The 72,089-nt window shown below is 33.0% G+C and overlaps 5 protein-coding genes and 1 pseudogene across 6 annotated transcripts; 3 read left to right on the forward strand and 3 right to left on the reverse strand.

Moving 5' to 3' along the window:
* Nucleotides 1-3,759: 3,759 nt before the first annotated feature.
* Nucleotides 3,760-4,062, reverse strand: LOC120208303 (auxin-responsive protein SAUR71-like). Its single transcript, XM_039207607.1, has one exon. It carries the CDS (start codon nt 4,060-4,062, stop codon nt 3,760-3,762), a length of 303 nt encoding a protein of 100 aa, XP_039063538.1.
* Nucleotides 4,063-25,722: 21,660 nt separating this feature from the next.
* Nucleotides 25,723-29,822, reverse strand: LOC120208320 (AP-5 complex subunit mu-like). The gene is made up of 8 exons (XM_039207616.1): nt 29,671-29,822; nt 29,321-29,467; nt 28,232-28,543; nt 27,509-27,798; nt 26,519-27,414; nt 26,359-26,415; nt 26,167-26,214; nt 25,723-26,003 (listed from the first exon to the last, which is right to left on the reverse strand). Exons 1-8 carry the CDS (start codon nt 29,736-29,738, stop codon nt 25,932-25,934), a joined length of 1,890 nt encoding a protein of 629 aa, XP_039063547.1. The 5' UTR covers nt 29,739-29,822; the 3' UTR covers nt 25,723-25,931.
* Nucleotides 29,823-30,812: 990 nt separating this feature from the next.
* On the reverse strand, nt 30,813-34,730 carry LOC120208322 (F-box/LRR-repeat protein 4-like). Of its 2 annotated transcripts, none has more exons than XM_039207617.1 (8): nt 34,358-34,730; nt 33,555-33,806; nt 32,721-33,127; nt 32,358-32,543; nt 32,032-32,224; nt 31,776-31,852; nt 31,451-31,601; nt 30,813-31,235 (listed from the first exon to the last, which is right to left on the reverse strand). In XM_039207617.1, the coding sequence occupies exons 1-8, from the start codon at nt 34,622-34,624 to the stop codon at nt 30,939-30,941; spliced, it is 1,830 nt and encodes a 609-aa protein (XP_039063548.1). In that variant the 5' UTR covers nt 34,625-34,730; the 3' UTR covers nt 30,813-30,938. The 2 variants fall into 2 exon arrangements, with proteins under 2 accessions (XP_039063548.1, XP_039063549.1); XM_039207618.1 differs by having other exon boundaries at nt 30,814-31,235; nt 33,555-33,800.
* A 10,447-nt stretch (nt 34,731-45,177) lies between these two features.
* Nucleotides 45,178-46,511, forward strand: LOC120208323 (BSD domain-containing protein 1-like). The gene has a single exon (XM_039207619.1). The coding sequence runs from the start codon at nt 45,235-45,237 to the stop codon at nt 46,354-46,356; it is 1,122 nt and encodes a 373-aa protein (XP_039063550.1). The 5' UTR covers nt 45,178-45,234; the 3' UTR covers nt 46,357-46,511.
* A 15,344-nt stretch (nt 46,512-61,855) lies between these two features.
* LOC120208304 (protein FAR1-RELATED SEQUENCE 7-like) lies at nt 61,856-64,621 on the forward strand. The gene is made up of 2 exons (XM_039207608.1): nt 61,856-62,163; nt 62,569-64,621. The coding sequence occupies exons 1-2, from the start codon at nt 62,120-62,122 to the stop codon at nt 64,619-64,621; spliced, it is 2,097 nt and encodes a 698-aa protein (XP_039063539.1). The 5' UTR covers nt 61,856-62,119.
* Nucleotides 64,622-65,599: 978 nt separating this feature from the next.
* LOC120208305 lies at nt 65,600-71,426 on the forward strand (annotated as a pseudogene).
* Nucleotides 71,427-72,089: the final 663 nt, after the last annotated feature.

Below are 72,089 nucleotides of genomic sequence, written 5' to 3' on the forward strand. Positions count from 1 at the left end.
TAATTTTTCTGCACTGTTCGAATAGTGTATTTCGAAATTCTGCTTCCTTTTTTCCGGAATGATTTATCCTTTGTTCGCTGCCACACGATTTCTTCATGCCTTGGGGTCGAGTTTTCGCCATTTTTTGGCTTTCGGTTCGAACAATTCTTGATTCCATCTTGCTTAAAATTCAAATAGGAATAATGGGTACCTGAAAAATAAAAAAAAAACAAAAATAGAATTGAAAATAAAAATAAAAATTGAACAAACGTAAAATAAAAATAATAATGGATTGTCTCCCATAAAGCACTATTTTTAACGTCGTTAGCTCGACGACCTGATTCAGACTACAGGTTCTAAGATAGATGTTTCCTCCACTTCCGGGTCATAAATTAAAAAACAAAAAAATAAATAAGTAATATACCGTTAGCCCCCAAGCAACAGCGCCAATTTTATGCGCATCGTTTTTCGCATCAAAATAATTTTTTCTCAATTAATAAATAAAGAAAATTAACGTAGTAAAATAGAAGTTAGGGTCGATACCACAGAAACTAAGGAAACTTTTTTATTTATTCGTGCTTTGTTTAATTTTTGAGCCAAGAAGTGGATGCAGTAGAATTTGAGAAATGGTGGGGATTTATAGATGAAGAGAAATAAAATAGAAGAAAGAAAAATAAAAAGATTTCAAAAAAGATTAAAAAGAAATTTAAAAAGAAAGTTTAAAACAAAATTCAATATGTTAAAATCAACCTTAGGCTTTCGCTTTGATTTAATTTTCTTCAGATCATCGAATTAGATTTTCTCTTCGGGATTCTCGTCGGTTACTTTGTCTACGAGGACAATCATCGTGACTCTTCTTTGTATACCGAATACCTAAGGCAATCTTTTATTCCCTCAAAGTTGCTTACATAATCATTGAATTTTCGGTGATATCGCAGGTATTTATACACGGTAGCTCCAAGACAATTTGCAACGGCAATTGCAGGCTCGACGTACTCCATTGATTTGTGCCTGCAATCATATTTGTATTATCATTCTTTTAACTTAGTTAATAGACTCATTGAAGAAGACACAACTGACTTACCGGATTAAAACTCTCGTGAGATTATAAAGCAGTGAACAATGGACCAGAACCAAAGAAGCAGAACTTCAATTGTTTGCCAATCACACAAAGCAGCTATAGCAGAAGCAAATCCTGTTGAAAATTTGATAGACAGATCTTAGTCGTAGGTACCTAAACAGAGCATACATAATATGTATCTCTATAAGTATGAAAATTAGGAAACACGTATGCAACTTTCCAGAAGTTCATAGGAAATAAAAGAAGGTTGAAATGGTAAGTTAAAAGGTAAACTGACTCACTGATTCATATTTTAAATTCAGTTGTTACGAAATCATACAAAATCATTGCATGTTCAATAATGTATCTCAAGGTAATAAAGTAGATAATCCAATTAAATTACCTGGACTGGGCTGCTTGTTGACGACTTGTGCAAGATCCCGGAGATTGAAAGAAATTGAAAACAGTGAAGAAGAAACAGGGCCTTGTTTCAGACAACAAATAGTAGGAAACACTTAAAAAAAAATCGAAGCCATTTTTATGGTAGGTTCACCAAGAGCAGAAGCAAAGTAAATTCTTAGCTTTTGCTTTTGAATGTTGGAACATACAATTTAAAACAAAAAGGTAAACTATGCATTTAATATCTAAACTATCAGTTTTGAATCATTTTAGTACCTAAACTTTCAATTTTTTCAAACCATACCTAAAATTTAGTTTTTGTTACATTTTAGTACCCCATCATTATGTTTTGAAAAAATGAAAGTCTAGGTACCAAAACACGTCTAGTTCCTAAATCATTCTTAAGTTTTGAAAAACAATTGAAAATTTAGGTACTAAAACAAATCAAAACTGATAGTTTAGGTACTAAATGCGTTAAATTTTTCACGACGGGTATTAAAAGGAAACAAAAAGTAAACTTTAGGTATGATTTTGAAAAAAAATTGAAAGTTTAGGTATTTAAATGGCCCAAAACTGGTAGTTTATATACTAAATGCACAATTTATCCTAAAAAATGATAACTTTATAAAATATTCAAAGCACTTATTAAAACAATACAAAATTATATAATACACTTTATTTTTGGATAAAATGTATGTATTATATCCAAAGAAGCAACAAGCATAAACAAATCAACAAGAATCAATTAATAATTTCAATTTCCTAACCCCACGCTATACAAATGTGCAAATCAACGTTGCCTATATTCCTACCAATAAATTTCGGCTGGACCACCTCCCTAATAGAACAAATAAGATTCTCTTCATTCCTAACAATGTTGCTAAAGCATCTCCTATTGCGTTCTTCCTAAATAAAGTATATACAAGCATTCCTCGCTATCTTTAAAATACGAACATAAGGGGTTTTACGTTTAAGCTCACCCTGCGCCGAATGCCACACAACTGTGGCACTGTCCTCCAAATACCAGCCAAGAACGCACACTAAAAAAAATGATTCCTCGACTCCACCTCCATTCTACACTACACACAAAAGCCATCAACTGACACACCCATTCGCAACTAACGATCTTTCATCCTCAATCGGTCAACCACAGTCAACCAATAAATAAATATAATACACTTTAACCTATAAATATAGGTTTAGTAAAAATATTTATTACATTATCTTTTTATTAGTATAAATATATAATACAAAGTCCAGTTGCAGATTCATACCACTAAAAATGAATTATAAATAATAAAATTGGGTCTAAGACAAATAAAAATATATAAAGCCTTATAACTCGGTCAACAAGTAATAAAACCCCAGACTTAAGAGAGCTAAAAAAAATACCTATTCAATACTGTCTTATAATCAAATAATATTGATATAAATACTGTCTTATAAACAGATAATTATAACTTGTTATTATTTAGTATTAGTATAATAATAATTTGTCACCATTAAATTCTTTTACAATTAAATTGTCGGTTTAATAATTATTTGTAATTCAATTTATTTGCTATTATATATAATTACGTCAACTTGTACTTCATCGAAAATACGATAATAATATATGAAAATTTGCTATTATTTCAAATTGTTACAATAAAAAATTACTTATCATTTCAAATATTATTTTTTTTATAATTATTTAATTAAAACTAAGTTTTGCAAAAATTAAGTTCAGCACTAAACACGTTTTTCTTTTTTTTTCAGTGTATCTTGTAAAGTTGGAGATTGTGTTTTGTTCAAGCATTTGCTTCGGATAACGAGAGAGATCGGTTAGATTCAGGACTGATATAAATTTTTTATGTTAGAGGTGAATTCTAAAATTTTAATAGTAGTCGAAAATTATAAAATTCTAGGGAGGAAAAAACATATTTAAATACATAGAAAAAACCCAAAAATATATGATAATTTTAAATTTTCATGAGACAAACGAGTGAACTGATTTTCGAAAAATTTGAAGATGAACCAATTGAGTTTTCAATTAATTTTTTTTCGCAAAACCAATTTGAAGATGAAACAATTGAGTTTTCAATGATTTTTTTTTATTTCAGATCAAGTTTACATCACACACCATATCATAAACATATTTTATTTACACATATTTACCTCTAAAAACATATCCAAATGACTTTAATTCTTTTTAAGACCATCCTCTGACCACAAGCAACTCCTAATATCCAGTTGCCATAGGCATAGAGCATCCTCCATGGAAATTCATTTACATACCTTCGATATTGATCCGAAGATGATCGATCAGTATCGACAAATTCTCAAGTAACACGAACAATTTTCCATTTCGTCCTTCTCATGATGCACTCTTCGAAATCCTTCACTTCGCAACGAATCCTCAAAACTCCTTCGTTGCAAAAACCGTATTCTTCGGCCGAATTACTTAGCATCTCCGAGAAATCTTTGTCACATAATGTCTCCCTATGTACGATGAACCGCCTCATATCATTGTTGACCCCTACGCATAATGGCACGTAACCTTTCGGCGTCAATGGAGTAAATCCGACTTGCTTAAACCTTCTATCTCCGACCAACTTAGTCAACCTACTTGCTCTTACTCCCATTATCAAAACCCTAATGAGAAAAGAGCTTAGTTCAATATATATATGACGATGCCGTACATCCTTTGTCCTCTTAATCCTTTGCCGTCCGCCATTAGAGGTTAAATCAAGATACTTTTAGTTTACATCATAATGAAAGCGATTCTCTTATGTTTTAGTATAATTAATAATTAAATTTATGTTAGGTGAAAGGCAACGTACCGTCACAACAAAGTTGATTATTACCACTAATATTTATTTGGGAGTGTTAAGAAGTTTGATTTCTTTTAAATAAGATTTTAGATTCAAAAATTAGGGTTTAAAAGTTTGATTTCTTTTGAATAAGGTTTTAGATTTTAAATAAGTTCGATTTCTTTTAAATAAGATTTTAAGATCTTAAATTCGAATTTTACTGTTTCTTTTATTGCAAACATACAATACTGCAGGTTTCTCTAGAAACAATACTCCAAGAGGTGTGCGCTGCAATTGCTGAAGATTTAACCGATTGGGACTTATATAACATGTATATGATTGTGTTGTGTGACTTAGAATCCTTGTTCTGCTCTTTCCCTTACGTGGGGCATGTCCCTCCAGGTGAGTATTTTCAAACTTGTTCTTCAATGTTCAGTTAGGGCTCTCGGGTCGGCGTTCAATTTTCGATTTCCTTTTCGCAGTTCCTCCTTCGAGTTCATTTGTAGAAGCACATCTCATTCAAGGGTTTATAGGAGGGAGACCATATAGTACATACGAAAGAGTGTCTCATGCTAGGGTTGAGGGAAGAACAAAATCCATCACAATGGATTCAAGCATCAGCTCCATGTACAAATTCAAAACCACCAGAGAATAACAATCAACAGTGGACAATCTTGCCGGCGGGCTTCAATATCGGTTCCACATATCATTCGAATATGTCATCTTTTGGACCATGTCAATGTTGGGGATCATACTCCAAGAGGACAACCATCATCTTCAAATTTGAATTCAGCAGTAGCATATAACAATCCATTGTGGATTACTGAATCTTTTAATTCAGCACATCGTCCTTCAAGTTCAGTTCCCACGCAACAAGGGTTAATAAGACAAGTACCAGAGTGGATTCAAGCATCAGCTGGGTATACAAATTCAGTTCACATCCGACACTAGGGTTGATAGGAGAATAACCAGGCATCCATGGGAGGACCTCAACCATTGGTTGGTGTTTCCAAAAATCTGTTTGTTTACTACTCCTTTTTTTGCACATATATATATATATATATTAATACACTAGTTGAAATTCACTAATGTTATGTCTTTTGATCACCTTTGTGAATGTCCATCTCATAATTAGCCGATGATGGTGAAAAGAAAGGTATTAAGCAACTATGAGAAAGGAGAAGATGATAGGAAGCAGCTGGAACCAATGAACAAAATCAGAAAGCTCAAATGGAGTTAGAGGTTGAAAGCCAGAGCCCTCCTCTTTGGAGGGAAATGTTTAGCACTAGAGTTTTAATCGTGCATTCAGAGTCTGATGTTCACCTTGCGTATTGATGTTTTTCACAGTTTATGGATGACTAAAACTGTCATAATTTTGAGCTTAATGTGCACAGGCATGAAAAGAATTATGTATTTAGTCATTATCTCGGAAGTGTGTACTCTTTTTTATTTATTTATTTAAGATGGGAAGGTTTAACGAGGCTCACTTTCAGGTTTAGACAATTGTAATATTTAATAAAAACTATTCACCGAACAAAACAAAAAGTGTTTTGGCTAAAATACTTGAAATATTTTTTTTTTTAAAAAGTTAAAAATACCAAAAGTTTGAAATACTGAAGCTTAGTTTGAAAATTAAGAGTGAAGTGTAGAAATTTCATGTAAGAGTTTTAAAAACCATATCATAGTTTTAGCACTTTCATTTTAATATGCTTGTGAGTTTCGAAACTCAGAGAAAACTTTCAATACTTACTAGAGAGTTTCAACTAATGTATCAAGATCGATACTCAACCAAAAATGAGTAACGGAGAGGGGGGCGGAGATGCTAGTAGAGAAGGCTCCACTCCACCTCCAGCAACCACCACCACCACCACCTTGCATAATTACAATCCCTCACCACCTCCTCCACCTCTACAAAGTCCTACACTTCGAGCACCTCCTACATATCCTTCTCAATCGACACCTTTACCGTAAGTAATGCAGCATGTTCCATTATCTTAGTTTATAACTAAACTAGATTTGTGGTTGTGAGCGAAAGAAAATACTTTATATAAAAATATATCTATCAAGTTTTTTTCAATAAATAATCTTAGTTTGATTGATAAATAATTCGTATTTAAATTTATTAGTCTCGCGGTCAATTTTTAAGTAGTTACTTTTAGTTCATCTTAGATTTTTTTTTTCTCTCGGTAAAAGTTTATTGTAAAATTAAAAAGGTTGAAAAGCCTACAATCTTGCTAAAACCAAAGATAAAAGCACACCAATAGAAAGAAATAAGACAAAATTAACAAAATAAAAGACTGAAATAAAACGCTTAGCATGCCCATCTTCAAAAGCCCGCACTTATGAGAACGCAAACTACATTGAAACAAGCTGCCACAATCACTCACCGAAGCAACCCTCCTCAAAAAATAAAGGCTCTATCAACATCTCGATCCACAATCAAGTAAGAAGAAAACACCGTTAAATGGTTGAACCTTTAGTTTCGATTAACTCCAATCCTTCATGTTATCGTAGCACCTTCAGCACTCAACTTTGACCAATATTTAATCTATCCTCTACAATTTACCTCTTGATCTGTTAACTTCATCACCAAAACTCATGATAACCAACAATTAGTAGAATATTTAACCCTCCGAGTATCACCAATCCCTTCCATGTATCAAAAGGCACTAAAAAATGCCGAGTAAACTCCGACAGAGATCCGATTCTCTTCTCCATACACGATGAAAGAAACGCAGAGACAAAGACACGATGAAATTTTTATGAGCAAACCAACCAGATTATAAGCACTCCAGTGAATTACGGAAGATACCTTGACGATGAATTTGCAACTATAAACAGTTTGCCGAACGCCTTGAACGTGATTACAAAGTATCTAACTAAACAAAGTTCTCAATAATCTCATCCTCTTTGCCTTCGAATCGAATCCCTATATAAAATAATGAAAAGACAAAAATAATATATAATATACCCTCAAATAAAAGTGATTTACTAATTTATAATTTAGTGTTTGATTAACTAATAACACTGAACTTAATTAAACTTTTAAATATAGTATAAATGGAAGGAACGGTAATATAAACAATTGAATGTAAATTATTTTGGATTTCCTTGTAGATTCATTTTTTATGAATTATATTTTGAGTTTTATTTCAGAATTTTCATTAACTGAAAAATGAGTAATCACTCAAGAGAGTTTGAGTTAGGAAAAGACTCCAACATGTACCCAAAGCATCCATACCTACAACAAATTATCAGTAGTATCTCGTGTTCGATTCTTTACACAAAATCATCAATCATAACATAGGGGAGCAAAGGCTTTTTCAAACCAACTACCATCAAAATTTTAGCAAAACAAACTCTCTTTCCCACTTAAGTATTATAATGAATGACCCTATCAGTAGCCTAAGTGATTAAAGGGAATTTTATTCTCCTTAAAAGTTTTAGGTTCGAACAACTGCATCTGCAGAATGTATATACATTGTCAAATGGTTAAGAGATATTTTGAACCTAGATTACCTCATAATCATTCAAAACTATTAATGAGGCATACAATCAGGGTAAGAATTGTTCATTTTATAATAAATTCACCTTGCCGAGCATAAAAAAAAGTTGTTAATAGTCCTTAATAATATCTTGGTATAATATTTATACGGGAGTTCAATAAGTCTAATCCAAACAATCACCTTCGAAAGCAATTTTTTTTATCAAGAAATCTCAACTCCATAACTAGATAATAAGATAGTTTTGTGTACTTTTTTCTCCTTCTGTTATCTTAAATGAGTCTCAACTCGATCAAGTTATAAGGAATTTTGAACAAGGTTACATTTATCATTAAAAAGAACATGTTACGACTACACAAGCAATTGTTTACATACTCATTTGACATACATTGGCCACAATAAAGGATAATTGGTAAAATATATATAGAAAGATAGATATGTTGGGCATATTAAGAATAGTTTCGATGACTATATGAAATAAACTTAGATTAACTGAGATGGTTTTAACTGATTCTTACGAAGTATACGATTTAGTTCGTATTTCAATAGCCAGGATATACTTATGTGTAAATTGCAGTTCTTTTACATTATTATGTCTCACTAAGTACATACTTAGTGTGTTTTGATTTCACGCGTAGGTAAGAGCCAAGAATAGTTGAGTAAGGAGTGCAGAAACGATCATCAATCCAAGGTTAACTCATCAGTAACAGTAGGACAATTATGTCTATTTTGATAATTAGATGGCATATATTTGAACTTTCAAAAATGCTCTAGAATGTATTAAAGTTATAATTTTTGTAATAGTTTACAAATAATGTTTTATTATTATATTAAAATGTTTTTTTATTTTCAAAAAAAAATTATGGGATTTACAAATAAGCAAATGTTTTTAAAAGATATGTGACATTTGTGACTTGTGTACGAAAACATATACAGAAAATGGGTGTTACATTTATGTATCAGAGCTATAGGTTTAGTCGATTCTCGACCTAAACCGGGTTTACTTGACTTTAGAAAGGGTTGCATGCCACTAAGATTGTCAAGGTTACTATATGGTGTCATTAGAGTGTGATTGATGTCACTCCTTACTAACTTTAGTGTTATTATCATGTATGTCCTGGTAGATGTCGAAATCTTTAAACTCGCGAAGAGTGGTCGAACGAGAAAATAGAGAAGGATCGGGTAGAGAAAGTTATAAGGGAAATAGTGAGAATCCGATTCCATCCGAGAATCTTAGTGTTCCAGTATATCAGGGTATGTCAGTGCTTGAGTTTGGAGCCTTTATGCAAGCTCTCGATGCCATATTAACATGGTTTCAACCTCCTCCACCTCTCTCTGCTCCTCCAGTACCGAGTATGTTGATTACAAAAGAACTGAAGAGTTTAGGAGCTCCTGAGTTCCGAGGAGAAGAGGATGAAGATCCTATGGAGGTTGACGTATGGCTAAATGATGTTATGATAATGCTTGAAAGTCTTCACTGCTCGAATTCTGAAAAGGTGGGGATAGTTGTATCTTTACTTCGGGGATCAGCTCGAGTGTGATGGTCAAATACTACGATGTATGCACCACCGGAACAAGTGACCTGACAGTTCTTCCTGGAGGAATTTAAGAACAAGTATGTTGGTGAGCAGTTTAGTTGGGTGATGCTGCTAAAGTTCCTAACTTTGAAACAAGGTGATCGAGCAGTACATGAGTATGAGGTTGAATAAAACAAGTTGAGTTGTTTTGCTACTGAGATAGTTCCCAATGACAAGGCTCGACGTGATTGGTTTATTAAAGGTTTGAGGCCAAAGTTGAAAGAGATAATGTTGGCTTCGAACTTGCCTAGCTTACAAGAATTTATAAACCGAGCTAAGGCAATTGAAAGAGCTCAAGAGGAGACTCTAGTAGCGGAGCAGAGTATGCATATGGGGAAAAGAGTTTGAACGCCTTCAACTCCCCATTATGCTAAGAGAGGCAAAGGCTCGAGTTCCCGATATACTGATATAGATTGTTATGCTGCATCTTCGCAAAAAAAAACTAAACAATCCCAGTCTTTTGCTGCTAGCTCGGGTAGAGCATTTGGAGAGAGAACTCCATGTCAGACTTGTGACAAATTTCACCGTAAAGTATGCATATTTCTCAATGGAGCTTTTTTCTAGTGTAGTGAGACTGGTCACTTTGCCTAAAATTGTCCTCAAAAATCAGGGATAATTCAGCACAATCTGAGAGATCTGTGGCTGCTTCTAATAGAAGCATAGGAATGGGTAGATCCATGGGACAATCTGAATCAATACTATGACAAGAGACTCGGGGAGTCGCCAGAATTTACAATATTAAGACCAATGAGGATCGAGATAACCTGGAGATCTTAATAGGTACATTACATCTTTTTGATGAACCTGTATTTCTTTTAGTTGACCATGGTTCTACACACTCATACATTAGTACAAAGTTGGTTAGAACTAGAGGAATTCCTTTAGAACTAATCTTTAGAGAAATGATAGCGGTAAACCCTATGAGTCACAGTGCGAGTTTAATGCGGGTATGTAGAAAATGCCTAATAAAGATTCAATGGGTTGTGTTCCTGGCAAACTTGATGGAGTTTCCTTTTGATGAGTTTGAAATTATTTTGGGCATGGATTAGTTGTCTCCACATCATGGATAGGTTGATTATCGCAATAAGCAATTATTTTTTAAGAATACTGAAGGCTTAAAAATCGTAGTGATCGGTGAAAAAGCAAAATCACCATCCAATGTGATATCAACCATGACTGCAAGGAAAATAATGTCAAAAGGGTGTATATCTTTCCTAGATAACGTGATAGACACTCGAGTACCAGAAGTGAGATTAAATGATATTCCAATAGTTAAGGAGTTTCCAAAGGTTTTTCCGAAAGAATTATCGGGTTTACCTCCAGACCGTTAAGTAGAATTCAAGATTGAGGTTTACCTGGGTACCGAACCTGTTTATATAGCTCCATATTGAATGGCTCCAATGGAATTAAGAGAATTAAAAGCCCAATTGCAAGAGCTACTCGATAAGGGATTTGTTAGACCAGTGTTTCTCATTGGGGAGAACTTTTGCTTTTTGTGAAAAAGAATGACAAGTCTATGCGTTTATGCATCGTCTACCGTCAGTTAAATAAAGTAACCATAAAGAATAAGTATCCTCTTCTGAGGATTGATGATCTATTCGATCAATTGAAAGACACAACAGTGTTATCTAAGATAGACCTGAGGTCAGGATACCACCAAATAAAGATAAAAGAAGAGGATATTTCAAAGACAACTTTTCGGACTCGATATGGATACTACGAATTTGTGGCGATACCATTTGGATTGACTAATGCTCCTGCAGCATTTATGGACTTGATGAACCGAGTATTCTAACCTTACTTGGATCATTTCATGGTGGTATTTATATATGATATTTTGGTGTATTCCAAGTCAAGAGAGGAACATGACACTAATCTTTGAGTGGTTCTTCAGACCCTTCAAAAAAAAAGTTGTATGCAAAATTATCCAAGTATGAATTTTGGTTAGCTGATATTGTTTTACTTGGTCATATAGTCTTCGTATAAGGCATAAGAGTAGATCATAAAAAGATTCAAGCTATAGTGGATTGGCAACCCCCAAAGAATGTTTCTAAAGTTTAGAGCTTTTTTGGGCTTGCTGGTTATTATAGACGGTTCGTGAAGAACTTCTCAATGTTAGCCTCACCGCTAACTAAGTTGTTATGGAAAGATGTGCCTTTTGTTTGGTCGGAGAAATGCCAAGAAAGTTTTGAAATGCTAAAAAGAATTGTAACAGAAGCCCCAATGCTTGTACAACCTAAGTCGGGTAAAGACTATGTAGCCTTTAGTGATGCATCTCATAATGGGTTTGGATGTGTGCTTATGTAAGATGGAAAAGTTGTGTCTTATGCCTCAATACAGTTGAAAACTCACGAGAGAAATCACCAGACGCATGATTTGGAATTGGCAGCGGTCGTGTTTGCTTTGAAAATTTGGTGTCATTAACTATATGTTTAGTGGTGCCATATTTATACGGATCAGAAGATTCTAAAGTACTTGATGACTCAAAAAGAATTGAACTTGAGACAGAGAAGATGGATCGATCTTTTAAAAGATTATGATTTGATCATCTATTATCATCCCGGAAAGGCTAATGTGGTAGTAGATGCACTTAGCCAAAAGACTTTAGTAGCTATACGGGCTTTTGATGAACGTATATTAGTAAGGGAAGATGGTGCCTTAATTGTTAAGCTTAAGCTAAAGCCGATGCTTTTGGATCGGATAAAAGAGCTGCAAGAACATGATGGAGCATGTTTGACTAGAATTGCTCAAGTAGAAAAAAAGAGGCCAAAGACTTCGAAATGAAGCCTAATGGATGTTTATATTATCGTTGAAGACTTTACATTCCCGATAATGATGAACTGAAGAAAGATATTCTTTCAGAGGCACATTATAGTCCTTTGACGATGCATCCATGAAGGAATAAAATTTATCGGGATATGAAGATTTGTTATTGGTGGCTTAGCATGAAAAGAGTTGTATCAGAGTTTGTTGCGAGATGCTTGACATGTCATCTAGTGAAAGATGAACATCAAGTGTCATCCAGATTACGACACCGATATTCATTCCTGAGTAGAAGTGGGAACGAGTTACAATGGATTTTGTTTCAAGGCTACCTTTATCACCAGGTAAAAAGGACTCGATTTGGGTAATTGTAGACAGATTGACCAAGACATCTCACTTTATTCCAATTCGGGTATATTACTCAATGGATAAATATGCGGAATTGTATGTAAAAGAGATAGTTAGACTGCATGGAATGCCCATATCGATAGTGTTTGATCGAGAACCCAAGGTTTAATTCAAGATTCTAGAAGTTCTTGCATAAGGCATTGGGTACTCGATTGAATTTCAGTGCAGCTTTTCATCCGCAGAAAGATGGGCAGTCAGAATGAACTATTCAGGTATTAGAAGATATGCTGAGGGTATGTGTGATTGAGTTCAAAGGATCATGGAAAAAGTATTTTCCTTTAGCGGAATTTGCTTATAACAACAATTACCAATTGAGTATTAAAATGGCCGTATGAAGCTTTGTATGGGAGGAAGTGTCGAACACCATTAAATTGGTTTGAATTAAAAGATCGAGACCTATTTGACCCGGATTTGATGAAAGAAATGGAGGAGAAAGTGAAAGTTATCCAGGATAATCTGAAGATAGCCTTCGATCGACAACAATCTTATGTTGATTTGAAAATAAAATAAATTGAATTTCAAGTGGGAGACAAAGTATTGCTAAAAGTATCGCCTTGGAGGAAAGTATTGTGATTTGGGCGAAAAGGAAAGTTGAGTCCAAGATTCATTGGCCCTTATGAGATTTTGAAAATGGGTAGGCCAGTAGCATATCAATTAGCTTTGCCTCCAGATATGGACAACATCCATAATGTTTTTCACGTGTCAATGCTTAAAAGGTACCGATCAGATCCATCCCATATTATCACACCCGAGGAAATAGAGATCTGATCAGATTTAACTTACGAGGAAGAACTATTGCGGATCTTGGCTAGAGAAAACAAGGAAATGCGTAACAAGAAGATTCCTTTAGTTAAAGTGCTTTGGCAAAACCATAAAGTAGAAGAAGCTACTTTGGAAAAAGAAGAGGACTTGAGGAAGCAGTTTCCCCACCTCTTCGTATTAGGTACTTCTTTAAATTCGAGGACGAATTTTCTTAAGGGGAGAATTGTAATACCCCAAATATCAGGTCAGTGACGATATTAAAAAGATTTTTAATTAGGGGATTAAATTGAATAAATGGTTAAATATAAGAAAATATTTAGAAAATGTGTTTAAGACCAATTAGTAAGAATAGAAGAATGAAATGGCATTTTGGTCCTTTAGGGGAAATGGTTTTAAAATTATTTTAATTAGGGTATTTTAGATGGGAAAAAAGAAGAAAGTTAAAAAGAAGCTAAGTCATCTTCTCATTCTTCTCGTGTTCCCTTTCTCTCCATAGCCAAAGGTGAGTTTTCTTCAAGTTGGTTTTCCCTTTAGTTTAATGGATGCTTTTGAAACCTTGAGTGTTATATAGGTTTAAGGAAGGTTCAAGGATGATTAAAACTAAGTGATTAGTAAATTATTTGAGATTGAAGAAAATGGGTTTTTGAGTGATATGTTGAAATATGAGTTTCTGTTGAGGTTTACAAGTAAATTTGACTTGTCAAAGAAGTAAATAAGAGATTAAAAGCCTTGGATGTGATTAAAAACATGTTGGAAAAAGTAGTTTGATTCTTAGTTTAGGATGTTCTTTGGAGATTTTAGATGTTATAAGAAGCTAAATGAAGGAAAGTTAGTTGGGTCAAGTAATGATGAGCTTAATAGTATTATTGGAGGTAAATGTAAGAGAAATTAATGAAATTTGGGTGAAAATTGAGCTGAAAATGGAAAATCTGGTTAAGGGTATCGGTACTGGAAGAACAGTACTGATACTATAGGTTTAAATTTGGGGAAATATGATGAACAATATTAATACTGATGCAATTTGTATCGATACTAATGTGGATATCGATACTAAGAGGAATGTATCGATACCATGGATTCCAGAATGCAGAAATGGCATCGATACTGAAGGGAGTATCGGTACCATTGTATAGAAGTATCGATACCATGGTAGGGGTACCGATAATATTGAGTCTGGAAAATGTAAGATAGATTGAATTTTGATAGAACTTGAATATAATAGTACTTTTGAGTATTATTAAAGTATAAATGTTAGAGACTATACTAACATTGGTATGGTATGTGTACTTAATGGATGTTTGTGTAGATCATAACCAAGCTCCTGAGTCAAGTAAGAAAAAGGGCAAGGATAAGGTTTCTGAGTAGTTGGACGTCATTGCAGCATACTATTCTTTTGGCTTTTGTAACTAGTTACCTCTTTTGCTTTTGCCTCTTTCTCAACTTTTTCTTTTTTTGCTTTCCTTACCTCCTCACAAATTATCATTTGATCTTTAGGGGTTGGAAGTGTGTCATTATTTGCTGGTCATTCTTTGTTGGTCGTTCTTTCTCCTTGTCAGGTTTGTCATCTCTTGACTTTTTTAGAGAAGATGGAGTAGAAGATGAGGAAGGATTTGAAGGATTACCTTGGTAAGAGGATGAAGTACCTTGGTAATGTTCTCTGAATCGGAATCTCCTTAGGATTTGTGCTTCGATTGTCATTGCTTTATTTAGTGTATCTTCAAGGTTTTCGTACCCATGGAGATCAAGAAGATCAATGATGTTTGAGTTTAAGCCAACGATGAATCTTGACACGGTGACCTCTTCTTTTTCAGTTATGTTAGCCCTATTGAGTAAGGATTGCATCTCCTTGTAGTAGTCTTCAACTGAACTTCTACCTTGTCGAAGTCGGTGTAGTCACAGTTTAACTTCTCGTGTATAATGTGTCGGTAGGAATCGCTTCCTCATGGTTTGTTTGAGGCCAGTCCAAGAAGTGATTGCTTGAATTTGGAAGTTCTCGATCTTTTTCCTTGTTTGCATCCACCAAGTTCGAGCATATCCTTCGAATTGCATGGTGATGAGGGGAACTTGTTTAGCTTGGGGGCAGTCATGGTATGAGAACATGAGATCAACTTTTCCTTCCCAATCGATGTACCTGTCCGAATCGTTGTCTCCTTTGAAAGATGGGATCGTGAACTTTGGTTTTGCAAAGAGTTCGAGTGCTTGGAAACGTGGTTGTTCTCGCTTGGGTACCAAAAGTTTAGCATTGTTTGGTATTGAATTCTGATTTGGTAGATCAAGTTGTGGTTCTTATTATTCTCTCACGGTTTCATCAAATCTTTCAACTTGAGTCGTGAGTCGGGCAAGTGCGGCTAAGATAGTTGTAAGTGTCTTGTTGTTATTGTCGCCCATCCTGAAATCATAACACTCAAAAGAAAATTTTAAAGTAAAATAAAAAATAAAAGAAAGAAAATTCAACAAAGCAAGAAACCTCACAAGTCACTCCAAGAAAGTAACACAACGAGAGGCAAGTAAGCCGATCTTGTACTCTTTAAAACTCACTTTACTAAGTAATCTTCCACAGTTCGTATCGGAGTTTGATTACTAGCAAAGACGATAAGAAAAACTTAAAAGCTCTAAGAGGCCAAAACAAAGGTTAGGCTCCAAGAGAACGAGAATGCAAAGAATGAAGAAGTATGAAAACTTTTTAGTCCTACTAACACAAGGAAGATAATGTGTTAGATAATGCAAAAGAACAATAAAAAGGAAAAACAAAAGAACCTAAACCACTAAGAGTCAAAGAAAAAAAGGAAGAACCAACCCAAAAACCTAGAAAACGTTGGATCAACTTGAGTAATGTTTTTGAGGGGGTTACTGGTGTCCAAAAATTTTGGAAAATTTTTTGAATCTATTTCGATGCATCAAGAAACCTCCTGTGAAATTTCAGAACAAAATACGTTCAGTAGTATCCAGTAGACTCTGTTGAACGGTGAGTCCTTAAACAATCTGTTTTTCTTGATCGCTTTGTTCGAAGGTTTTCTTGATCTTCAAAAATTCTGATTTTTTGTGTGAATTATCTTGAATATATTAAGTTTCAATTTGAAAATTTTCACCATGAAATTCCTCCTGTATAAATTTCAATAATTTCGACAAAATTCTAGACCGAATTTGCAGATGAAACTTGAATGATGTATTTGAAGGCTCTAATGAACTCCGATTGGGGTAAAATTTGGAATAAAGATTACTCTTAGAATTAAAATGATATCTGGAGAAAATCAGCCCTAAATATTTTCGTTTTCTATTTTTTTGAAATTTTTATTTTTTGGTTTTTTTGCCTTTTTTGGTTGTTTTTTTAAAAAAAAACAACAAACTAACAAGAAGGATTTGCATCTAAATTAAAATTAAATAAAAAGAACCTGAAATGATGAATCTTTTTTCAACTAGCTTCGTTGGGTACCTTGACGATTTTGTGTGCAAGAACAAGCAAGATTGCTTGCTTCTTTCCAAGAATCGGCCCAAATCTGATACCAATTGATAGGGAAGCAGTGGCGGGTTAATGAACGTTTCTCTTGTTGAAGAATCAAACCTAAAAAACTCTAGACTCGATGAAGAATAATGAGGAATGAATAGGGGAAGATGGTGGTAGCAAGTAGGGTTCTTAAGGCTTCTTTCAGGTGCTGGAAACAAGGTAAGAATAAGATTAGAACAAGATAAACAAAAGATAAAAAAATTGAAAATAAAGTGTGATAACTAAGAAATCAAAAGATCTGCCTTATGAAGGTGAACGGTAAAGATGATGATGGTGAGGATGGATTTATGGAAAATAGATGGATAAGTGTCCTATCGAGCCCTCCTTGTCGTAATGAAAAGGCAAACACGATAATATGGCTCTAACCAACCCTCCTAGTCGCGATGAAAAGGCAAATTGGAGTGTGAAGATTAATCTCCCTCACAAGAACTTGAAAGAACTCAAGGAGAAGAAGCTTCGAAGGCACAAGGCAATCAACACTTGCAAAAACGAACTCTCGTTGTATTATTAATAAAAGAAAATCTTATTTACAAAGTTGAATGAAGCCTCCTTTATATAAGGGCTGAGTTCAAAAGGTCATAAATAACTAATGAATAAAATAATAATAAACTAAACATGTCTTAACTCTAATTCGTAATAAAATAATAATAACTAAAAATAATGTTTTAACTCCCCGATTGACAAAATTGAAAAATCAGTGGTTAAAGTAAAATGGGTAAATAGTTAGATGGTCAATGGTATAATTTACCCTAAAAACTAATGTTTTTAAATATTGCATTTTAATTAAATTACATTTATATTTTTAACTAATTTATAATTATACGTTTAGTACTTTATAATTTAATGTTTTATAAATTAATTTAATAGTGCCCATCCACGATGGACGAGCGTTTTAGAGTTTTTCCATCCAATCAAATGGTGCCATGTGTCACCAATTGAATGAATAGAAAATAAATTGAATAAAAAATTGCTACTATAGGGTTAGAAGTTTGAACCCAAGACATGAGGAAAAGAAGCAAACACCCCAACCATTAGACTGCACCATTTAAATGACAAATCTATCACAACATAATATATATAGTTAATGGCAATAAAAAAGAGAAAATGACCTAATAAGAACTCCATCAAGGAATAATTGAATAATACAATAATATGATATATATATACACAAATATTATAACTGATTAATATGTAAATGTATTTAATTTATATTTTAAAACATTTTAATGAAAAAATAAAAATAATTTTATATATTATAAACAAAATATAACGAAGAGCCTCACTAACTTAGAATTTTTCTGATAGTTGACGGCTTATCGTAGTAATCATTTTAACTTATGCATTGACTTGTTTATAGCATGGTTAGAGTAAAAAATTTATATTTGATTATTTATTCATTATATATTTGAAGAAAATTTTAGTGGAAACTTGATTTTATTGAATTAGTCTATTTTAATTTATATTTGTTAAATAAGATTAGAATCCGATCAACGTTATAATATTTTAAAATATAAGATATGATACATTTAAATTCAATAAAATTATAATAATGAAGATAATTTATTAATTTAAAATAGGTGAAATTATACATTTCAATTATAACATATAAATTCACTTTTATTTTAATTTTTGCATTAAATGTGATTTAAAATGTAAACAAAACATATTCATTTATTAATCAATTATAATATTTGTTTATATATATTTTATCTTTTCATACTATTCAATTATTTCATGTTTGAGTCCTTATAAAGTTATTTATTACCATTAACTATATTATAAATTATATAGATTATGTTTTGTATACTAACAAATTTAGTGGTCCAGATTAGTGGTGAGGGTGTTCACTTTTTCGGCTTGCGTCCTAGGTTCAAACCCTACCAACAGTGATTATTAATTTAATTTATTTTTCATTCATTCAATTGGTGACATGTGGCACCATTTGATTGGATGGAACTTTTATTAAATAAAAAATATTAAAAAACATCCAATCACACAGTGACTCATGACACAATTGGATTGATGATTAAAGTTATTGAATTAAATAAAAGTTATGACCAAATTAATATAATGTGTAAGTAATGCAGACTAAATGTGTAATTATACAAATTTTTTTAACTGCCACATCATCTCCTCCATTAATATTTAATTGCGCGTAGCTTGATTGAAAAGATTTAAAAAGTAAAGTGACCTGATTGAAAAAATTGAAAAATCATTGGTTAAAGTAAAATGGGTAAATAGTTAGGTGGTCAGTGATATAGTTTACCCTAAAAACTAATGTTTTGTAAGTATTGTATTTTAATTAATTACATTTAGATTTTTAACTAATTTATAATTATATGTTTAGTACTTTCTAATTTATTGTTTTATAAATTAATTTAATGATGCTCATCATTAACGGTGCTCATTCGTGCTCATCGAGAGTGGAAACATCATCCTTTAATTAAAATAAAATATTTATAAGACATTAGTTTCTAGGTTAAACTATACCATTAACCACCTAATTATTTACCCCTTTTACTTTAATCACCAATTTTTCAATTTTTTCAATCGAGTCACCTAATTATTTAAATCTTGTCAATCAAGTCACATGTCGTTAAATATTAACGAAGGAGATGACGTGGAAGTTAATAAAATTTGTATAATTACACATTCAGTCCTCATTACTTACACATTTTATTAATTTGATCCTAACTTTTATTTAATTTAATAAATTTAATTCTCAATCTGATGGTGACATGTGTCACTGTGTGATTGAATTTTTTTAATATTTTTTATTTAATAAAATTTTTCTCCAATCAAATGGTGCCACGTGTCACCAATTGAATGAATGAAAAATAAATTAAATCAATAACTGTTGTTGGTGGGGTTTGAACTTAGGACACAAGCAAAAAATTGAGCACCCTAACCATTGAGCTAAACCACTAAATTTATTTAATATACATAACATAATCTATATAATTTATAATATAGTTAATGATAATAAATGAACTTATAAAGACTCAAACATGAAATAACTGAATAGTATGAAAATATAGAATATATATAAACAAATATTATAATTGATTAATAAATGAATATGTTTTATTTATATTTTAAATTACATTTAATGCAAAAATTAAAATAAAAGTGAGTTTAATATGTTATAATTGAAATGTATCATTTTACATATTTTAAATCAATAAATTATCTTCATTATTCTAATTTTGTTGAACTGAAATGTATTATATCTTATATTTTAAAATATTATAACGTCGATCGGATTCTAATCTTATTTAATAACTCTATATTAAAATAGACTATTTCAATAAAATCAAGTTTCTACTAAAATTTTATTCAAATATATAATGAATAAATAATAAAATATAAAATTCTTACTTTAATCGAGATATATAAGTATATGCATAAGTTGAAATGTTTACTACGATAAGCCCTCAACTATCAGGAAAATTCTAAGTCAACGAAGCTCTTCGTTATATTTCAATTATAATATATTAAAATTATTTGTATTTGTACTTTTTCATTAAAATGATTTAAAATATAAATAAAATACATTCACATATTAATCAATTATAATATTTGTGTATATATATATATATATATATCATATTATCGTATTATTCAATTATTCCAAGTTGAAGTTCTTATTAGGTCATTTTCCCTTTTTTTTATTGCCATTAACTATATACATTATATCGTGATAAGCTTGTTATTTGAATGGTGCAACCCAGTGGTTGGGGCGTTTGCTTTCCCTCCTCAAGTCTTGGGTTCAAACCCCACCAGCAGTGGTTTTTTATTCAATTTATTTTCTATTCACTCAATTGGTGACACATGACATCATTTAATTGGATGGAATATTTATTAAATTAAATAAAAATATTAATAAAAAATATCCAATAACATATTGACACATGTCACCATCGACGATTAAATTTATTGAATTAATTAAAAGTTAAGACCAAATTAATAGAATGTGTAAGTAATGAGGACTAAATGTGTAATTATAAAAATTTTATTAACTGCCACGTCATCTTCTCCATTAATATTTAATGACAGAGGGCTTGATTGGCAAGATTTAAATAGTTAGGTGACCCGATTGACAAAATTGAAAATTCATGATTAAAGTAAAAGGGGTACATAGTTAGGTGGTCAACGATATAATTTATCCTAAAAAATTAATGTTTTTATAAATACTGTATTTTAATTAAATTACATTTAGATTTTTAAATAATTTATAATTATACGTTTAACACTTTATAATTTAATGTTTTATAAATTTATTTAATGGTGCTAATCGTTAATAGTGGTCATCCACGGTCGATGAGCGTTGTAGAATTTTTCATGGGGATGTAGCTACAATTAATTTAAACTGAGCTTGAGTTTAAAATGTTTTGTTTTGATTTGCGATTGATTATTCTTAGGATGAGCATGAGTCAGATCGAGTTAGGTTTTTGGTCGACTCTAACTTGATTCGGGTATTCTATCCTTTTATTCGTCGCCCGATTTGATCAGGTTTGGGGAAGTTCTATTAAATTCAAAACATGACCCGATTTTGAGTTAAAATTTCTCCTGATCCGATATGAATATAGGGACTTAATTAAAAATATATATAGATAATAATATTATTATAATTATCTCTAAATATATAAGAGATTAATATATTACTCTTTTGAGTCAGGTTGAATATTTTTATCTTAAATTTAATATGATTTGAATATCAATTTTTAGAAAAATAGTTGATTTTATAGTGTCGAATCAAATAGAGTCAGAATTCGTCGAGTTTAGATTTTAGGTCTATCTTAATATTTATTTTTTGAGTAAAGTTCTATAGAGATAAAATTTGATTTATTCTATATAAATAAATTTATCTTGTTCAGTTTATAGTGTTGTCTTTACTCTTTAGCGTATATTATATAGACATGGAAAATTTGATTTGTACTTGATTATTTGATTCAAGACCCGATATAAATTTAAATATGATGATCCAAAATTGATATGAAACTCGAAATAAACCTAATTGAACATAAATTGACCATAATTTTAGTTGAACCCAAAGAAACTCGATGTTGTAAGCAATATTGATCATTCTCTCTAGTAAGAGACTCAGTGTGGTCATAAAGTTCTCGTGCAAGATTTTTATAATCATGTACTAACTCTGTCATTGTTTTATTATCGGCTCTACTTGTTTCGAGTTCAATATCTTTCTTACGATTATGGTTTTGAAACCAGGCTTCTGCATTGGTAAGGGTTGTTCTCAACATTTCATTCTTTGTTTGCCATATCCCTAACTCATGTAAGGCTTTTTTACGTTCATTTTCCGCAATCTGCAGATCACGATAGCACCTCTTAGCTCGTTCTTCATGCATTTTACAATTTCTTTTCCATTGTTCGATACCACTCTTCAATTTAGAGGCTTCTTTTTCCCATTCTTCTGGAGTATTACCTAACCCAACACTTTGAAAGGTTTGATTGATTCTTTGAAAACCATCTTGCATGGCTTCCAATTCTCTGTTCAGAATGTCCTTTTCGTTTTGTAATTGAAGTATTTGATCTTCATATTTCAATATATGCTCTTCGTTTTGGATACCCTTACTGATGCTTTTTTCCTTAGACTCACTCAGTTTCGCCTCGACCATATGTTTGACTATTGAACCTGGTTGACCCTCATTCTCAAATTCCAATACTCCATGCTCTAGTAAGCAATTAATTCGCCTCGACCATATGTTTGACAATTGACATTGGCATCATACCACTCCGGATATGGAGGTTGTAAAGGCTTCACATACTGCAAGGACACCTCCCGGGCTTGTAAAAGCTTATCATACAACTTCTTATATGATATAGGGATAGAATCAAAATGAGAGCCACCTCTCGGCTTAGATGGAACTGGAGTCTTCAGGTTTATTTCTCCTAACGATGTAAGTATACTCTCAAATGTCCACGAGTTTTGATTGCATGGTTTATTTTCATTCTTTTGGACTTCTACAGTTGTCACCATTTCCTTGGGATCTCCAGACAACTTGTTGATACGAATGGTGACTGTGTGTGGCTTCTCATATTGGCTAGAATCAGCAAGTTCTAAAGTAGTCCCTTGTGTATTTGACACCTCATGGTTACTTTCGTCGAGCTCATTCTTTTCTGATGTAGAAGTCCCACTTCCTTTGGACAAAACATCTATCCTATCCATCATCCTGGACATCTGCTCTTTTATCTCTCTTATTTCCTTTTGCTCTTCCTCAACCATGCGATCTTTAGGCGCAGATCTCTCCATTATTCTCGACGCTTTCTTAGGATGCCATTTCTCAGCTGTGTTATAGTCTACTTGATCACGAAACCCCTTGTCCATCATGAAAGCCTTCTACTATGCTGACCACTCACAAATTAACACCTTTTGATTATGTCATGATCATGCAATGTAAAGAAAAAAACCCACATAAAAAACAAGGTAGTACAAATAGGATAACAAAATGATAAAAAGCAACAATAGCAAAATAAATAAGCCAATGCAAAAATAAGAATGCAAATGCAAATGCAAATGCAAATGCACGAGGTGTTAACTCCGAAAGTGACCACTTATAGAACAACCTTCATTTAGACGACAAGAATTCAGTAAGTACACCATGTAGTCAAAATATAATTGTGATTCTTCATCTCTTCATTTCTTTGAGTCGTACTCTTCATGGAATCTATCATTGCACTTCCAAAATTGTCGGAGTATTTTATCACCTTTGATGACATCGGATGTCCTTAAATTGAATCTTGAAATCTCTATTCTTACCTCTAATGTGAATTGGTTTTCATGTCCTTGTGAAAGATCTTCTCATCATTGGTATGACTGTATCTATCTTTTGAGTCAACATCTTGGCCTTTGCACCTTTAAAGGAAGTCTTCACTCAGCTTCAAATTTCTTCCTTCATTGGACTTCTTTCTTCATGGATCGGACTTCAATCAGTTTCAAATTTCTTCATTCATCAGATGTCTTTTTTCATAGATCTGTCTTCAATCTGTTTAAGATTTCTTCAATCATCGAATGTCATTCACTTAACTATTTAAATTTTGTCAATCAACCCATCCGCCGTTAAATATTAATGGAGAAGATGATGTGTTAGTTAATAAAAATTTTATAATTACACATTTAGTCCTTATTATTTACACATTATATTAATTTGGTCCTAACTTTTAATTAATTTAATAAATTTAATCTTCAATCAGATGGTGACAGGTGTCATTATATGATTGCATGTTTTTTCTTAATATTTTTATTTAATTTAATAAATTTTTCATCCAATCAAATGGTGTCATGTGTCACCAATTGAATGAATAGAAAATAAATTGAATCAATAATTGCTACATAATATATAATTAATGACAATAAAAAAAGGAAAAACGATCTGATAAGAGCTCCAACATGGAATAATTGAATAATACGATAATATGATATATATATACACACAAATATTATAACTGATTAATATGTGAATGTATTTTATTTATATTTTAAATTATTTTAATGAAAAATAAAATTAATAATTTTAATATATTATGATTGAAATATAATGAAGAGCTTCATTGACTTAGAATTTTCATGATAGTTGAAAGCTTATCATAGTAATCATTTTAATTTATGCATTGACTTGTTTATACTCCGGTTATAATAAGAATTTTATACTTTATTATTTATTCATTATATATTTGAAGAAAAATTTAGGAGAAACTTGATTTTATTGAATTAGTCTATATTTACATAGAGTTGTTAAATAATATTAGAATCCGATCAATGTTATAATATTTTAAAATATAAGATATGATACATTTCAATTCAATAAAATTAGAATAATGAATACAGTTTATTAATTTAAAATATGTAAAAAGATACATTTCAATCATAAAATATTAAATTCAATTTTATTTTAATTTTTGCATTAAAAGTGATTTAAAATATAAATAAAACATATTCATTTATTAATCAATTATAATATTTGTTTATATATATTTTATATTTTCATATTATTTAATTATTTCATGTTTGAGTCCTTATAAGGTCATTTATTACCATTAATTATATCATAAATTATATAGATTATGTTTTGTATATTAGATGAATTTAGTGGTCTAGCTTAGTGGTTAGGATGCTTAATTTTTCGGCTTGCGTCTCATGTTCAAACCCTACATATAACGGTTATTAATATAATTTATTTTTCATTCATTCAATTGGTGACCCGATTGACAAAATTAAAAAATCAATGATTAAAGTAAAAATAGTAAATAGTTAGGTGGCCAATAATATAATTTTCCTAAAAACTAACATTTTATAAATATTATATTTTAACTAAATTACATTTAGATTTTAAACTAATTAATAATTATACGTTTAGTATTTTATTATTTAATATTTTATAAATTAATTTAATGATGCTCATCTATAACAGTGCTTATATGTCCTCGTTGAGCGTAATAACATCATCATTTGTAATTATACGTTTGGTATTTTATAATTTAACGTTTTATAAATTAATTTAATGGTGCTCATCACGGTGTTCATCCGTGCTCATCGAGCGTGGTAGCATTATCCTATCCCCATACATTTAACTTAAACATATTGTATGACCAAGCAACCTCAGTGATAAATAAATTGTTGTTATTCTTTGAAGTCTCAAATTCGAGTACCATGAGTGTCAGGAGAGTTAGCATTCAAAGTCATATGGTTGAGAGTTATCTTTGAACATATACTATCTTGTACTTACCCTAAATTAATCAAAAAAAAATCAACATACTCTTCCACCAAGTATTCTCCATTAAATATTCCGTAGTGAATTAAGAAAGTTCATCTACATCAACCTAAGATTTTCAAAGATGAAACAGATTCTAATTCTGTATATGTTGACATAGTAGTTGACATAGTGCATCTACAGCCAAATTATTAGATAATATGTAATTTCAAAAATATAAGATGATTTGATCCCACAAGCCCAAGGTTTAAGGAGTAAAAAATGCTAACTCGGTCCGAATTCTAAAAGATCCAATCAGAGATCTCGAGTTCAAAACGTCCAAATATGAAACAACTTGAATCCGACATGATTTGAACTCAAAAGACCCGAATCCAAAATAAAAGCATTTATCCATACCATATCAACCGGTTTATCCATAGAAGCTTGACATCCTCCATTGAAAAATCTCCCTCTGTTACACTTTTGCATTTACAGCAGATGGGCACTTCCCTAATGTATTCCACAAGATATAGTCTCCAGAAGTGACCTGTGTTGAAAACCAGAAGTGTAACGAAACAAGAGCATCAATCTAAAAATGTACGTTCCCTTAAATTACAAGAGGATCCGCAACATAAATTTGTGATCGTCATTTCAGAAGGCAAGTGAAAGCTAAATCTATCGAAACTTGATAGGTTCTGAGAAAACCTTACCTGAGATGATAATTCCACTGGCGCTTTTACAGTGGGATAGATGCTTACCTACATGGTGCAATACGAACAATAAGAAAGTAACATTAGTATAACAATAACAATCTTCATTGATGTTCCTGTTAGTTGTTCAATTATGTATGATATTAACTGAAGTTAAACATGGAAGGCGAGTTGGAGGAATGTAAGACGTACTGATTTGGGCTCAATAGAAATTCCAGATAATGATGCCCCGACAATCTTGAACGATACCTTTAACAATAAACAAGAATTAGGGCCATGGATTGCCTGTATAAACTTTAGGCAATTCTGAAAAGTTAAAAATGGCAAAACAGGTAGAGATAAAAGATTATACTTTGGCATAGTTGTATGCAAGCCAGCTGAATGGCTCCTCTAGATCAACCGGGGGAAGATCCTTATTCATCTTTTCCTCTAAGAACTCCTCTATGTTTACCATATTATTAGCATTCTCTGTCTCATTATCACTATCATCATCCGTTGTGCCATCAAGAACTGAACTAAAGGAAGTTGACCTTTGTGTCTGCCATGGAGCAAACCTAACAGTTCCAGGAAATGTTGCCTCAATACTTTTCCCAGAAAGCCCTCGTCCACTTGTGATAATTTTCCATTCAACAGAATGCTCTGCATTTGAAACTGTTCCAATCGATGGAGTCCCATCTAAAGATAAAATCCTTCGTCTTGGAAATGGCATGGTCACATTACAGAACTCCATTGTCAAAGGAGACTTATATCCTTCCATTAGGTGCAACTTGAACAAAAATGCACCTTCATCCTCGGATACCATAGACAATTGATAGAATCCCTTTATAGGAGGGTGAAGGCCGCATGTTGCTTGATATCGCATCAAAACAAAATTACCCAGAGGTGGTGAGAACATCAGAGCCGTCTTATCCACATTTTGTTCTGGAACCTGAGCACAAGGATGGAATGATAAAGTGTCAATCTTAGATGTGCTCACTCCTATCAAGGGAAATGACACATCAGGCAGTCCTTCCAATTCTGCTCGACAGTTTATTTGCCCAGAGACTGATAAACTATCCGGAATCTCATCTCGATCATACATGGCAGCATGAAGAGTTTCATGAATGGTAAATAGTAGTCTCTGCTTTCCTCTGTACAGATAGGGCTTCCATGCTGGTTGCTTGAGGTCTTGTGGAGGGATATCCAATGAAGAAAAGCCATTAGCCTTGATTGAGAATATGTTGGAATAGCTGAGATCCAAGGGCGTTCCTGTATTAATATTAAATGGTGTCAAGCAAAGAATCCACAAGAAATATATAACATCATCTGTCATGAGAAAATACCATATTGAAAAAGTACCAACCAAAGGGCATTGCGCTACATATGAAAGTTCTAAGCGCATCTTTATCCAGCAGCCTTGAACCAGTTTTTGGAACATCAGGTGCAAGAGCTCCAATTGCAGTAGAGCCAGATGGTGCAGAAGATGCAACAGATGCGGCTACAGGTTTTGCTCTTGAGATTCCCGATATCCCAATACTTCCAGTAAGTGAGTCTAACAACCCGCCAACTGAAGGAGATTGACTTACAACCACCTCAGGCTCTGCTACATCCCCAGTAACTATGTCACCAATGGCATGAGCCACCATGAATGCTCTACAGCAGAGAAAAGAAAGCACTAAAACATTAGACCACCTCCCTTTTCCCTAGTAAGGAATAGGATGCAAAATGGTGAAATGCACTGAAAGATAATTAAGCATTTTAAAAACTGAATTAAGAGGGAAAAAAACTATACTATTTCTTTTCATAAGTATGAAACAGCTGTATAATGAACTCAAAGCACAACCCAAACTGAGCACTGGCTTTAGTAACATTAACAGCAGAAAAAAATTATAATGTGAAAATTTTCACGGCTTTCTATTCCATATAAGAAATGTCACTGAAAAAACCGACATCAAGACAGAATGATTTGACATTCATACACTGATCTGTCTAAGCTGATAGAGTGGTAAAAAGCTAAAAAATATAGCAAATGACCATGAATAGAGCACTAGGTTTATTGAATAATATTGCAAGTAACTTACCATACCCTGTGATTGATGGAAGGTCAAGAAGCAAAGAAGACAAATTTTCATCTGCCATGACAGCATTTCCACAATCAGATCTCTTACATAACCTTGCATAAGCCTTCACATGCCTGGGCTCGACTAAGGGTAGTATAAGAATGTAATAAGGACCCTTGATGTGCAACGCTAAAGGCCAGATAAGATTCTTCTCTCCTTCCTCCTCTCTGTTTATGTAAAAGCCTACAAGATGACGCGTAATTGAGTCATCAACCCATGAATCTGATCCTTCTTTTGACTGGGATACACGTATACCAAATCCACGAACAGACCCCTCCCTGTAAAAGAAAAAAAAAAGAAAAACAAACAAAAAACAAAGACCATAGTTGAAATAAACTGAAAAGCAAAACAGTTAACATCATTAAAGCAGAGTTAAACGTAGCTACATTCATTTGTCACTTCTATAATATCCTTCGTTTTAAAATCCAAACATGTTTTACTTTTTGTTACCAAAAGAAGAATGTTTGTAGTGAAGTAATAAAAATAATGGAGCCTTAACAATAATGATTTAAGTAATTAGTTAATTTCACAGTAAGTTTTGTACACAGACTAGAGATGACAAGAAACTTGTGGTCGCGGGCTATAAACATCTGACCAGGAAAAAACAAACCCCTCAAATTCAAATCATCATTATCATCATCACCGAATTGAGCTCGAGCTATCAAACAAGCCGAACTTCAGTACATTAATCCTTGTCTTGTGTAGCTTGTGAGATTAATCGAGTTTCTTATAATTAGTATCGAAACTCTCAATTTGAACTTGAAATCAAGCTTGGATTTTTTGACAAAATAATCAAGCTAGAAGTTGAGCATAAGAATGGAGCTCAATTTTACTAGGTAAACGAGCCTAATCAAATGAGCTAAAAGTGAAACTGGATCAAGCTCAAACCTTTTATAAATTAAACTCGACCAGCTCAAGTACACCCCTAAACTATGTATGATGTAATAAACAGTAATAATAACATGCAATTTAAGCTTAAAAGTAATCTGAGTGCTGGAAGATATATTCACGTGCTTAACAAGTTTCTTAAAGAAATAGTTGAAAAATTAGCTAACCTTGTCTTTCTATCAGAGAACGCGGCAGCTAGCTCTGAATCAGAGGGAAGCGAAGAGAACACGGTGTAATTAACAGGATCGTTGTGGGAGCTCTCATTTTCACTTTGGCAAGCAGCCCGCCACCGCTTCTCCACCACCGGAAACCTCCTGAACATACACATCAAAACAAATCAATTTTTAAAAAAAAATAGATTTATTTCGGCCAGAAGCATTCTTAGGAATCGAAATCGGGTTCGAAAACCGAATCTGAAAAGCAAAATGAAGCTGAAAACAAATAGAAAACAAATCCCTCAAACGTTGATATAAAAGAGAGATTTGAAGTGGAAAGCGAGTTCTGGTGATGGACTGACCTGGAGAAAACAACGGCGTCAAGGTTATTGAGGATCCATAGTGCTCTGATGCTGCAATCGCCGGCCATGGCCTTGATTTTTTTTTTTCAGTTATTCTGAAAATGATAAAAGAGGCCAAAAAAACGATGGTGCGGAGAAAAAAGCGAGATATGCTACTAGGCGTTGGTTTATTTTTAGGAAGAGTAAACTACACAAATCATCACTCAATTATTTTCTTTTTTTACATTTTAAGTGCTAAAATTTAAAATAAATCAATTTAATCATTCAAAACTTTTGGATTGTTTCTATTTTACTCACAGTGGCATAATTTATTTTATTAACATTTATTTTTGTAATTTGAGATATTTTATTAAAATTTTTAACATAACATACTTATTTTAAAAATAAATATTTATTTTTCATATACTTTTAAATATTAAAAACAAAATTAAAAATTAAATCAATATTATTACGTCAGATTTTATAATAAAAATGAGTAAAATATTTATATAACATTAAAAAAATTCAATATAATCCATATATTGAACAAGCTATGTACTAATTTTTTTAAAAAAACTCCCAAGTTCAAATGCTAATTTAAAATGAAAAATATATACCAATTTAAAAGAAATTACCAAATTTAGACACCAATTTATATAAATGTTATTTTTTTTATTAATATAAAGGTTATTTTTTTATTAATATAAAGGTTATTATTTATTATTATCTAATAATAAAAAAATCACATATCATAATCTTAACACTATTTATAAAAAAATTGAGTATAAAATAATAATCCTTTATAAAATAAAAAGCATAATAAAAGAAAAAAATACGCGACTTTGAAGTTTATTCGACCCATTTTTTCTATTATTATTAATATAAGATAAATACAAAGTAAATCTACTCAAAAATAATTCTCAACCATTTGACTTTAAAAACTCACATCTCTAATATTTTTTGTGCTCGAACTCGGGATATCAAGGAATAACAATAATTCTTTTACTACCGTGATCACTTAGTTCATGTTTATTCGACCTTTTCAAATTTTCAAATCGGTGCCATTTCAAACTATGTGAATGCAAGCCTTCAAAGGCTGTGTTTATCTTTGGTTCAACAAAATGTAAAGGGGAAACCCAATGGGAGGGACTACACAATTTTTGGAAAAATTCATACAACAAAAGGCTTTCTACATACGAAGTAAGAAAAACCCTTAAATATTCAGTTAATGTTACGTTGTTTGAGATGCGACCAGACCAGTATGGTGAATGCCAACTTCGATGTCGTAATTAGAGGTCCACACAGAGATAGGAAAGGACTGCACTGGCTCTTCTCTTGGTCCTAGGACTTACCTTCCATTTCTCGACCAGGACCTTCTTTATGTTTGGGCAACTAGAAACCACGGTGGCAACTCCAGCGGCAGTTATGTTCGGGCAGTACACCATGTGGCATGAGTTGAGCATTTGGCAATTTTTGACCAGATGGGAAACACCGATGTCGGTTATTTGATGGCAATGGGACAGTACTACATCCTTGAGTAAGGGGCAACATTCTCCTAACTCGGCCAGTGCCATATCACCTAAATTCTGACATCAAAAGGGTTTGATAAGCAAAAAAGGGTTTGATAAGCAAGTGATGGATCGGAATCGCACATAAAATAAAAAAAAAAACATTCGGGTTGAAGTTCCCCTGCAATTCGGAGAAGTATTGGAAGCAGCAGCAAAATTACAAAAGTAAACAATCAAGTTGAACAGAAGCTTATCTACATAATGAAGCAAAGAGAGGGAGAGTGAGGGAACACCTGGAGAACACTCACATCGAGGTATGCGAGTTCAGGGCATCCTCTTGCAATGGCTACAATTCCGACATCACCTATTTGGTTGCAGCCACTAACATTAAGATACTGTAATGGGCAACCTTGACCGACAGCAATAAGAGCCTCATCCCGTACCCTAATAGAAAAATGGCAAAAAAGCTTAAGATGTATTGCCTGTATGTGTAAACCATATTTCACACCAAAAAAAAAAGAAAGAAAAAAAAATCTAGAAACGCAGCTAACAACATGAAGCAGCATGGGCAAATAGAATTGCCACATAAATCTGGAAGGAAAGTACAATGAGACAGACCTATCACAAAAGCGGAGACTAAGATCCGTGAGAGAGTGACAGTTCTCACCAACAGCTATGATTCCCTTGCTTCCAACCTATTGGCGTGATGCAAGTTAAGGATTTTATATCTGATATGGAATTGCATAAATTTAAAAAATAAATGATTGCCAGCATTTAAAAGAGGCAAGTCTACAAATGCAGTCATTTTCCTGGTGAAGTCTAGTACTAGTGGTTGCAAGTAGAGGAATAATATCCAATAGACATATAGAGAGACCTCATAACATCTCCTGATATGAAGTTTCTTTAGATTTCGGCAACCTCTGGCTATACTGCAAATGGCTTCATCTCCTAGGCTTGAGCAATCTACCAAGTGAAGAGCTTGCAAGTATTTACAGCCCCTTCCAACTTCAGTAAGGGCGAAATTACCAATCCTCTGGCAGTATAATAAAGCCAACTCAGTCAGGCGCCTGCACAAAGTCAAGAACTTCAGAATTGATATAACTCAAAATTTTCAAAAGAAAGAACGCACAGTCTGCCACCCAATCATAGGGATTGGATATGGGACCTAGCTACAGCTAAAGCAATAAAAGATAAGCATACGGGCAAGATTTCCCCACAGACTCCAGTCCAATGGTTCCAATATTGTGGCAGCCATTAACTTCAAGATGCGTAAGTTCAGTGCAGCCGGTGGCAATTGCCTCTAGACCCCTATCACCCAGGAAATTGCAATCACTCAAAGTAAGATTTTTTAGCTTCTTACACCCTTTGCCAATAGAACGAAGACCCCTGGGACACAAATGGAAGTCATACTTCAATAATCATGCCATCCATATGAAACATTGTAAAACAAAGACCATTGAATTAGGTAATAAAACTGATAGGCCAAATAGCCTTCAACAATGCAATTCAATGAGAGTGATATTTCAAACATCATGCATAAGAAATCTAGAGAAAGTGACAAACTCGTCTGTAAATTGCTGGAAACTGTGTAAGGCCAGCATTTCCAATGACAAACAAGAAACTCCCACAACCATCAAAGCGCTGTCTGTGACGTTAATACATTGTATCTTCAAGACTTTCAAAAGAGGACATCCTTGTGCAATAGCAAGGACCCCCTTATCATTAATAAACTCTGAATCCAATGACAAGGTCTCAAGAGATTTGCAATGAAATCCCACAGCTTCCAGTGATTCGTCAGTTATTCTGGCACAAGCAGCCACACCGAGAGATTTCAACGACTTCCCACATTTGGTTGCCAACTCAACCAATCCTGCATCAGTCAAGCTTTCACAGAAACGCAAATTTAGGTCCTCGAGTTGCTTGCAACACTGGCCAACAACAGCTAGACCTTGATCTCCAACATAGCAACCCTGCAAAAAAAAAAATCATCATAAGCAACTTAAGTTTGCCTAGTGAATTACTCACATAACATGACAAGTAAAGTTTCATCATGTTGCTTCAGTTCTGTTTCTTGAAGTACCATGCCTGGCATATATGCAAGCATGAGCTTGAAAATATGAGCCTCCAAATACATGGAAAAACTTTTAGAAAATTAAACATATCCATGTCGGGTGCACAACCATTCCAACACTACCACTTGTGTCTAAGTAACATAGAAATTCATGGATATGGTGATGCATTTTAAGTATTAATGACTAGGGACAGACATTAAGAGCACAACATGTAGATCACTTTGTATTCGAACTAGTCTGTTGAAAGAATAAGGCATAATCAATCGAATTGAGATACACAGAAGTAAAATATTACCAAAGCCTCCCCTAGCATACAATGAATTACCTGCAAATCCAAGGATTTTAAGAAAATGCATTTCTGTCCAAGAGACATTATACCAAAACTTGTAACATTAGAACACCAGATTAAGCTCAACTTTTCTAGCTTAGAAAACCCGTCAGCAACTGCGGTCAAACCGGAATCTGTCAAACAGAATGATTCGCAATCATCTTCTTTATCAGGTCTTGTTTGGGCTGTATAGTGTAACTTGACAGATGTAAGCACGTTCTCAGCTCTGCCACGCCTTTTGCCCTGCATCTAGAACAAATTAAACTACCTCAATAACATGCCTAACACTTGGTTGATTCTACAGCAATTTTTATATTAGAAAGAAGCAAGCAAATGCTTTTCCTTTAACACAAATCAATTTAATTTAATTATGCTATAATCAGTTCTGCCACATCATTTCCCCGCACCAAGCATAATTAAAAAACCTCATTACATTGTCTAACATTTGATCTCTTCTACAACAATTTTCCTTTTTGAAAAAATTAAGAAAATTATTTTCCTTTTACATAAACCAATTTAATAATACTAAAATCAGCTCGGCCACGCCTTTCCCCTGGTCCTGGTGTAAGAACAATTTAAGCTACCTCGTCAACAAGTCTAACATATAGTCTCTTTTACAGCATTTTTTTTAATTCAAATAAATAATCATTTCACATAAATTATTTATTCATATTTTGATCAATTGTTAAATTCGCAGTGAACAATTACAAGTAAATAAGATATTTAATCTCAGTGTGCATGAAATCCTAAATTATTTTTTAAATATTAACCAAAATTAGAAGAATCTGCGATTCGATTACCGTGTTAACAGGCAAAGAAATAGATAATCTCTCGTCGATATGAACGGCCTTAACATTGACGAATCGTTGAGCGAGGAACTTGATGAAAAGGTCAGGGCTCCCGGAGGCGCCGATTCTGAGGGTGGAGCGGCTAAGCCGATCAAGGCCGAGCCACCGTTTGCAGACGAGGGAACAGGCGTCGTGGCTGGCTTTGGAATGGAGCCGCCGAAAGATCTCCAAGATCAGCTCGTCGGGAAGACAGGTGTTGATCCAATCATGGCCACGCATCGGGAGAAAATCAAAATGCTTTTTTTTAGCGGAGGAAACGAGGAGAAGAAGAGCGAGTAAATGAAATTTTTTGATTGGTTTTGTATGTAAATATTTTGATGGAATCGGTGGAATCGGCGGCGGGTAAACTCAACTGGGAAACCGCTTTTTCATTTGCGATAATGTCCTCATTGTATCTGCTGTAAATTACACTATAAATCTTTCGATGATTAAAGTATACAGATATCCCGATTATATGGTATTATATTAGTGAAATATTAAAAGTTTTAAAATAATTTTTATTATGAGAGTTGCATTATTTAATACCTCAATTATTAAAAGTTACAAAATGATTATTCGATTATTCATTATATTTCAAATCTGTCTCTTTTCGTAAAAAATTTAATGGCAGTCTGAGCTGAACGTTAATCTTCTGATTGAGATATGATAAAATATGATCTCATAATCTCAAACGACTATCATCTCAGTTAGTAGGTTAACGTCCATTTCAGACGATCATTAATTTTTTTAACGGAAAAATACGAGCTTGGAACATCATAAATAGTCGAGTGATCATTTTGTAACTTTTAATAGTCGGGACTCAACAAAGCAACTCCCTATAGTCGGGAATCGTTTTGTAACTTTTAATAGTAGAAAAACTCAAAAAAATAATATTCTATAATCGAAGGACCATTTGCGTATTTTACCCTTATTAATATATCACGTAAGGACAACTCAATTTTAAAAATTATAAGCATGTCTAATGTGGAAATGATATTCAATTTTAAGATATAATGTCACAAATTAAATTTCTCCACCTAGATTTTTATACTTCACCAAAAATTTAGAGTATTAGTGCAGATTTTAGAATATAGCTAAAGATTCTATGATATGGTAAAATAAATTTAGAATCTTATAAAAAAATTTAAAATGTTATAAAATGTTCCGAAATATAGATTATGGAGGAAGTGAAATATTTTTCGTTTTACTACTAGTGATGTTCTTCTTTGATCTTGCCTCTTCTTTAAAAAGAGATTTATGTTTTTGAGTGGTATCAAAGTGGTTGGTTAAAGGACGCCAACGTCACCAAGGTTGACAACCGTCTACACGTAGAGATGAACATTTGTCGGATTTCAATCTGATCCGGATCGGTTTTTATCCGATTCGGTTTTTTCTCATAGAAAAAAACCGGTTTATAAAATAACCGGTTCGGTTTTTAACCGGTTTGGAGGGCCGGATATCCTAACCGGTATAACCGGTTTCGGTTTTAAAAAAACCGGTTTTTTTTAAAACCGGTTATAAAAAAACCGATTTTAATATTCCAGATTGCTCATAGGGAACCGATTCCCCCCCAAGGGGGTACCGATTCCTCACTGAATGGTTTGGCTCCGAGATTTCCAGAATGCTCGGAGGAAACCGATTCCCCCATAGGGGGTACCGATTCCCCCCTATTCAACGGTCGAAATATTTGAATTTTACACTTAGGGAACCGATTCCCTATGAGAGGGTACCGATTCCCTATGAGAGGGTACCGATTCCCCCACGCTCCAAGCATTTTTATTAAATGTTTTCACACTTAAACGGCTATATTATCTTCATTAATTATCACTAACGTTCAGAATTGATTCAAGGTGTATTTAAGCAAGCTTAGAAGCCATTGATCAAAGACAAGAAACATCAAGCAACTAGAATCAAGAGAGAATCAAAGAGAAAGCATCAAACCTCAAGTTCGATAAATTCAAATACTTAATTGAAATACTTAATTAACTCAACATAATTGAAATACTTAAATACTTCCAAGTTTGATAAATTCAAATACTTAAAAACTTCCAAGTTCGATAAATTCAAATACTTAAAAACTTCAAGTTCGATAATTGAAACAAAGTTTACGATAATTGAAATAAAGTTATAAAATAAACTACATTGCCATCTCTTCTTCATCATCTTCGCCTTCTTCGTTTGGAGGGGATATTCCAAGTTCGACTTCTTCAATGTGTAAGTTTGCTTCCAAATCGGCATCAATTGCATCTTCTAGGGTGGTGATATGTTGCTTACGAGCCGCTCCATCCAAAAATCCTTTAAACAAATGCATACTTCCACCGACTCGGGACTTAGTCTTGATCTCCGTTGCGATATAACCCTGCCACTAACAGAAAAAGCGGATTCCGAAGCTACCGTAGAAGCTTGGACGGTTAGTAAATCATGGGCCATGGCGGCTAGAATCGGAAATTGTGCTTCCTTTTCTTTCCACCAAGCCAAAATATCCAAACTTTCAAACTCTTCAAATGTCATTTTTGATAGAAAATCGCATGACATATAATTTCCCAACTCGCTACTTGGGGTGGTAGTACGTGATCGTTTGGATTGGGAATTTACAAGAGTGTTAAAAAGATTCAAATTTATGTTACTTGGCCGTCTACTAGATGATTCCGCATTCATTCTCATTTGATCGTGTATTACACTACTTGATCCGTATTTAGTTAAATAAATTGCAAACATGTCTCGAAAACATTTGTTAAAATAATTTATTTGGTTTTGGACAAAGTTGGGTTCATCATCGGTTAGATTAAAAGCAAACGCAATTTGTTCAATTAGTGTTTCAACCCCACCAACATTAACGTTGGGTTTAAAGCGGCGGCACAAGTAAAAATGGGGGGAATCTCCTTAAAATATTTTAAAAGTTTTTCCTTCATTGCAAAGCCAATTTCTTGAAAAACTTCGGTTTCAAATTCAAAGTCATTTAGTCGGGTAGCCAACAAAAATATTTGATTAAGAACCAACGGGCTAGTAGGGTAATAAACACCGGATAAAAAAGTTGTTGCATTTTTAAAAACTTCAAGAAAATCGGTTATTTTGGCTATAGTTTCCCAACTCGAATCCGGATAAATGTTTGGGACATGACCCCTCTCGAAAAGCCGATCGTGAAATGTTTGCAATGTTTCCCTTTGCCTTAAGGCAGTATGCATCATCATCCAAGTTGAGTTCCAACGAGTTGGACAATCCAAATTAGGACCCAAAGCTTTTTTATTAACGGACTTACAAAATCGTTTATAATCATTTAGTCTTTTGTTGTTGTTACAAAGAAGCGATTTTATCATTGTTTTAAATTCTAATCTAATCGGCTCAATAACCTCCAAACCGGCTTGCACGGATAAATTAATTATGTGTGCAACGCAACGGGTATGAAAAAACGCACCGTCTAAAATCGGTGAAAGTAATATTTTCAATCTTGGAACCGCGTTTGTATTATTCGATGCATTATCAAAGGATATAGAAAAAACTTTATTTTCTAATTTATAAAAACAAATTACCCTTTTTAAAAGTGTAAATAAATTAGCACCGGTATGCGGCTCACCGAATAATTCAAACGCGGTTGTTCTTTTCATCATTTGCCAATTATCTTGATCTAACCAATGTGACGTAACGGCTAAAAAAGAATTTCCGGTATTATGAGGGGAACTCCAAACGTCACATGTAAGCGACACACCATAACGGTGTTCTTGGAATCCTAAAATCATTTTTTCCCTCGCCGTACGCCACATTTTTATAGCATCTCTTCTAAGGGTAGTACGACTTACTTGAGTATAACGTGGTTACATTAGTTGTTGAATTGTTATCGTGAAATCTTCATCATCAAAGTGGTCGAACGGCAATGCTTTTGTAATCACGAACTTTGTAAACGCTTCTCGTAATTTTTCGTTGTCGTAAACAAAAACACCACCTTGCGGTGTAAGATTCGATTGACTAGGATCCGATCTTGAGCGAAGTGCCTTGCATGATTTTGTCAAATGGTTCTTCAACGTTGTGTTTCCTTCCGATGCAAGAAACTTTAGACAAAGTTTACAACGCGCCCTCCTTGAGCAATTTGACATCTCACATAAATCGTAGTGATCCCAAATGTCTTTATTTCGAGTGTGTTCGATCACTCTCACGACTTCAAGGTTTCCCCCAACGGAAGATTCAGCCGTGTTACTCATGATGAACAAAAAATTACAAAAGTAAGATTTGAGAGATGTTTAAGTGTTGTGTAATAAGATTTGAGAAATTTGTAATCAACCAAATACATCCCCAACCTATTTATACATGTTTATGGTGGTAAAATGGTAATTTTTTAAAGAAAAAAACGGTCAAAAACGGTCACAAAACCCCCCAACGGCTATATTAACGGCTAGTTTTTTAAACCCAGACCGGTTTTTTTTCGGATAAAAACCGGTTTTTTAACCGGTTTTTTTCAAACCGGTTTTTTATCCGGTAAAAAAAACCGGTCTAGGTTTTTTTCTTCAAACCGGTTAAAATAACCGGTTTAAAAAAAATCCGATCCGGTTAAAAAAACTGGTTTTTCCCAAATCCGATTTCGGATATTTTTTTCGCAAAATCGGATATTCGAATTTTTTGTGCACCCCTATCTACACGTATCATATTAGACTTCCATGATTAAAGTAATGATTGTTAATGACTGAATGACCGATTTATTATAAAACGATAGCGTTGATAACAAATTCTTTTGTTAAAATTGGGAAACTATTTTTTTATTTTAGATAATGCCCTTATTGTATTTACTATAAAATACACTACAAGTCACTCGATTATTAATAATATCATATAATGACCGTCCAATTTTAGAAATTACAAACAAGACTGATGCGAAAATGAAACTCAATTCCAAGTTATAATGTCACAAATTAAATCACACCACCTATATTTTCATATTTAAATGGAAATCTAAGGACGTTGGTGGAATATTCTAGAATATAACTAAAAGTTCTAAAACATAATGAAAAAATTTAAAACCATATGGAATGTTATAGTACAATAAAAATGTTGTATAACACTATAAAATGTTCTAGCACATTGTAGAATGTTTTGGAACATCATATAATGTTTTAATACATTATGTCTTCATTAGGTCGGAGTCCAAACTCCCTTTTTTAATGAAAAAGTGATAAAATTTCACTATGTGTCAAATATAAAATTATTATATTTCATAAAACTACACGCCTTTCATTTATATGTCAAAATAAATTTAGCCCCAAATTATTCCCCCCCAACCCCCTCAAAACCTTCAAATCTTCAACTTTCAAGCGATGATGTTACTCCCAACATTCAAACGTCTTCATGGTGGGAGGAAAATGAAGGGTCACCACCAGCTGGATTTTATTCGAAGCAAAAAGAGGAATTTAATGACGATGATCGTGTAACGTACGACTAACTATAGCTGTCGAAATCACCGAAAACAATCAAGAAACTAAGAAATCTGGCAACCCTTCACGACGATCGACGTAGTTTCACGATGGATGAAAGGCTGAGTTTTGGTCATGGTGCCAAGATGATTTTATGGTGTCAACAGTGACCGATCGACGATGAAAAATAAATAAATTTTAAGTTTTTTTATAAAAAAATTATAATGTTAGTTTTTTTTTTAAATATTTGTTTTTGAAATTTTGTATGCGTGACTTGTCACAGATAACGACCAAATTTAACGGTTGTTACAGTCCATACACCTAAAACTATAAGGTTGGAAACATTAGACAATTTTTTTTAATGAAAAATTCTTTAGACACTAAAAATTTATTTGAGGTATAATTTAGACACTTAAAAGTGTTTTAAGAATAAAAACAAAGGTTAAAGCAATCTATATTATTTGGGGTGAATACAAATAGAGACAAAATGGAAAAATATTTAGTTAGATTGGTGCATACATTTACATATGAAATGAGCATAGTTTTTCCGATTTCATTTTTGCCATAGAAGACCATGGAAGAAGTGAAGGATTTTTTTTTAAATGTTTTTTTAAGGTGGGGGTTAAAGTAGTTAATCAAAGAATGTAAATTTGTCAAATATTGTTAATTCAATCGACCAAACGTGCTATATAATACTTCTATGACTAAAGTAACAACTGTTAAAATTTGAGTGACAAATTTATTACAAAACGATTATGTTAGAAATTATTTTTTTATTTTTAAAACTTCAATATTAAAGAAAATAAATTTACCCTTAAATAAAATTTTCGAAAATCAGATTAGAAAAATAAAAAATGAGTTAAATAAAGAATTAAATTTGTATTGTTGAACTATATTTTGATATAACAATTAAGGCAAAATGTTTTTGAACTTGAATTGAATTTATTCAAACCTTTCAAAGTTTTTCAAAAATAATTCAAAGTCCTTAAAGCTTGGAATTGAGCACAAAACGGTTTTTTTGGACAAGTAGTAGCGATATTATTCTTACAGTATCGATACGTAATGAACAAGTACTGATATTGTTCATATGGTACCGATACCAAAGATAAGGGAAGTATCGATACTCACTAGGTAGTACCGATACTACCAGTATTGCTCAAATTCCAGAATGCAAAAATGATATCGATACCCAAAGGGGTACCGATACTACTCTGTATAGTGGTATCGATACCCAAAGCATAGTATCGATACCATGAGGGCCCAACGGCTATTAACGACTAGTTGATTTAAATATTAACAAAGGTACTATTGATACTCCCTTTAGGAGTACCAATACCCCTTGGTCTGAGCAACTTTATTTTGCACGAAAATTGATCCACAACGGCTCCAAACCACCTACAACGACTAAAAACGGTCACAACAACATTCCAACACATAAATACAAGTTGAGAACACTTGAAGAAGGGTTAGAACACCTATCCAAGCAATCAAACACAAGAGAAGAATTTTTTACTCTTTATTTCAATTCTCTTGTAAATATTTTGTTCTTGTGAGCTTTTAATTTGTAAACACCCTACCTTAGAGAGGTTTTTCTTGTTTACATTTCTTTTCATTTGTAAAGGGTTTTGGTTTTATCTTAGCCAAGTGAAAAAGATAGGGAGTGTAAAGGTTATCTATTTGTCATTGAAAAAAAAGGAACAAAATAGTGAATTTGTTAGAAAATCCTTAATGAGGAGCTAAGGTAGTGGATGTAAACTTGGTCGATAAGTCGAACCACTTTAAATTTTTGTGTCTTATCTTTCTATCTTTTTCTCTCCTTACTCCCTTATCAAAATTATTGTCAATTACTTTCTTTGCACATTTTCGATTGTCAATTTGAGCATCTTCATAATCACAACATATATAACATTTTAATGATGAAGATTGAATTTTTAAAATTAGAATCAAACTGTAATAATATAAAAAAATAAATATTAGATGTATCATTACATAAATATTACATTTATTAAATTAAATGATTATTTTTATAATTTTTATAATTAAAATATTAATAAATGTCTTATAATCAATATATTATATGCGTTTTACTCTAAATTAATTAATTTATAAATCAATGATTTAACATATTCCATGTAATATCCCAAATTTTGGTTAGTGACTAAAATGTAACTTTTGAAAGTTTGATGGTCAAAGTATAAACTTGGAAAATTTTAGGGAATTAAGTGATGAAGTTCCTAAAAAAAGAATTTTATTATATAAATAGATAGTTTACTCTTGAGAGTGGGGTTTTATGGAAATTATATTTTGGATTTAGAATTTTAGTAAAGAAAAATTAGAAGGTTTAAAGCCGGTAAGGAATCGGTAATTTCAGATTAAATTGGAATTTTATAAAAATTTGAAGGATGTATAAAATGGTTGGAAATATTATTTTAATATTTTGGATCAGAGAAATTTGGTTTGGAAATGTGCAATTTTTCAGATTTAACCAAAACAGTGGAATATAGTGACTAAAACGCAATTTTTGAAAAATCATGGGAATTTTCATAAATCAAAGTCAAAATAATTCATCTTTGACTTTGAAAGATGATAAGGATGAGGTGTATATGTTTTATGGTGAATATGGAGATTCTTTAATGGAAAAAATGGAATTTCTTATTGATTTGAATAAAAAATGTCATTATGTGATATTATGTCATGTGATGGATTATTTAATATTAGACTATCAATAATGGTGGAGCATTTTCAGCTTCTTCCTCATCCTCATCCAAGCTTTCCGTGGGTTTTCTCCTAAGGTAAGAGAAAACTTCAACTCAATTTTCAAGCAATTTACTTAGGATTTTGAGAAAGTTATAAATAGAAAATTGTTATATACGAAAAACGCTATCATTTGGTACCAATATTGCATGATATTTTTGTTGGTGTGCAAAGATCCCAAATTTTATATGTTGTGTTCATATAAAGGGATAATGAAATTGATGATAGATCTTGATGTTTGTGAAATAGTTGATTCATATTCAAGCATGTATGATGATTAGAACATGTTAAATCTTTCTAGAACTTGTTCTTTATGTTTTGGCCATGGATTGTGTGAGTGAGAAAAATTATGGAAAAATTATATATGGGTTGGAAATGATGAAAGAAGTATTCTACAAGTCTTAGGAAAAATTTGAGGACCATTTCATAATTTTTGGAAAAGTTGGTTCCAATGTTAAAAAGAATCATTAAGAGATAAGTATTTTGATAGATAATGAGTTTCAAATATATTATGGAGTTATTTTGGGATATGTTTATGTTAGCATAAAAACTAACATATGTTTTGTTATGAAATTGTGAATTATACAGATCGTAATTGATTTGTGATCGAAGCAAGTCAAATAGAAAAGGGTTTATTGTGGACAATAGTGAGGCACAAATATTTGGAAAAATTATAAAGTGTCAAGGTGAGTGCAATACATGTATGACATTATACATGGATGTTTTAGACATCATCAGGAAGACTTGCGATAAGTCGACCTTGCTTATGTTGACATAATATTTATGTCATTTATCATATATTTGATATATTCTAAATATGTCAAAGGTTGAAAATATAATGCATTGATTATGGAAATTGTGGTATTTTACCATGAATATTATTTCGGGTATGAATTGCCCAATGTTAAATTATGATAATATACTTTGCCATGGATGGATCAAATAAAATAGACTGTATGCCCAAGTCAGTTATTGAGGGACAGGGTATAGTTGGCATGCCATAGAGTCCAGCAGCAGGCTGCATATGGGATACACTAAAGGATACCTAGTGTATATGGTGGGTACGACCTTATGTGACATACGAGACTGTACTTAAGGATACCTAGTACAAATGGTGGACACGACCTTATGTGTCATACGAATTAGCACTACGGTGCTTATATTTGACTCGTGTACCTAGGGTCCTCAGGGTTGTATATTGGGCTATTGGCTATTGTTTATGGTTATTGTCTATGGTATATGGTTATGGAATAATGGCAAGTGTATTGGTAAAATAAGCTTACGAGCTTATGGGATAAATGGTAAAAGATTTTATATTATTTTGATCATGGTAAAATATTGGATACGAAAATAATATGATTTTATAGCATTTTGAATTTGTCATTGAAACTCATGCATGAATTGTATTGCACTGTATATTGTTTTAATTGTCTCATTAAGTATATACTTAGCGTGTGATGATTTTTATGCGTAGGTAAAAAGATAGTAGTGGAATAAGGAGTGCAAAGCGACATCAAGCATCAAAAAGTATATTTCTATATCAGTAAAACATCATAAGATGTAATGTTGACTTTATTAGTGGCATGTAACTATTAATGTTTTAATTGCTTTGTTGAACAAATTTGGAAACAAAATTGTAATTTTATGAGTTTTGTATAATGCTGAAATTATTGTAGCAATGCATCTATACACAATTATGATTCAAAATTTGGTGCATCGATGCACTGTTCACATTACTGTAGCAGTGCATCGGTACACTATTCACTGTTCACAGCACTATTCATAAAAAAACTTTTGAATTAAATTTGTTATAGTGAAATATAAATTACATGATATAATATTTTTATAATATCAGTTATCATTTTAAGAAAATAAATTTTAAATCATTCCAGAATTGAAAATGGTTTTAAAAATTCGGGTGACATCTATAATCTTTATAGGTATAATTATACGGGTTATGGGTGTTACATTCCAATATCGAATAAACTTAAGGGCAAAGTATATAAATAGTTCTTCGACTATAGGGTGATGTTTTGTTAGTCCCTCGACTATTAAAAGTTACAAAATGGTCATTCGACTATATGATGTTGCTTTGTTGAGTCCCCAACTATTAAAAATTATGAAATAATCACCTGACTATTTAGTATGTTCTAAACTTGTCTTTTATCGTTAAAAATTGACAACATTTTGAGCTGGATGTTAACTTTTTGGCTGAGATATGATAAGCTTTTTAGATTTTGAGATCAAATTTTATCATATCTAAGTCATCATGTTAACATCCAGCTTAAACTGTTGTCAAATTTTTAACAAAAAATGATGAGTTTGAACATACTAAATAATCGAGTGACCATTTTGTAACTTTTAATAGTCGGAGACTCAACAAAGTAACACTCTATAATTGAAATACCATTTTGTAACTTTTAGTAGTCGAAAAATTCAATAATGCATCACCCTATAATCATTGGACTATTTGTGTACTTTACCCTAAACTTAAACAACAAGAAAACTCTTAAAATCCTAAATCGCTTTCCACCGGCATCATCACGTGACAAAAATCCCAATTCTCTCTTCTTATCTCATACCCTTTCGAAAACCCTAATTTCACATTAATAAATACAAATATAATTGTTAAAATTTAATAAGGAAAAAGATTTGTTTTCCTCTTCCAAATTCCTATTGAACTTTGTGCAAACCCCCATGGATTTTTTCAGGTCTGTATTTGCCGACGATGATGATATTCAATCCCAGCCCTCGCATCCAACCACCGACCCGTATCCGAACCCTGGATCGAATGCTACGTGGAGTTTCGGCGGCCTAATAAAAACCCTTGCCGAGAAGTCGGAATCCGTGGTGGAATCTTACCGGAAGGACTTTGAGGAATTCGGATCCGGGTTAAAGAAGGAAACCGAGATCATCCGGAGCGTGGCTTCACGTGCCGTCAACGATTCCCTTGAGATAGGCGCCACCGTTGCACAAGAGAAGCTGGAGTCGGTGGGACAAGCCATTGATGACATCGGTATCTCCGTTTGGAAATCAACGTCTCAGATCATATCACACGGTAAAGACTCGTTCTTATCACCGTCTGATGATGATAATTCTGATTCTGGAAGTTCTAGTAATAGACGATTAAGTATTATGAGTAATAATAGCATTAATGGAAAGCGTTACAGTCGCTTTGAGATGCAAATTCGAGTGCTTCAATCAGACAGAAGTACTTACTGTATGGAACCAGAGGATTTGGAGGATTTTGAGAATTGGAAATTAGGGTTTAATCTGGAAGAGAAAAAAGGGGAAATTGAGGATTTGTTAAGTGAAAATCCAGTTATTCGAAATATTTTTAAAGGGGTTGATTCTGATGAAGGTGAATCAAAGAGATACTGGTGTAATTATTTTTACAAGCTGAATAGGCTTATGAAAGCAGAGGAAGCCAGAGCTAAGCTTGTTAATCGTGCTATTTCAGGAGAGGATGAAGAAAATTTGAGCTGGGATATCGATGAGGACGAAGAGGAGAATAGTGGAAACGTTAATACTGAGGAGGGTGATTCAAGTAAAGATGTTGACAAGGGTTCAAAAATCGATGAAGAGAAAGTAGGTTCGTGCAAGGATAGTGATGTGTCTGTGGTTTCGAGTCTGTCTATGCCCGAGGAGGAAGGGTGGGATGCAATTGAGGACATTCAAAGCATCAATGACAATAAAGGGGAAGATGTGGGAAACAGTACTAGGGTTGATCTGCGTAAGCGGTTGACTGTTGCAGAGGAAGAAGAGGATTTAAGTTGGGATATCGATGATGAGGAGGAGGATCAACCGGTTAAATCTTGATATAGCATCGGTCAGGTTCCTATAAGGTGATTTGGTTTTTAATTTTAAACATAGTTTACATATATGATAAAAGATTACTTAAACATTTAGTTCATTAGTTAAATAGTTCTTAGTGAGTGAACTCAATAATTCAATTGTATGTCATTTTTCTATCTTTAAATGTTTATAAATTCTAGTCAGTTCCATGTAAAACATTTGGGGTAATTCTGTTTTGTTCAAAATTCATTCTACATCTTGTATGTTTGATCCAATGTTAACATGTTCAATAAGTGATGAATGTGATTCTTCGATGTTCTTTGTCGTAATCTATGTTTCTGTTTGCAGTGATGAATGTATTTGAACAGACTTGCCTATGCTTTCATTGGATTTCCCTTTTCGTATGAATGCCCGCATTCCGACACCACATTACGATCTTATTGCCTCACTTGATACCTCATTCACATGAATATAGTAACAAAATTATCTGTATTTTTTTGGGAGGCCATTTGTATGTCATTGCAGTGATTGTTTGCAGTTAGGGGAAATTGATGTTATGCTGGATTCATAATATCAGTTTGGTGTCGTTAGGGACGGCAAACAGGTACAATTTCGTGGATTTCACACTGCACTCGTACTAATTGGGGTGGGGATGGGTATATGTTTAGTGGATAGTGGGTGGGTGTGGATGTAAAAAGTTATACCAGTTGTAGGTAGTGGGTAGGTGATGGGTTTAGGACCTTACCCGCCTCGCATCCGTCCGCTCACTAACTACCCACCATATAAATTTTAGATCATTATGAATTTAGGTATAATTTCAGAGACTATTATGTAAATCTTAAGATTTTATAGGACATGACTTGTAATTTAATGAAATGTTAGAGTATAAACATTTTTAGAATTGAGTCGTTTCTCTTGTCTCAAATTCTCAATCTTTAGAATTAGTTGGATATTAAGTGTAGGGGTGGATTTGATAATGTACATGCGTGAGTGGATGTAGATTTAAAAATTTTACCTGTCGTGGGTGATGGGTAGGTAGTTAATAAGAAAACATTAGGTGAATATGTGGACGGGAAAAGGGTATCTTCACCCGCCCGTCCGTTTGTCATCCCTAGATGTGATCACGAATTCTTTTGCTTTTTGTTGTTAAATTAACACCAGGGGCCACTCTTTTATGCCTTTTGGATATGCATCTTTTGGCTAATCATCTGTAGGAGATAAAAACTCGGTTCTACACAAAAATATGGATTTTTTTTATTTCAAGATATCCTTTTTTTTCACTTTATCTTTTTGCAATACAATCCCCTAATTTTAATTTTTTCAATTTTATTTGGTTCTCTAACAATAACTTTTTACAAATTATTTTTCCATCAATTTCATAATTCCTTATACTTACCTTAATATTATGTCTTTAAAATCTCATTAATTTTAGATAGTATTTGATTTATTAAATAATATTATAAAATTTACTTACACATATTAAAAAGATTATAAATTATATATTTTAAATTGGATGATCTACATCGAACGTTGTATATCGATATACACCATTAATGCAACACACTGAAATGCACCAATAATTTATTTAAGTATATTTTGAAAGGATGGGGACCAAAAATATAATTATCCATCTTTTGAATATGAATTTAGTTTTAACATGAATTTAGCTGAAGTAGGTTCGTCTTCTCACTTCTGGTTCTATGGTGAAGCCAACAGGAGAAAAGCAGGCATTGTGTTGATAGAGGATGATGGTGGTCCCACAATGAAGCTACTCCCTCGGTTGGTTCAACGTTCGAGATCTAAGTCCGTCAACTGTGGAAGTCAGAGCTTCTCGTGCTATTTCTTCGAGAAAATCTCGGGTTCGAGGATTGCACTCTTAGACGAGTTGAATCTGAAAGGGAAGGCAAACCAAAGACTTCCACCATTGCCGTCCACACATTATCTGCGATGAAAGAAAGGGTCTAATGCGGTGGCATTTTCGGTAGTTTCATCATCACTTTATCGTCATCGTCGTAGTAGCTATCGTATTCAGCCCAAGCAGAAGATACCTTCTTCTCCGACACCAACCTCTTCATCGCATCTCTTCCTTCCACTTTCCTCACCGTTCCTGGCCTGCCAAAGTTTGCTGTCACTGCCCTAGTAACGGCTGAGCCGAGTAATCACTCCTTTAAAACAAAACACGAAATCATTAACAATAACCATAAAACATAATAAAAAAAATACTTTGTTACCTGAATATGGAGACAAAGACCATCGAAAAGAGAAGCAACGAGGTGCTTGAGGAAGAAAGAGAGCGAGCCATGACGGGGGAGAAACGTTTCAAACTAAATTTATATTCAAAAGAGGGAAAATTATATTTTAGGTCCCTATACTTTTAAAATATATAAAATAAAGTTAGTAGTGCATTTCGGTGTTTTACATTAGGGGTGTTTTGGAAACAATCAGTTTTGTAGAATTTTCCTTATAAATTTTATATATTTAAAAAGAATTGTTTAAATTGAAAACAATCAGTATTGTAGGATTATAAATTTTTAAAGTTCAATACGATAGAAGTTTTAAGAAAATATATTCGATTAAATTTTTTAATACAATTTAAATATAAAACAATAATTTTAAACTCAACTAATTTTATTTGATTGCATATTCATTAATATTTAAACCATAATTAAACTTTAATTTTGAAAATACATTAGATTGGAAATACAACATTTAAAAAATACATTTGCTTGGTAATACAACATTTGGAAAAAAAAATTATATCTAACATATAATAAAACACGACCCGTCAAATGTATTTTTATAACGTTGTCACTAAATTAAAATTTATTTATTTTTTTATAATATAATGTTATTTCTGTTGATAAAATACTATCATATAAGCAGGAAAATGTGTTTTGAATGTGCTAAATGAAACAAAATTGTAATTAGGCCAAACTAATTTCGGATATAATCATATATATAACGGGACATAAATATTAAAATAATTTTTAAATGGTATTATTGAGATTTAAATTAAATTTAAATTCATTGAGTGATCTTAGTGATTAAGTGAGTGTTGTTTTCCCTTAAGATCATGTGTTTGAGCAGTTTATCTGTAGGATATATGTACATTATCAATAATAAAAAGATTATAAATATATGAGAACTATAACGGGACATAAATATTAAATAATTTTTAAATGGTATTATTGAGATTTAAATTAAATTTAAATTCATTGAGTGATCTTAGTGATTAAGTGAGTGTTGTTTTCCCTTAAGATCATGTGTTTGAGCAGTTTATCTGTAGGATATATGTACATTATCAATAATTAATAAAGATTATAAATATATATGAGAACGTGTTAATTCATGTATGTTACTCTTTTATGCCTTTTGGATATGCATCTTTTGGCTGGTCATCTCTATTCCCTTGTAGCCCTATACCTCCTCCATTGTAGATGTAGGAGATAAAAACTCGGTTCGACACAAAAATATTGATTTTTTTTTTAATTTCAAGATATTCGAGTTGTGTAAGTTAAAGAGAAATTTTCTTCGAATTTTGAGTTTGAGTTGAGTTTGGATAGTTGAAAAATTGAGAACTAAAACTATGTTTTTGGTCTTTAATTGAGTAATTTGATATTTTATGATTTGGTCCATATTTTTCTTTTTGTTTTTCAATTCATCCATCGTTTTAAGAAGTTTATTTTGACTAAATTCTAAATTAGAATACATGTGTTGTAACACCCTAAACCCAATTTGGGCTTAACGTGTCACATTGGGTTGTCAAGGCAACCACTAATTCATAACTGTTATAAAATAATTTTACAAACAAGAGCTCCGTGACACATAGTTTAAATCAATAATACAACTCAAAGTTTGTAAATCCAAATACATAAGTAAAGGTTATATGAATACACATGCCCCCTAAAAGTAACATTATAATACTCTAGAAGGGATGCTAGAAATCCTACTGTGACGAAGCTTCTTGAACGGCTCAAGCTAATAACCTACGAACGTAAATGTTGGGATTGAACAACCGAAAATGTGCCAAGAGGAGGTGAATTGGCAAATTGAAGTTTAGGAAGTAAGGAGTAAAAAAATAAGGAAATTTGTACAGCAATTTATAGTGGTTCGACTTATCAATCAAGTCTACATCCACTACCTAAGCTCCCCACTTAGGATTTTGCAACAAATCCACTAATTTGTTCTTTCTTTTTCAAGGATCAAGAGTAACCTTTACAACTCCATATCTTTTCAATTGGCTAAGATAGAACCAAAACCACTTTACAAAAGGAAAAAGATGTAATCAAGAAAACCTCTCAAAGGTAGGTGTTTACAAAGAATTAAGCTCAAAAAACCATAATTATTTACAAGAGAAAGAAAATAAAGAGTGAAAAACTCTTCTCTTGTGTTTGATTGCTTGAATATGTGTTCTAACCCTTTTTCAAGTGTCTTGAACTTGTATTTATATGTTGGAATGTGTTTGTGGCCGTTTCTAGCTGTTGGGGATGATTTGGAGCCGTTGGAGATGAAATTTTGTGCAAAATAAAACTGTCCAGTACATGGAGTATATGTACTCCTTTAATGAGTATCAGTACTTCCTTTGTTATTTTTAAATAAACTAATCGTTACTAGCCGTTGGGCCTGATCAGTATCTATACTATGCTCATGGTATCGATACTACTATAAAAAGTAGTATCGATACTCCTTTGAGTATCGATACCTATTTTGCATTCTGGAATTTGAGTTGTTTGAAAAATACTGATATTATCGATACTACCTTGAGAGTATCGATACTTCTCTTACATTTGGTATCAATACCATATGAACAATATCGGTACTATTCATGAAGTATCGATACTGTAAGAACAATATCTTTACTTTGAATTATTTTTGAAAACTTTTTAAAAAACTTTAAACAAATTCAATTTCCAAAAACATTTTGCCTTAAATTTGTTATATCAAAATATTATAAAACATAGTTCAACAATCTCCCCCTTTTTGATATAACAAAACATTTGAAAATTTTGTTTTTGGCAAAACTCCCCCTTACTCAAATATTTAATGAAAAATAGCAATGTTTGGAAAATGTTAAAGTTCCCCCTTTTTCATTCTTGAAATTGATTTTTTCAAACTCTTACTTCTCCCCCTTTTTGTTATATAAAAAATAATTCAACTTTAAAGATAAAAAATAACATTGGAGAGTAAGTGGTAAATTTGACATTAAAATCATTTGAAAAATCAAAGCTCCCCCCTCAATAAAAGCATCCCAAATAAAAATTTGACTTTAAAAACATGTCACTTAAAAAAATTAATTTCAACAAAGATGAACATTTGATATAAAACTATCTAAAAAAGTTATACATTTGAAAATTTGATATAAATTGTGAGAGAGATATCATTTTGCAATAAATCACTTGCATAATCATTAATGCCAAAAATTTAAAATTTAAAATTTGTAAAATCAAAGCATTAAAAATATTTTTGACCAAAAATCATTATGATGAACAAAAAATTATGGAAAAATCATTAAAACTTTAAAATATCCATCATAACACTTTTTCAACATACATGAGGTGAAAAACATAAAATCATTTAAAATCAAAACTCATGCATGCTTAAAATCAAATGAGCAACCAATTAATCAAAAACAAAAACATTAAGTTTAGAGGTTACACATTCCTTTTCAAGTGTGACTAGAGCATTTGAATATCTTCACTTTCATCACCATAGCTCCCACGCACCTATAAGAGACATTTATTTGGATTTTGGTATCCAAATTGCTTTGGATCCTTGAACATTAGTTTTAATGCCCCTTGTTCCCTTTGGAACCCATACTTGTTTAATTTTAAAATGTTTTCCTTTCTTTAAAGGACAAGTATGTTCCAAATGACCATGGAAATGACAATGTGAGCATTTTGCCATTTTTAAACATAATGAGTTGTTTTTAGAAATTAATTCTTTGTCTTTTGTTAAGCTTTCAAGCTTAACTTTCAAATCAAAAGTTTCTTTTTCTAAATCATTGATTTTGACTTTTGAAAGCTCTAAATCATTTTTCAAAGTTTCATTTTTTTTTCAAAATCAACTTTTGCTTTCAAAATCAAATCATTTTCAACGTTAAATTTTGAAATTAATTTCTTATATTTGGAATTCATGGTCTCAAATTCAAAATACAACTCATCATAGGCATCTTGTAACTCTTTAAATGAATAAAAATTTAAATAAAAAGAGTTACAGAATACCATTGAATCTTCTTCGATGGCCATGATGCATAGGTTGGCTACTTCATCCTCATCATTGGAGTCATCTTCATCACTCTAAGATGCCACAAATGTCTTTTTCTTACTTGATCTATTCTTCTTTAGGAGGGGACAATCATACTTGACATGCCCAGTTCTTTGACATTCAAAGCACATCGGAGGACCCTTCTTTTTGCTTGATTCTTGCTTCACTTCCTTAGAAGTCATGAATCTCTTGAATCTTTTGAAGAGCTTGACCATATTTTCTTCTTGATCATCATATTCCTCCATCTCTTTACTTGAGTTTTGATTACTCTCATTGGTGGATTTGAAGGCAATGTCTACCTCATTATTTTCTTGTTGTTATTTTCTTCATCTTCATATTCTTCCTTTACCATCAACTCTTGAGTGAGAAGAGAACCAATAAGCTCATCAAGAGTGAGAGACTTTAGGTTCTTAGATTCTATAATCATCGTCTTCTTCGATTGGCAAGACTTTGGAAGAGAGTAGATTATCTTCCTCACAAGCTTCTCATTAGGGATTACGTCTCCAAATCCCTTAAGATCGTTGAATATCATGAAAAATCTATCCGTCATTGCTTTGATGTCTTCATTCGATTTGATCTCGAAATTCTTATAGTTATGGTTGAGAAGAATGATTTTGGTTTCTCTCACTTCATCGGTTCCTTCATGAGTGATTTGGAGCTTGTCTCATATCTCCTTGGCATTGGAACAAGAGGAGATTCTTCCATATTCATCCGGGCCTAATGCAAAAAATAGAATGTGCATAGCCTTAGCATTGATTTGGAACTTCTTATTTTCTCTATCACTCCAATCATTCATCTCATCGGATGAAATGAAGTATCCTCTCATGATTGAGTTCCAAGCTCCTAGATCGTTGTCTTAAATGAAGAACATCATCCTATTCTTCCAATAGGCATAATTTACTCCATTGAAATAAGGTGACTTATTGACCGGTTGAGAGTCTTCAATGTAGTGAGATTCGGAGGTAAAAGCCATCTTCTCGGTTGAGTCGAGAATTGGTAGAACTTCTTCTATGATCATATCAAGGTTGTTAAACCTTCTAATGAGTCAAGCTCTTATACCAATTAATGAGATTGAAGAAGTTCGATTGAACAACCGAATATGTGCCAAAAGGGGGTGAATTGACAAATTAAAGTTTAAGGAGTAAGGAGTAGAAATTTGCATAGTGATTTATAGTGGTTCGACTTATCAACCAAGTCTATATCCACTACCTAAGCTCCTCACTTAGGATTTTCCAACAAATCCACTAATTTATTCTTTCTTTTTCAATGATCAAGAATAACCTTTACAACTCCCTATCTTTTTAATTGGCTAAGATAGAACCAAAACCCTTTACAAAAGGAAAAAGATGTAAACAAGAAAACCTCTCTAAGGTAGGTGTTTACAAAGAATTAAGCTCACAAAAAACATAACTATTTACAAGAGAAATAAAATAAAGAGTGAAAAGCTCTTCTCTTGTGTTTGATTGCTTAGATAGGTGTTATAACCCTTCTTCAAGTGTCTTTGCAACACCCCCAACCCGTCTCTGACCCAGATACAAATCCGAGGTGTCACATTGACTTTTTAAAACATCTACTTTTAAAAGATAGTTGAAAAATTAAACATTTATTTATATAAAAATATTGGAACCCTTGATCAAAAATAAATAAACAAAATTTAACTTATTTTGAAAATAGAAACTCAATAATTCACATAAATATAATAATGCATGTTTACAAAAGTGATCAGTGCATATGTAATTCACACCTTTAATTACATGCCAACATATTTATTACAACAAAATACATAATGTGTAAATTACTTCTGATCTGATCTTCTGGTAGAGATATGCTGTCTTGACTGATCCTAACTTTGTTCTTCCTGCTTCTTTGTACCTATTTGTGAAACACTCATACGCTAAGTCATGGACTTAGTGAGACATATAAAGTGCATAATAAAACCTTTAACACTTAACATAATCTGAGTATTTCATAAAATCATATAATACAGAAACCATAAAACATGTCATAGCACAAAATGCATACATGCATATATATACCATCATTATCATGCACTGCTCATTTATATCTTTTCTTTTAATAGCCCATGGTACATCATTGAGAACTTAAGGTATATGAGTGCATTGAGGTTGTGCACTAATGTTGTCACCACAACTTGTATAAATTGTATCGAAATGCCACATAGAAATATCCCGGAGGACCATATAGTATTGTCCCAAAGAACCGCGTAGAAATATCCTGAAGGACCACATAGGATTGTCCTGAAGGACCGCGTAGAACCCTCGACTCTTGGCATGCCAATTATACCTTTAGCTCTCATATCACATATTTTTGGATTTTATCATTTATAATAGTTCACATAACTTATATCACATAGATCATTGTCACATAGTTTATATCACATTTTTATATAATCATATAGGTCATATAACAGGTAGTATGAAATGTAACACATAACTCATGTATGACAGCACATAACATATAGACATATGCTTGTACTCATGTACACATAGAAACCATATCAGCGATATACTTGTATTCATAAATATTATGCAATCAAAACATTGGAAATAAACTCATCACAAGTCTTCTTTCCATATGATCATATTTTATATTAATATGCACTCACCTTAGCCTCACTTAGTCAAACAAACTTAATACTCTTGATTGACCTTATAACTTTGAATCGTCATGAAATTACCTTCGTTTGATATCTACAAAATAATTCAATTGGTATAAATATCGACATTCTTATCACTATAATCAATCCTTAATAATATAAGTTAAACGAAGCACTTAATTCACAGTTTCAATATGATTAGTATCGGTACCCAAGGTACAATACCGATACTTCCTCACTATGGTATCGATACTATACTTTAGTATCGATACCCATTCTACATTCTGGAATTTCATTTCAAAAAATGGTACTGATATTTGTCCATTAGTATCGATACCCTTGGTATCGATGCTACTCTTTGGTATCGATACTTTTTTAAGGGTTCATCAAATTTTACCTTATGGTATCGATACTGTTCTTCAAGTATTGATACCCAAACCCATATTTCACTCATTTTAGCTTTGAAGTATCAGTACTGTTCATCTAGTACCGATACCCTTGCCCAGAAATTACCTTCTTTATTTCAAAATTTAAGCAAAACTTACTTAAATACCACTCTTTTAACTCATTTCAGTCCTTTAAACTCAACTATACTCACCCAAACCAACTTATCTTACTTTAATACTCCTAAACATCCAAAATCTTAGTAGCACACTTGAAACCAAAAATCATACCATTTAATCAATGTTGTTCTTAATCCTTTCTAACACTTTAGATTTCTTATTCCAACTATGACAAGCCAAATTTTACTTCAAAATTCTTTTACTAACTCTTTCTCATCAATTCACTCAAAATCCCCATTTACTTAATCATCTATAACTTGTAATTCTTTTAGTTTCTATTTTTCTTTAAGCTTTCTCAAGCTTTCCTAATACTCCAAGAATCAAAACCAACTTAAAATGGAAGAAAAATCAACTTGAGACCAACTCACCTTACCAATGAAGTCACGGAAAGAGAAGAAGAAGATAGCTTAACCAAGTCTCCAGATTTTTCTTTCCTTTTCTCTCGTCTTCCACATGTATATAATACCTCCACTAGTGAATTTTTAATTCATTATTGTCTAATGATCATTATGCCCTTACATCTCTCAATCTTTGTTAAACAATCCTACATAAAGAAAATCCAATTAAGTCTTTGAACTTTTCAATTTATCATAATTTAACCACCAAATTTATAATATTACACTTTGGTCACTAGCCCGATTTTTGGAATGTTATAGTCTTGAACTTGTATTTATATGTTGGAATGTGTTTCTGGTCATTTCTAACCGTTGGAGATGATTTGGAGCCATTGGGGATAAATTTTTGTGCAAAATAAAACTACCAGTACAGGCAATATTATACTCCTTTAATGAGTATCGGTACTTCATTTGTTATTTTTAAATTCGTTACTAGCCTTTGGGTTTGATCAGTATCGATATTATGCTCATGAAATTGATACTACCATGTAAAGTAGTATCGATACTCCTTTAAGTATCGATATCTATTTTGCATTCTGGAATTTGAGTTGTTTGAAAAACACTAGTAGTATCGATACTACCTTGAGAGTATCGATACTTCTCTTACCTTTGGTATCGGTACCATATGAACAGTATTGATAATGTTTATGTAATATCGATACTTCTTATCCAGAAAACCATTTTTGTCCTCAAATTCAATTTAAATTTTTTTTGAAAACTTTTGAAAAACTTTGAACAAATTTAATTCAAGTCTAAAAACATTTTGCCTTAAATTTGTTATATCAAACTATTATAAAACATAGTTCAACAGTAAACATCTGAACGTTGAGCTTACAAAGTCCAGTAGTATAATAGCTAATCTAGAGTAGCATTACGAGTCTCATAAACATAAGCATGCTAAAGATATGGTACTAAGAAATAGGTATACGCATGATAAAAATCAAGTGCTACCTACTTAAGGCTCAATTGTTTTATCACTGAAGTAGATGTTTCACGCTTCTCTTAATCCTGTGCTAAGGACTTCTCCATGAGTACACCTCTAAAGGGCCTTTAACCCTAATGACTGTAACTGCTGCATATTATCTGAATGCGACACTAACACTGCTATGCTACACACAATCAACAAGCACACAAGCTAAGGTAGGCATAATGGTATGATTGAAGGGATACATCTCGGAGCACATACCTCTTTATCTTACCTTGGATAGTGTTGGGTATATGGGGTGAGATCAAGAGCTGCATCGAAAACGTACACCTGATCAACTTACTCTGTCGAATCCTGGGGCATCTGCGCCCAGTTGGCAGCTGAAGTGCCTTAGCACTGACTGAGATATCTCTGAACATTTTAACAAACAAAACAATTGCTCTACCACTAGAGTAACTCAGGTATCCTGATTGTTTCCCAAGTGTCGCACAAAGGCTAATTTTATGATATTATTCTATGAGATTTATTAAGTTGTTACTGTTCTTTTTTACTGTTATCCTTAACTGTTATCTTGCTCGTTCTCTCATCTAGAATGTTATGCAGGGGCTTATTAGTATGTCACTTCTGATAGTTTAAAACTTGCTTTAATCTGGTCATTTATCATTCAAGGGTGTTTTAGTCATTTATACCTTTAAGGAGGTCTCTGTGCATTTCATGATTTTACGACAGTTACTGATTCTGTTGTTCACTTGCTGAATATTTGATAGCTCGATACCTTACTAGGGTTCATTACTAGGTAATGGCAATCTAATCTCTCTCATTATGCTTTCCTGAATTTATCCTTGAACTAGAGGGACAACTTGTGCTTCATTGGTTTACCAATGTTCACGTGGTACACAACTTCTATGTTACATTATTCGTATGGTACACCATCTCATTTACAATTGAATCCTTCGCAATGATTCATCATTCACAATCATTCCTTATGTGTCCCTTTAAGGGTATTTTTTAAGTTTATTACCCATTAAGTGTGTTTTGGTAATTTATGCCATATAAGGGTATTCTGGTCATTTATTACCCTCAAGGGCATTTCTAGTCCTTTAATGACCTTCGGTATTGATCTCAAGCCTTAGGTATGGATATTGAATCTTTCGGTATGAATGCCAAGCCTTCGGTATGGATGCCAGTTCACCTAGTATAGATACCAACTTACCGGTATCGATACCAAGAATCCAGTATCGATACCGAGCCTCTAGTATCGATACTATTACCCCCAATATCAATACTAATAGACTAGTATTGATACCAATGGTATCAATACAGTGGCCCATAAAACCCATTTTTCACCTAAAATATGAACAATATCGATACTACAACCCAAAAAACCCAAAAATAGGCTCGGGAATCACTTAAAAATCATCTCAAACACTCTAGTTTAGTCCAAAATCATGTTGAAGTTATTTAGGGTCATCTAGCACCATAAAACACAATCTAAGCGACAAAAATGTTATATATAACATGAATCAAGCATAAGCACTAAAATACTTAAATACCCAAATCTCAACAAATCTTCATGATTATGAAAGTCTTAATATTGTAAAGGATTAGAAATACACTACCTTGATTCTAGAATCCCGAAATGAAGCTCATTTCTTAGCCACACTCATTTCCTTTAAGACTTGGATGTTAAACCCCCACTTTCTCTAGCAATAAAGAACCCAAGGCTTTGAATCATCAAAACAAATTTACTGGAGGGATTAGGGGTGGATTGAAGAATGAAAGAGGCTCAAGAACTTACCTTTGAGCTATGGAGCTTGGAGAGGAAGAAGGAAGAAATGATAATGAAGAGAAATGAAGAGAGGAAGAAGATGAAATAAGATAAAAAGCCCTAATCTTTGAAAAAAGGTGAAGTTTCATGTTTGGTCCTTCTTCAACTTTCCACTAATAAAAAACCCAATTTTTTATTAACAATTGGGCTCGATCCAAACCCAAACTTAGCCTAACGACTTTAATTACGAACTCCATGAAGCCCACATACCTCTCGGGTAAACCCGAAATTACTAGCCCGAAAATTGAGGTGTTACATGTGTAACTTCAATTTTTTTCACTACATCTTTTTGCAATATAGTCCCCTAATTTTGTTTTTATTTTATTTTATTTGGTTCTCTAACAATAACTTTTTCAAATTATTTTCATCAATTTTATGACTCTTTATACTTATCTTAATATCATGTCCTTAAAATCTCATTAATTTTAGATAATTACACATTTAAAAATTTAAAAATATATTATAAATTATATATAATCAAAAGGTATTGTTTAAATTAAAAACAATAGTGGCATGTTGAGAAATTTAAAAATAAGAATCTAAAAATTTTAATACTATTTTTTCTCAATAAAATAGGTATGAATTTTTTTTTTATTTTTCTTCTTCCCTTAATATATTAAACTATATTTAAGAACTTATTCAAAATAATGGGTATGCACTTGGCTCCATGAGGGACCAAGTGCATCAACCCCTGATTAGTATTAAATCTGATAAAAGTTTTAAGAAAATATATTCGATTAATTTTTTTAACACAATTTAAATATAAAATAATAATTTTAAACTCAACTAATTTATTTTTTATTTAATTTGATTGCATATTCATATTTAAACCATAATTAAACTTTGATTTTGAAAATACATTAGATAGAAAATACAACATTTTAAAAATACATTTGATTGGTAATTCAACATTTAGAAGAAAAAAAAGTATATGTAACATATAATAAAACATGACCCGTCAAATGTATTTTTAAAACGTTGTCACTAAATTAATATTTATTTATTTTCTATAGAATGTTAATTCGGTTGATAAATACTATTATACAAGCAGGAAAATGTGTTTTTTTAGAAATCAATAATTTTATTCAAAATAGTAAACATTTTAAATTATAATAAAGATTTATGATTATAATAGTAAATTAAGCACGTAATTAGGACAATTTGCTATAATCATTGAAACAAAATTAGCAACTTAAAATCACATGAGAACCATGCAAGGAAATATTAAAATCTAACAAAGAAAATTCGAACAAAGGTAGATACAAACATATCTGACCGCATCGACAAACGAACCAGAAAAGGGGATCAAGCTATTGAAAGACTATCGACAAACTACAAATTAGACTCGAGTGACGTGAAAAACTATCTACGAATGCATAACAGATATCTAAATCCAATCCGAGTGTCTAAAGCAGAGAATATAAACAATATAACATATAAGCACCATCTTGATCATTCGTGACAATGTCAAATCAACTCTTAAAAAAAGATAAGTGAAAATAACAATCAAACGACCGAAAAACATGCTAAAAGGCAAAAGAAAATGTGCAATAAAGGCAAATGAAAATGTGCCATACAGACAGACTTATTGAAAATTAAAAAAAATTGTAATATAAGAAAATAAAAGGACAATAAAGAATATTGACGGTTGACAACCAACATTAAAATTAGTGCCGCAAACAATCAACAAAGATAAAAAAAAGATAAACGACTTACCAATGAGAGAAAATTATGAGAGAAAGAAAATGAAGTAATGTATTAAATTTGTAATTAGGCCATAATAATTCCGGATATAATCATATATATAACGAGACATAAATATTAGAACATTTTTTAAATGGTATTATTAAGATTTAAATTAAATTTAAATTCATTGAGTGATATTAGTGATTAAAGAGATTGTTGTTTTTCCTTAAGATTCTGTGTTCGAGCAGTTGTGTCTATAAGATGTGTGCATGTTATCAATGATTAAGAATGATAATAAATATATATGAGAACGTGTTAATTCATGTATGATATTTGGCTAACACCTTATATTATAACAACATTAGAACGTATTAATTATGACATATTTAGTCGATTGATTGAGTTGTTCATCTTTGTTCCCTCATATAACTCATTTTCTTTCCTCTAGAGTATTCTTTTCCCCTCCCCTCTAAATAATATTAAAATTAGATTTAGAATTTATAAAAAAAAAATTACACTAACAATTCATATATGCTATTTGGGTACGATAACATTTGAATTGAAGGATTCAATGACATGTTACCTCGGTTTTATTTAGAACGAACCAAGTTACTTCAGTGATTTAAGGAATGATTATTATCCCTACATGTCTCAAATTCGAGTACCAGAGACTACAATATATTTGATCGTTCATTGTCAAATGATTGAGAGTCTTTAGAACATATACTATCTAATATAAGCACCTTAGATTAATTAGGAGAAAATAAAATTTTTATTTAATTTCATTTTAAATTTTAAAGTAAAACATGCCAATGATTTGATCTAATATTTTTTTTATTTTATTCAGTAACATTAGAATTTACAGTAAAAGATCAGAATGAAAAACAGTAAAAATATTAAAAAACAAAACTTTCAATTTTTTTAAAATATTACCTAAAGTTTAGTTTTTCTTTCATTTTAGTACCTCACAGTTAAGTTTTGAAAAAAAAAGAAAGTCTAGATACCAAAACATGTTTAGTACTTAAATTATACTTAAATTTTGATTTTTTTTAAATTTAGGTACTAAAAAGATCAAAATTGATAGTTTAGGTACTAAATGCATTAAGTTTTTAATGACGGGTATTAAAATGAAACAAAAAATAAAATTTAGGTATGATTGTGAAAATAATAAAAGTTTAGATATTAAAACGGACTAAAATAAATAGTTTAGGTATTAAATGCATAGTTTACTCAAGAAATAATAATAAACAAAAAATGATGGGCTATAGTAACTTTACGAAGGCAGAAGAGAAAAGAGCCCAAAGCAGAAGAAAGAGGTCAATGGAAGATTAAGAGCCAAAAACTCCATCACCTTCTTTCTTTCACCCTTTCAAAACCCTCAACCTTAATTTTTTTTTTATTTTTTTAAATAAATTGTTAGGTTTCCTTCTACCCCATAATTTCCCACTAAAAAAAGAGATAAATTAGACCCAGATTTAGTGTTTTGGGTTTTGAACTCTAGACCCAGATATGGAAGTCGATTCAGAATCAAATCACTTCACAGATTTCAGAAGGTAACATTCTTTTTCACTTTTGGGGGGAAATTGGATGTCGGGGACGAGGAACCCTTGCTTTTAATTTGTCTTTAATCTTCAAATTAATCATGTTATTATTATTATTTTAATTTTGATGTTTTTTTTGCCTCTGTTTTTGTGATTAGATTTCTGGTTTTCTTTTCATTTCTCCATAAAAAATTATTTTAGTTTCATGTTCAAATTTCATTTTCTAGTTCGTTACTCAATACAAGTCGAAACAAAGGGATTTTTCATTTTTTAATTTCTTTTTTTCATTATTTTAGCTCTAATAATTATGCATATTTCTTAGATATTGGAGTAGTGTGTTTGAAGTTCTTGAGCTTGAATGATCTAAGCTGTATCGTGATAATCTTCTTGTAACCATTTGTATTTTAATGAAGACAGCCTGGATAGTAATCCAAATAGTGGAGAATGTATGAATCCAATGGTAGTAAATGCCTTCCCAATCGGCGTAATCCACAGTGGTGGTAGTGTAGAAGGTGAAGGAGAGTTGAGAATGGAACCATCTGTCGGTTTGGAGTTTGATTCGGCGGACGAGGCACGCGAGTTCTACGGTCTGTATGCAATGCGTGTCGGGTTTAAAATCCGAACTGGTCAGTTGTATCGGTCGAGGAGAGATGGGTCGGTTTCTTCGAGAAGATTTGTTTGCTCAAAGGAAGGGTTTCAGCTGAATTCGAGGACGGGTTGTCCTGCTTTCATTAGGGTGCAAAGGCGTGATTCTGGGAAGTGGGCTATTGACCAAATTCAGAAGGATCATAATCATGAACTCGGGATTGAAGGGGAATGCAGCTCGCCCGTCTTGCAGCAGGGACCTCCTGTTGTTACGAAATCTTTGGTTGAAGTGTTGCGCAGGCCGAAAGTCAAATTGCTGGGGCAAATAGATAATGGAGTATTGTCTCCATCGGGTATCATAAATTTCAAAAAGCAAAAACGAGGTGGAGATGGAAGACAATCTATAGCTGAACCATATTCAGGTCTAGAGTTCAATACAGCTAATGAAGCATACGAATATTATCAAGCATATGCTGAAAGTGTTGGGTTTCGAGTTCGGATTGGGCAGTTGTTTCGCTCAAAGAATGATGGGTCAATTACTTCCCGAAGATTTGTGTGCTCAAAAGAAGGTTTCCAGCACCCCTCGAGAGTAGGTTGTGGGGCATTTATGAGGATTAAGAGGAAAGACTTGGGAAGTTGGATGGTAGATCGTCTTAATAAAGATCATAATCATGATCTCGAAGTGCAAATGGTGTATGACAAAAAATTTTCCACCTCTTTGAAGAAATTTATAGAGGAAGAAACCGATGCCGTGTTCTCTATGGATCTCAGTGAAATGAATAACGGAAAGATTACCAAAAGAAGCCCAGAGAACAAAATCGGAACTGATTGGTACCCTGTACTTTTAGAGTATTTTCAAACCAGACAAGCAGAAGAAACCGGATTCTTTTATTCAGTGGAGGTTGACAATGGTAGTTGCCGAAGTGTCTTTTGGGCGGATGGCAGATCTAGATATTCATGCAGTCAATTTGGTGATGTTGTTATTTTCGATACTTCGTACAGGAAAAGTAACTATGTGGTGCCATTTGCCACATTCGTTGGAGTAAACCATCACAAGCAGCCAGTGCTTCTTGGATCTGCTTTGATTGCTAATGAATCGAAGGAGTGTTTTACTTGGTTGTTTCAAACATGGTTTAAGGCAATGTCTCGGTACCGACCTAAGTCGATTATTGCCGATCAAGACATGGCCATCCAGCAAGCAATAACTGAAGTCTTTCCTGGCACTCATCATCGTTTTTCATCATGGCAGATTAGAGCCAAGGAGCGGGAGAATCTGCGGTCAATGCCTATTGAGTTTAGGTACGAGTATGAAAAGTGCATTTACGAAAGTCAGACAACCATCGAGTTCAACACCACATGGAATTCACTTATAAATAAATACAGCTTGAAGGGAAATGTTTGGTTACAACACATGTACGATAAACGTGAAAGTTGGGTTCCGTTGTATTTACGGGGAAAGTTTTTCGCCGGCATCCCTATAGGTGAAAGCGTTGAATCATTCTTTGGTACACTGGTAAATGGCCAAACGCCACTAAGGGAGTTCATTCCCCAATACGAACAAGGACTCGAGCAACGACGCGAGGAGGAAAGGAAAGAAGATTTCAATTCTTTCAATTTGCAGGCCTTTTCGCAAACAAAAGAAGCAATAGAAGAACAGTGTAGACGGCTCTATACTTTCTATATCTTACCCCGGTGGTTGAGAAACGCCGAGTACCGCATCCTATGCGGTGCCGAGTCGAGGGTAAGCTCACAAGAACTAAAGGCCTTGATGGTTTGGAGTTTGAGAGAAACAGCTTGTAAATATGTAGAATGTGGGACAACATCTGTAGAAAAATTTAAACTTGCATACGAGATTATGCGTGAAGGTGGGAAAAAACTTCATTGAAATTTGCCTGTATGTTTGAATAGCTTCTTTTCCTTTTTAGGTAGTGTTTCTGTGTAATTGATTAAGAACTGTTGACTTCATTCCCTAATAACAATGACTCTTGTAATCGAAGGGTGTTGGCACTCCGAATATGTTGTTCTGATTCTTCATTTTTTTTAGAACGAACAAATCGAGTTCACGGATTTACCTAACTCAAACCGAAAGAGTTATGGATCGGAAGAAGTGTTCCGAGGATGGAATGTTCCCTTTTACCAAGAAAACAACAACTATTGAAGGATGAGTATAGTGACATGCTACCTCATTCCCTAATAAAAATGACTTTCGTGTAATTGAAGGGTGTCAGAACTCCGAATCTACGAATCACCCGATCTCAGTGACTAAAGAATTGTTATTATTCTTGAAGATATCGGGTTCAAGTATTGCATATGTAGAAATATATTAATGTTCATAGCCAAATGGTTGAGAGTCTCAAATATTATTTTGTATTCACCCAAACTAATAAAAGAAAGTATTACGATTACCAGAAAAGATAAGATAAACTATTATTTATTTACAAGCATTCACATTATTGGATTCGGCTTAAACATGTAAGCATTATGAGTCGGATTTTTTAACCACGACGGTCGAAATGAAATCATTCTTCAACAATAGAAACACTGATGAAAGTTTTTTATTTTTGATCTTGATGACTAAAGTGTAAACTTATTAAAAGTTTAGTACTACCCATGTAGTTTACCTTTTTTTTAATTATTACTATTATTTTAAAATTTTCTTCTAGGTTTTCCCTAGAAACAAACAGAGTGATCTAACCACTAACCAATAAAAAATATAAATAAATAAATAATTATTTTTAAAAAATTAAACTAATAATAATTAATACTGATCGACAAACGAATTCGAAACCTAATTCCCCTATCCCTCTATTTTAAACAGAAGGAAAGAATATTTCTCAGCCCTTTTTTATCTTTCTTTAATAAAATGCCGAGACATATTGAAGCTGAGAAACTCTGGCAAATGATGAGACATTCTTCAGTACGAATCGAAGATTTGAATGCGCCATCAACTTACAGCTCGCGAAGGACCAGGTAAAACATTTTATGCCAATAAATTTTGAGCCTATTTTTTTGTTAGGTGAATTGGAGTTGGATTTGAATCCTAGGGTTACTCTTTTGGATTCGGATAGACTTCAGTAGATTTTGATGTAAATTTAGGATCTGGTTCCGTATTGATTAGAAAGTGTGGTGTATTTTGGGATCTGGATTTGTTTTGCATGTTGATTTGTGAAATTTGGGTTGTTTTATGCTGAATTATTGATTAATTTTGGAACTGAGCTGGAAATTTTCCTATCGTGTTGTTGAAAGGATTTGAATACTTGAACCTTTGATGCTATTTTCTTAATCTAAAGCATTTTTTAATGTTTATGAATTGTCGCAAAATTTCAGCCAATTCAGATAAAACATTGCTACAAAGAAATGGTGATTTATTCCAGATTCATTTTTGTCCAAATTACTAAAAGAGATCTATGGTTTAATTGCAAGAAAAGTGTTTATGGAAAATGTTATTCCCTCCTAAGCTGATAAAATTAACACATACATGTTATCAGAATTGTAACATTTAATGGAGTCATCTGAGATATTTACAGATTTAACTATTTAATTTGTTCTTCTATGCTCATTGAGCTCTAGATTTTTAGGTTTGAATTGTCCATTATTCCATTTATATTGATTTGAGTACACAATTTTGATATTTCATGGTTATGCTGACTAAGTTCTTTTTTATGTTTTTGCTTGCACTAGCAATGTCTTTCAGTTATTGGCGCAGAGAGAAGTTTCTCCACGAACCAAACGGTCATCACGGAAGCTATGGGGAGAAGGGTCAAAGAGCCGTCCGGATTCCTACGGGCCAAAATGTTAAGCAACAAGAGATGCATGATCTGATCTTCTTTCCTGGTAATATCATTCTTTTCCAGTTTCTTTCATAGTTTTGTAAGTGGAAGCAACTGTGTTTTGTATCTTACTTTGTCCATTCTTTTAATCGGAATGTATTTATGTGTGATTCATAAATTTTGTTCCTATTTATAGTAGGGATTCTGATAAATTTTATTGCACTTCAATGGGGTTGCAGGGTAGAGGCAGAGTCAATGCGACATTTTTCAGCAAAATACTGCCCATTGGTGCCTCCTCTGAGGTCTACTATTGCAGCAGCCTTAAATCCAGATGGAAAAACGCTTCTACACAGTCAGTTACTTTTACCTGTATTTTATCAGTCTAAAGCCCAGTTAACTTCAACCTTAGATTTGATGCATATTTTACTTGGATTTTGATCCTGCAGTGGAGATCATACGGTTAAGATTATTGATTGCCAGACTGGAAACTGTTTGAAGGTGTTGAGTGGTCATCGTAGGACAACTTGGGCGGTAAGGCTGTAACTTTTTTCCTTTTAAATTTTGTTGAATTCTACGTTGCTTTAACCTAATTGGATTCATAAAAAATTAGCTTATAAAACAAAGCTGCTCAATTCATTTGTATGCATCCAGAAGATCACTTTGGTGCTTTGTATTTTGTAAATGCATTTTTAGATCTTTGATTCAGCACATGAAGATAACAATATGATTTATCTATAATTAGGTTTCTAGTTAATTTACTTGATCCCTTTATTCTCTTGAGTGCCTAAATGATTTTGCAATTGGGGTGTTTATGGTAGAGCATGCATTAATGGTTTGCGCTGCTTGGATTTTACAGGTTAGATTCCATCCGTTGTATCCAGAGATACTTGCAAGTGGAATTTTGGATCATGAAGTTCGCCTGTGGAATGCAAATTCTGCTGAGTGTATAGGAACACGTGATTTCTGTAATTACTCTTGTGGATTTCCCTTTGTAACATTTCACATTGAGAGCACATGAATGTGCTTATGCTCTTTGTTATTTCTCATTTTTCTCCTTAACGCAGACCGTCCTATTGCATCTATTGCTTTCCATGCTCAAGGAGAAGTTCTTGCAGTAACCTCAGGGCATAAGGTGAGGCTGATTGTTCCATATATGTGTACTTTTTTTTTTGATAGAAATATGTGTACTTCTTTATATGGATTAAGATAAAACTGCCTGACTTTAGAGCTGTTGTCAGTTATATATATGGCATTAGGAGAGGAGAGACGTCATCTCTATCTATTATACTGAAGACACGACGTTCTCTCCGAGCTGTACATTTTCATTCATATGCGGCTCCATTTCTTTTGACTGCTGAGGTGAAATTCGGTTCTATCCAATCGATTATGTACTTAGTCTACACTCTTAGTAATTAGATTTTTGGGCTGATTTGCAGGTCAACGATCTTGACGCACCTGATTCATCAATGACAGTGGCAACTTCTCCTGGTTACTTGCGTTATCCAGCCCCAACTGTATATTTGGCAAACGATCAATCTAATTTGACAAATGAACTACCTCTAATGTCTTTACCTTTCATGATATGGCCATCATTTTCTAGAGATAATGGGAGAACATCTTTGCAGAATACTGATGGTGACATTGGTTCAAATGGTGTGCATCAGAGAGTTGATCAATCAGCCTCGGTATGGCTTCTGACTTATTCAACTCCAACCGGGCAATATGAACTTTTGGTCTCCTGTTGAACCCAATAGCTCTTCGCCATTGCCAGAAGAAACAGGAGGCAATCCTTTACCAACTGAGATGGAAACTGATGTTTCCCATTCTGCAATGGAGACGATGGAGGTGCAATCAGTGGAAAGAACTACTCAGTTTTTTCCTTTTGGTGATCCAACTTCATGGGAGCTACCTTTCTTGCAAGGATGGTTAATTGGTCAGACCCAAGCTGGTCAGCGCAATATGCATTTGGCTACTGGTGGTGGTCATGAGAACTCCTTCCAGCTGGTGAAGCAGGAACTTCTGCTTCAGTAGCCTCCTCAGCTATGGCCACGAGTGTTGGCCAATCAAGAGTTTTTGGAAGATCAAATTTACGGCATCGTTCTTCACATTCTCGTATGGTCTCCTCAGGCAGAACTGGGGAATCTGGTTATAGCAACATCATACATGACAGTAGTGATCCTTAACCTGCTGCCAGCAGAATCCAATCCGAACTTGCCACATCTCTTGCGGAAACAGCAGCTGCAGAACTACCTTGCACTGTTCAACTTAGAATATGGCTACATGATATGAAAGATCCGTGCGCTTTCCTTGATTCAGAGAAATGTCGTTTGACCATTCCTCATGCTGTGCTTTGTAGGTGTGTTCTTTACCGACATAGTTTTTGAAGGCATTGTCTATTAATTATTCCATTTCCTGTATTTCGGCTTCTTCTGAAAGCTAATCTCCTTTGTGTCTTGTTGCTGATATGGTCTTATGTATGCTGCAAAATATATCCCTAATATTCTTTAAACTGTTATCTACAAATATCATTGCAGTGAAATGGGTGCACATTTTTTCACCTTGTGGGAGATTTTTAGCGGCCTGTGTTGCCTGTATGCTTCCTCATTTCGTCATTTGGAAGTTGATCCTGGAGTCCAGAGCCAGCTTAATTCTGATATTGTAGGAGTTGCAACATCCCCCACACGACACCCTGTTTTGGCACATCGAGTTATGTATGAGCTTCGTATATATTCGCTTGAGGAGGCCACGTAAATTCCCAAAATCTTGTACTCTATTCTTAATATTCCTTTCATCCCTTCTGCTTACATTTTATATTATTATCCCTTTTGTAATTTTGATGCTCTTTTTGTGTGGATTTGTATTGGTGCTTGCTTCACGAGCACTAAGAGCTGCTCATTGCTTAACATCTATTCAGGTCCAACTCCTGCCGCCCGTTCTCCTTTTTGTATAGATTATTCTATTCAGTTCATTGAGTGAAAACTTTTCTGTTGGGATTTGTGGATTTTGTTGCCATGGGATGTTCATGCATATTTAGGAGATGCCTGCATGCTGCTGTAGTGAAAGTAGTGCAAAGCTGTAACATATGTACCTTGTGTTTTCTGATTTGCAATTTTCTCCCACATCAGAGCATATATTACTTGCCTATGGTCGTCGCCACAGCTCACTTCTCAAAAGTGTGATAATAGATGGACAGACCACAGTGCCGGTTTACACCATTCTGGAGGTAAAAGCATGTGATTTTATTCATTTACGTTATTATAGTTCTGGTTGTCTCATTTTTATTGATTTGTTGAGAATTGGTTACTCCTGGATGTTGAAAGGCATTTATATGTTTTATGCATGTCCTTGGTGTAAACCCTAAATCCTATTCTAATAAAAAACGTTTTTATCTATCTGATTGTGTTTTTGGTTTAAGAATACGAAATCCCTTCTATCACGTTGTCTTGTATTTATGCCTTTCGTGTACTTTGTTGTACTTCATTACTCAGGTGTACAGAGTTTCTGATATGGAGCTTGTGAGAGTTCTTCCAAGTTCAGAGGATGAGGTAAATGTTGCTTGCTTTCATCCTTCTGTCGGATGTGGCCTTGTATATGGAACAAAGGTCAGCAATTGACATTTAAATGAATTTTATATTTTTGTTTTGATAACAATCCTGGTTTCTTATGTTGGAAGGCTGACTAATTATTCCAAATTTCTACATTTCCCAATGTAGGAAGGAAAGCTAAGGATTCTCCAGTATGATAGTTCTAATGGTAGGACAAATAACACACCCGGTTGATGCTCGAGGTAGGAGGCCCAAGTATGCAGGTTTATTTTCTTGGATTCCTTGAGGTTACTGATAAATTTGCCTTTTCCTTAGTTTTTCCTTCTTATTTTTCCCAATATCTTTGCTTCAAATACTGTTTGTCACTTTAAGGTTAAATGTTTTGAAAATTTTCCTAATGTTATAAAAACATTGCTTGTGAGAATGGTAGACCGGTAGTGTGTCTGTGTGAGCGAGTGAGCTCATTTACAATTTAAAAAGATTGAATTGCTCTTTGAACAAACCAATGTTATTACTTTTTCATATCTTTTTTCTTTGAATTGTCTGATACATATAGACTGATTTCCATTAGTGGGATTAGTTGGTGTTCCATTTTCTGTAGGACGATAGAAATCACCCAGAGTAATCCGATTTTCCTTACCGTAGTTTCTTATCATATTTTCTTTAGAACGATTGAACTCACCAAGAGTTAATCCAATTTTCTTTCTAATCATATTTTTGAAATCAGCCTAATTATTTTTCTACTGTTGTAGGTCCCAACATATGCTTTAGAATGCTAGTGTTACCTATAAAGCCTGTTCAGTTGACTCTCGCAGCTCGGCTTTGATGGTTAGTTTCCTTCACTCAATTAACATTTCAAGATAAGACAAATAATTCCCGAGTTTAGTTTCAGAAAGTGAATGCATTCAGATCCTTTTTTTTTTCTTTTGCAATTCATTTGATCTAATATTTATTCTGTGTATCAGATTTGACCCCTTTCCTTGTTTCCAAGTAATAAAACTTTATTGCTCATTCCAAGTCATTATGCTTCAGGATGACCGACTTGCCACTGACTTGCGAACAATCTCCGTAGCTATTCGTCCCAGATGATGATTATTTATATTGTTACGGCCGAAAACTACATGGACACTTTGCATCTCTGTAAAGTGTCTCATCTGGTAATGCAACTCTACCGGTTATTTTCAATGGGACACGTCGTGCTCAAATGAGGTGAATCGGGATTGAGAATGTGGGTTGTTGCATCTACTTGTTTGGGTTTTAAATGGAAGTTGGAAATGTTTTTTTTGGTTTGATTTTGAATTTTTGATGCATGCTTGTTGACGACAGAAATGGTCATTATAATTTAGTTTCTAGATTTTTGTATTTTTTCTTTCAATTTCTGGCTTCATTTTCACTGAGTTTCAATACACATGTTATACAAACATAATGGGTGCTTTTACAAATACCATTAAACGTCTAAGAAAAATTTTAATTGAACATTTTATGCGATAATGGCAACTCAATTAAGCCCGAGTCTGTAATTTTTTTTTAAGGGAGTTTTTATGTTTTATTGAGAAACGCATACAAAACCAAATATCGAAATCTTCCTAAACTTAAGTGGAGGAAAAAGAGTACAACAATGTCGATATCAAAAGAAAAATACGTTGAGTCAGGTAATCGTTCAGGTTTTAGTCGAATCTTGTCAGGTCAGGTAGAATCAGATACAGGTCGTGTCAGGTTATTTTAATGGTTCAACTCTGATTACGTCGGGTCTAGATCAAATTAGTTTGGATCATTTTCAGGTTGATTTGACATCAGATTCAGTTCGGGTTCAAGTCGGATTAATTTCAGTTCGGATCGATGTCAGTTTAAGTTAAAACGGTTCATGTGCGGAGCAATTAAACACCAGTGTTGGTATAAAAAGAAATATTGGAGTGGAAACCTCCAAAGAATGTTCTTAAGTCCGAAGTTTTTGGGACTTGTTGGTTATTATCGAAGGGTTGTGAAAATTTTCGATATCAAAAGAAAAATACGTTGAGTCAGGTAATCGTTCAGGTTT

This window comes from Hibiscus syriacus, unplaced genomic scaffold (genome assembly GCF_006381635.1).
Source record: "Hibiscus syriacus cultivar Baekdansim isolate YM2019G1 unplaced genomic scaffold, ASM638163v2 tig00016212_pilon, whole genome shotgun sequence".
NCBI lineage: Eukaryota > Viridiplantae > Streptophyta > Magnoliopsida > Malvales > Malvaceae > Hibiscus > Hibiscus syriacus.

Bases quoted from the DNA above. Each gene is read 5' to 3' on its own strand.
- LOC120208322 (XM_039207617.1), bottom strand. From the start codon at position 34,624: ATGCGTGGCCATGATTGGATCAACACCTGTCTTCCCGACGAGCTGATC. The intron at 33,128-33,554 runs GTAATTCATTGT...TTTTTTTTGCAG, and splicing joins TAAAATCCTTGGATTTGCAG to GGTTGCTATGTTGGAGATCA. The intron at 32,225-32,357 runs GTATGCTTATCT...GACTTTGTGCAG, and splicing joins TCTGTGGGGAAATCTTGCCC to GCGCCTGACTGAGTTGGCTT.
- LOC120208304 (XM_039207608.1), top strand. From the start codon at position 62,120: ATGGAAGTCGATTCAGAATCAAATCACTTCACAGATTTCAGAAG. The intron at 62,164-62,568 runs GTAACATTCTTT...TAATGAAGACAG, and splicing joins CACTTCACAGATTTCAGAAG to CCTGGATAGTAATCCAAATA.
- LOC120208320 (XM_039207616.1), bottom strand. From the start codon at position 29,738: ATGGCCGGCGATTGCAGCATCAGAGCACTATGGATCCTCAATAACCTT. The intron at 26,416-26,518 runs GTATAATCTTTT...TTATTGTTAAAG, and splicing joins TTGCATACAACTATGCCAAA to GTATCGTTCAAGATTGTCGG. The intron at 26,004-26,166 runs GTAAGGTTTTCT...TTTTCAACACAG, and splicing joins CAGTGGAATTATCATCTCAG to GTCACTTCTGGAGACTATAT.
- LOC120208303 (XM_039207607.1), bottom strand. From the start codon at position 4,062: ATGGGAGTAAGAGCAAGTAGGTTGACTAAGTTGGTCGGAGATAGAAGG.
- LOC120208323 (XM_039207619.1), top strand. From the start codon at position 45,235: ATGGATTTTTTCAGGTCTGTATTTGCCGACGATGATGATATTCAATCC.